A 71588-nucleotide genomic window follows, 5' to 3' on the forward strand; every position below is an offset into this window, starting at 1 on the left:
ACTCGGGCACTAACAGCCAGGTGACCGCAACTCCCCCAGGGCCGGGGCTGCTGACTCCGCACCCGCGGAGGCCCCGCGGAGCCGCGCGATCGGCCCATAGGGACCCCCACGTGCGCCGATAGGCACGCGGACACGAGCCCCCTCCCCCCCTTTATCTCCACTCCCCGTTCCCCCTCCCTCCCCCCCGCGGCCGCGCAACTCCCGCAGGTGAAACGCCCCAAGCAGGCCCCGCCGCAGCATCCTCCCCCCCCCCCCTCCTCCTCCTCCGCGGGGGCGTGTCGGTGCGCGGGGGCGTGTCGGGGCCGCGGAGCGGTGCGGAGCGGAGCGGTGCGGAGCGGGGGCGCAGCATGAGGGCCCGGCCCCCGCTCGCCACCCCCGCGCCCCCGCGCCATGGAGGGCTTCGGAACCCGCAACTACGGCACCGGCGGGCCGGACAATCGCCCGCTCTTCGGGGAGACCTCGGCCAGGGTAAGGGCTGCGGCGACGAAGGGAAGGGGGGGGGGGGGGAGGAAAAGGGGAAACACTTCCCGGAACCCAGCGGGAGACCCTCAATTCCCACCCCTAACAAAATAAACCCTCCCCCCCATCCCAATAATGAAGAAACCCCCGGGATCACGGCAGCCCGGGCTCAGCAAGTGCAAAGAGCATCGCTGGCAGCCCAAGGAACCGCCCCCCCCCCCCCCCCCCCCCCCCCCCCCCAGAAGGGAACCTGCTCAAAGGCTGCAAAGAAATAAATAAAAAAAACCACCCGTAAAATAACAATATCCCCAGCTTGTTCGAAACTGCAGCAAAAAGCAGGAAAGCGACAACAGGGCTGCACCCCTGAAGGAAGAGGGATCTCCTACAAATTCCAAAAGAAACCGCTCAAATTGCTAAAATTATAAGACAAACAAACAAGCAAGAAAAGAAACGAACCCATCCTGATCAGTGTCCTAAAACAAACCAAAAATAATCCATCAAAACCGACCCAAACAACAAAAAAAACCCAAAACACCTCCAAAATTTAAAACAAACCCCACATCCCCAGAACAACCCCTCCCAAAGTGAGAACCCCTCCTTAAATAACAAACTCGCAAAATACTCACCTGCTCTAAGAAATAAACTCCCAAATAATCCCCAATTCTCATCCCTCCCCTTCTCCCCTTCCCCAGGACCCCACCAGGGAGCAGGGGCTCAGGGTGGAGAGAGCTCTAGGGTTGGGGGTACACTGAGGGGGCTTGGGGTGCAGCTGGGGGGGGGGGTGTCACCCCAGCTTTGTGGTCCATCTGGGGGTGTGTGTGTGGCCCTACAGCCCCCCAAGTTGCAGCATGTTTGGCTGCATCTCCCTAAACTTGGGGGGGGTGTCTTCTCTGGGGATGGGAGGGGGGGAATGCTGCTTCTGGTGTCCTCCTGGTAATTATTTTTTTTCCCCGTCCTGGTGACGTGCGGCAGTGCTGACTCTTCAGGTGTCAATCCCCTGTAAGCTGCTCAGCTGGGCAGCCTTGGGAGCTGCTGGGGGTGGGTGTCTGCTTTGGGGGGTTGCCCCAGGGAGAGGGATCCCTGCCCGGCATCAAGATCCCTTGGGAATTTTGTTGCGCACCCGTTTCCAGAGGGGCTTGGGGTTTGTCCTGTGTTAGGAGGGGTTACTCATCAACAGATGGGTTTGGAGGCTGAACTTGTGTGGAGTTATTCATAGAAGTGTGTAAAATGCACCATTCTCCCCCTTCTTCCCCCCCCCCCCTTACCCCTCCCCCCCCAGCCTTCTCAATACCTGGAAGTGCTGCTAATAGGATAATTTTCAAGAAAAATGTAAATAAAATGATACCAGCCTAATTTGGGTGGAGAAAAAGAAGGATGCAGGATAGGACAGATGGGGTCTCCCAGAGGATGAATTTAGGGGGGGATCATAGAATCATAGAATTGGCTGGGTTGGAAGAGACCTCAGAGATCATCAAGTCCAACCCTTGAACCACCGTTGCGGTTGCTAGACCATGGCACTGAGTGCCACATCCAGTCTCTTTTTAAATATCCCCAGGGAAGGAGAATCCACTACTTCCCTGGGCAGCCCATTCCAATGACGGATCACTCTCTCCGTAAAGAAATTCTTTCTAATATCTAACCTAAATTTCCCCTGACACAACTTAAGACCATGCCCTCTTGACCATGCCATCTCCCCTACCAGGCATCTGCCAGCCCTGATGGGCAGAGCTGGAGGTGAGGGGACCTTGCCCTCCTCCAGCACATGGAGGGGGATTTTGGGAAGCCTACAGGGATGGGGACTTCTGGGGACTGGGATGTGCTACTGGAGCCAGGTGGTGATCCCAGCAGGCAGTGCCCAAACTTTCCAGCCCAAGGCAAGGCTCTGATCCCTGTCCTCCTATCTTCTGCTTGAGGCTCTGCTCACAAAGGAGAGGCGTAAATAATAAACATGAGTTCCTAATTCCTGTTCCTGGGCTCAAACAGGGACCCCGAGTCCTACACATCAGCCCCTGCCTATCTCCTGTGGCTGTTTTTGGAACCTGTTGTATGGAACCCGTGGCAGCTGATGGTCTCCCTGTGCTGTACTCATGTCTGAGGGACAGACAAGGGATCACCACGCTGGCCTGGGGTGGTTTCCTCCATCAGTCATTCATGTTGCTTAGAGACAGATGCTGGTGAGGTCCAGAGCTGGAATTGCTCAGCCTTAGAAATAGTGAGGTTAAACTTTGCCTTAAAATGGGAGCAGGTCTGCTGGGAGAAGAGCAACTGCCTGTGCCCTGGCTCTGCTTTTGGGTCTCTGCAAATGATTTCTGGTTCCTGCAGACTGGGACCTTCTGCTGGGGCAGGGGCAGTGTTTGTGCCCCAGGATGCCCTGCACCCCAGTCAGGGGTCTTGGTGGTTAGAGATGGATGTAGAGGTGGTGATGCCCCTGTTCTCACCTTCTCAAGCTCTCCTGGTCTCCAAGGTGAGGGCTTTGGGGCTAAAGCCAGGCAGTGTGGACAAGAGAAATGGGCAGCAGCATTGGTCTCCTTCCCTTGCTGTGGTCCAGCTGCTCTACCAAGCTTGTCCTCCCTTGCTGGCTGCTGAGCAGAGGCTGGGGACAAGCTGGTCCTAAAGAAGTCTTTGGTGGAAAGGGGAAGTGCAGTGAGATGATGCTGATGAACACCAAGCACTGTGGGCTCAGTGGTGGTTACCAGGAATGCAGTGCTGAGAGTGAGGGGGTATGAGAGGGTGCCAAGCAAAGGCATGAGTGAAAAGGGGACAAGATTCATAGTTGCAGGAGTTCTACAGAAAGAAGTAGAAGGTGTTTGGGTTCCTCTATGACGGGAGCATTTAAACATAAGAGGGTGGGTGTGAATAGCTGTGAGTTGGAAGTAGAAGGCAATAGAGACTGAGCAGCTCAAGATGGGAATGAGGAGCCATCAAAGAGCTCAACAGCATTTCCTGGTGTCTTGCAGGAGGGTGACCAGCATGGCCCTGAACACAGCTCTTCTTGTGCACAGCATGTACTGTCTGCTCTTCAATGTAGTTTACTCTGGCGCTAGGTTACAGTATCCCCTATGGCTGCAGTGGGCTGGCATCTTTCTGCAATTGCTGCTGACCATATGGACTGGCTGATGTAAGGCATAAAAATGGCTTTTCTGTCATGCCTGCAGAGATGCCACCAGGTACCCACCCTCCAGGGCACCAACCCATTCCCTTACCCTGGCCAAGCCTCTCCTGGGTGCTTGTTCCCTGTGGGCTCAACTGCAAGCCACTAACTTGGAGACAAGGTGTTGAGTTGGGATGGGAAAAAGAGCAAAGCTGTTGCTCCATTAAAGCCTGTGCAGTGGTGTGGATACCAGTCCTGCCTCAGTTTCCTTGTTGCTCAGAGTAACCCTGACCCAGATCCAGGGGATCCTGGATTGTTCCTTCCCACTCTGCAGGGGCTTGATGCTCCCTGACCTCATCTCCTTTGCCCAGGGGCAGCTGGAGGGGGAGACTTCAACACCACAGCAGCTCCCTGGGGCCAGCCCTGTGCCTCCAGCCCCTGCAACACCCTCCCCAGAGTAGGAGGAGAGGGCAGGAGCCCTCAGGTTTCGAAATGCAGCTTGTGCAACACTGAACACAGAATTCATCACTTACCAGGTGAACAGCTTGCTGTGTCTTGGCTACCAGCTGGCTGAATGGGGATCCTCATCAGCACATTGCTGGCTGCATCACAAGTTTGTGTCCATGTGTGAGCACAGGTGACCTCCAGCAGCCTACACACTCTGTTTTTTTATTTTTCTTTTCCTTTTTCTTTTTTCTTTTTTCTTTTTTCTTTTTTTCTTTTTCTTTTTTTCTTTTTCTTTTTCTTTTCTTTTTCTTTTTCTTTTTCTTTTTCTTTTTCTTTTTCTTTTTCTTTTCTTTTTCTTTTTCTTTTTTCTTTTTCTTTTTCTTTTCTTTTTCTTTTCTTTTTCTTTTTCTTTTTCTTTTTCTTTTTCTTTTTCTTTTTCTTTTTCTTTTTCTTTCTTTTTCTTTTTCTTTTTTTTCCCCTTCCCCTTCCCCTTCCCCTCCCTTTTCCCTTTTCCCTTTTCCCTTTTCCCTTTTCCCTTTTCCCTTTTCCCTTTTCCCTTTTTCCCTTTTCCCTTTTCCCTTTTCCCTTTTCCCTTTTCCCTTTTCCCTTTTCCCTTTTCCCTTTTTTTTTTTCTTTTTTTCTTTTTGGTTTTGTTTTTTTTTTCATCTTTTGTCTTTTTACTCCAGCAGCTATCATAACTTGTAGTGATGTGGAGAAAAATCCTCCCTGAATCAGCTGTGCTGGTTGCAAAACTTGGCAGTACCAGCTGGGTGACCTGGCTTATAGGACATCCCAGCCCGTTTCCTTGTGCCCGGTATCCAGGAGTGTCTGCTGGGGCTGGGCTGAGCACTGGGACACAGCTCGGAGGTGAAAGGCTCCATCATCCCCAATCCCTTTAGCTGTCTCTGGCTCTGCTTGTGTATTTTTAACCTTTTTGCTGTGCTAAGCTGCCTGGGGCTGAAGTGTCAGCGGGCACTGGGGAATACAGCCTCTTGCTGGCTTTGCCAAGACTGGGATTTCAGGATCAGTAGCTCTAATCCCTGGATCCTGAAATACCTTTTTCTTCTGCCTGCAGTGCGTTTGGAAAATTTTAGTGACCCCAAGGAAGGGGATGCCCTGACCTGCAGGGACTGACAGCCACATGGCAATGCTGCTCTGCTGCCAGCATCCCTGCTTGATCCGGCTCTTGTGATGTTCATCACTTGGTGGCCTGAGATGAGGTCCCAGTGCTGAAGGGACTCTCTCTCCTGCACCCCATAAAGCAGGCAGAGAGAAATGTTCTGCTGCCATTGCTGAGTCCAACCCCCTCATTTTCTCCCAACAGAACAGTCTTTGTCCTGGCAAAATGGGTTGCCTCTCTCCGTATCTCAGGTTAATTAGGAGAAACCTAATTGTTGAGTTTCTGGATGATGTATTGTGTCCGTAGGTGTGTGACTGTGTGTCCATCCCTCTGAGCCTCTCCCCAGAGAGCTGGCTGTGGCTGTGCTCACCAGGTTAGCTGTGTGGGATGGTGACCCACTGCTGCCTGGCTCCTTGGCTCTACCTCTCCTTCCTCTGTTGTTTGAAACTCATCTCCACACAGCACAAAGGAAGAAGGGATCCAGCTGCTCACCTCCTGCCACCCCTTTTGGCCCTGGGGACCCAAACCAAGTAAAAACTCTTGTGCCTTTTGGTGTGGTCAGCACTGCAGGGCAAGGACAGAGCTAAACCCACCTCTTCTCCTGACACAGGAGTTGTTTGGGGTGGTGACCCTTCTGAATACCATCTAGATTAAAGTTAGCTTTGAGTTCTTCAATTATTCCAGCTGAGGTGAAGGAGCCCAGCTGAGCTGTTGTGATATGCTTTCCTGGAGGCAGCGTGTTTGTATCCCATGCTGTTTCTTGTTATTTGCCTGGAGTGATTTCTCTTAGCTCATTTTTTGGGGTCAGTGGTGGGCACCTCCTCGAAGTCCTCCAGAGGCTGATGGTGTATTGCAGACATGGGGAGTGGAAAGGGATCACATGCCAGTGCTGCAGCCACTGCCATGCCCCACAGCTTGGGGCCTCGGAGGTGCAGGAGCCCAAATGCTCTGGTTTTAGATACAGGAGTCACAGACTAACACAAGAAGTTTTTAAAACACAGTTTGCTGTGGTCTTTTCTTTGGGGCTTGGAGAGACAGAACAACCACCAAGCAGGGCACAGCAGCTGTTACTTGAACAGCAAGCTCAGGCACTCAGACTCCACTGGTCAGGGCTGGTGGTCTCCTGAATGCTTGGCTCTGCCTTCCCCTCTTTGCTCTCTTCTTTTTCCTCCTGCTGTGCTGCTGCCATGCATTACTTCTTCACAAACTGGGGTTTCTTCCTCTATGAGTAGTCTTCCAAAATGTAATGCTAGGAGGGAAGAAGTGTGCAAGACTAGGGAGAGGGAAACCTGAGTTACCCTGCCTGCTGGCTGGGAGGTCTTGGACAAGATGCTTTCACTGCTCCAGCTCTTCTCTCACTTTCCTTTAACCATACCTACTTAGTGACTCAGTATAATGCATTCAAGTTCTGGTGTTTTTCTCTCTGCACTTTTCTGCTGTAGCTGTTCTTCTGGCACTTCATTTGGAGAGCCAGCTCTCTGGAGTGTTACACCTGACTGCATGCAACCCAAACTGACTTTGGAGACAGAGGTTTACATTCAGAGCAGCACTGTGAAGAAAGGGAGAAGGGAGGTTTCCTGGAAGGGATGGGAACATTCTTTTGCATCAAATTGTTTCTGACCCCAGCAAGTGTGTCAGCACGTTGTCATGCCCTGGTCACTGCTCTGAGCCTGTGGTCACACAGCCCAGTGTCACTGCCAGTCCCTGTCCTGACACCATGTGGGGTGGAATTGTGATGCTGAAACTGATGGATACCTCTTACTCTCTTTCCAAGTTGTTTGCTCCTGGACAAGTGTTTTACTGGGGAGTGCCAGAAAGAAGTGGTGGTGGTGGGGAGAGCTGTCTGTCCAAGCAGAGCCACCCTCAGGCATGTTCAGGTCTGCTGGTGTTAGAGGGAATTATGAGGGGGAACACCTCCCCTCCTTACTAGCAGCCCACAAATTACCACCTTATACCATCAATCTGTTCATTCCCAGGCTAAAATAAGCTTTTTCTGACAACCTCTCTCTGTGTGCTCCCACTTAAAAACATCTTTTTAGAAAGGATTTGCACAGCCAGGCAGAAAGGGACCTGTGAGTTTGGGTCAACAGGAAGCTGAACATGAGCCAGCAGTGTGCCCAGGTGGCCAAGAAGGCCAGTGGCATCCTTGCCTGGATCAGGAACGGTGTGGCCAACAGGCCCAGGGAAGGGATTCTTCCCCTGTACTCAGCACTGGTGAGGCCACAGCTTGAGTCCTGTGTCCAGTTCTGGGCCCCTCAGTTCAGGAAGGAGATTGAGGTGCTGGAGCAGGTCCAGAGAAGAGCAAGGAGGCTGTGAAGGGATCCAGCAGAATTCCTGTGAGGAAGGGCTGAGGGAGCAGGGGGTGTTCAGTCTGGAGAAGAGGAGGCTCAGGGGAGACCTCATCACTCTCTACAACTCCCTGAGAGGAGGTTGGAGCCGGGGGGGGTCAGTGTCTTCTCCCAGGTGGCTACCAGTAAGACAAGAGGGCATGGACTTAAGCTTTGCCAGGGGAGGTTTAGGTTAGATATTAGGAAAAAATTCTTTACAGAGAGGGTGATCAGGCATTGGAATGGGCTGCCAGGGAGGTGGTGGATTCTCAGTCCTTAGAGGTTTTTAAAAAGAGACTGAATGTGGCACTCAGTGCCATGGTCTGAGTACCACAGCGGTAGTGGATCAAGGGTTGGACTTGATGATCTCAGGGGTCCTTTCCAGCCTGTCTGATTCTGTAGCTCTAATTGGTTTGGGGGTAGTGAAAAAGCTGTATGCGAATGAGGAAAATCTCCTGCACAGGGACTTGGCCACTGCAACCTCCCTGAGGTTCATGGAGTGCCAGGAGGGGAAACCTTCCTGCATGGCAGAGCTGACCAGGGAGCCTCAATGGTGCTGCTGGCTGTGCTGGAGATAACCGGAGTCCTGGCTGATATGGTGTTCACAGCACTGTTGGTTACTTGTTTTATGTGGTTTGTTTGGTGCTTGCTTTTATTCTGGGGGGGTGTGAAACATGGATGTAACTGTCCTCTCTTTCCTTCAGGACAGAGTCATCAATCTAGTTGTTGGCGGCTTCACGTCCTTACTGCTTGTAGTAAGTATAACTCTGTCCTGTCCTGTGTTCCATGACTCCTTTAGCTGAAGGGGTAAAAAACAGAGTTCCTCCCCAAAATGGGCATTGAAACTTCTCTGAGCGAACAGGCTGCAGTTTGGGGCCCAGGTGGTCACTCTGGGGGGGCATCTGTCTTTTGAAACTCTTTGACAGCAGAATATCTTTCTTCAACCCATTTGAAGATCCACCTGTGCAATAAAAAGCCCCAAGTCCATGGGCAGACTGTCTGTGCTGGGTGAACATTAGGCTGGGTGAGATGACAAAGGGCTTATGACCCAGGAGGAAGGGTTTGTGTCTCTTTAGTGTATTCTGTTTATAAAATGTTTCCCTCTATTTATAGCTTAAAGGAGTTTGGAATTTCCAGAGTTTGTCACTTAATCTTGAGTTACACTTTTCCCAAGCTTCAAAGACAAACCTGATGCTGTCAGGACTGGAGAGCATCAGTTCTGTGGTCCCTGGGGATGGGGAGAGCTGAGGTGCCAGCTGGTGGCAAGCTTGGCTGAATGGATGTTCCTACACAGGCTGCATCCTCATGCCTGCTGGCTTTGTGGGTTCTTGGAGGATGGTTTCCAGCAGCAAGCCAGAGTAGCAAAGCTTTCATAATTTTTTTTTTTCATCTCTCAAGTCTGTAGTTGTGTCAAAGCCATTTTCCTCCTGTGGGGGTGAGCTTCTTCTCATCCCAGCTCTGACAGCAGGCGACAGCAAAGTCTTCATCTTTGTTTTCCTCCACACAGGTCACCCTAATCAGTGCTTTTGTCTTCCCGCAACTACCTCCAAAACCCGTGAATATATTTTTTGCTTTCTGCATCTCCTTGTGTTGCATTTCTGCTGGCATACTTGTAAGTATCACCACATTTGATGTGCAGGTTTTTTAGTATATGACTAGGGATGAAATCTGAACTAAACATGCTTTACATGGTGCTGCTGTCTTTTTTACACTCTTAGAAAAGCTTTTCTGCCCCCATAAAACAAGTTGACAGTGAAAGAGTGGTGACTGGTTTTGTATTTACTGCAGAGTGTGTGAGCTAAGCCAGCTCCTGCAGGCCTGCTGTGATGCAAGACTTGTCACCACAATGCCAGCTGTAGCTGTCAGGGACATGTGACAATTCCACCTGTAGCTGCTAATGAAGACAAAGGAGGAAACCAGGGAGCAGTGCAGTGAGATGGGAATGCAGAGATGGATTGTGCTGCAGTAGACTAAGGCTGGGACTTGAAGTGGTGGGGCCAGCCAGGCACTGGCACAATTCACTGTCCAGGCTTAGGGGATGAGTTTCAGTGGCAGGAAGGTGTGGCAGGGGGCATTTCACTGGAGTGAAAGCTTAGAGGTTCCTCTAGGCATGCCAAGAAAGTTGGTCCCACGTGCTGGCAAAGGGAACTGGCAGGTCAGAGCTGACAATTGTGTGGGTTGAAAGGAACCTTCAAAGGTCATCTAGTCCCCCACCATGGGCAGGGACATCAGTGGCTTCTTCCTCTGCTGTAGCTTTTCATGCTTGGAGCATTCTCCTTCCTCCAGCCTGGAATAGTGGTTGCTTTGAGCCCCTGCCCTTCACTGCTGCCTAAGCTGAGAAGTTGTTCTGTGTTGTCTGGGAAGTACCAGTTTCTGGTTCTGTTGCTGGCAGCCATGACTCTGCCCAAGACAGATTGTGTAGAGCAAAACCTGGCATTTGTCCTCACCAGCCAGGGTGTAGCCAATTTTGAGTGCTAAAAAAACCAAAACAAAACCCCACCTACCTTGAAGACAAGATGTCTTCATAGCTAAGCTGGCACCTTAGTTTCATGAACAGCCTTGTTTTGGGAAGAAACACCTGGCCAAAATCTCGTGTCCTACAAGCCTGCTAAGAAAACAGGTGGCACCCCTTAGTTAAGAAAATGATCTGACTCTACACCTGGTCTTTGTCTAGTCAGATGAAGTTGGGTTGTGTCACAGAAGAAAAAAAAAAAGAAATTGACAATTCAGCTACCACAGGAAGTTTCCTCGGAAGTACCTCGTATTTTCAAGCATTACAAACTCCTTCTCTCTTCTAGATCTATTGGTATCGACAAGGAGACCTGGAACCTAAATTTAGGAACCTAATTTACTACATATTATTTTCTATTGTCATGTTATGTATATGTGCCAACCTGTACTTCCATGAAGTGGGAAAATGATGGACATTGGGAACACCCAGCAATGATGCTACTGTGTCAGACTGCTTCCAGCTCAGCTCTCAGCCCTACTCGACACATTCAAGTGAGGACAATCAGCCCGAGAGGAAAGAAGTGGGTTGTGCAAGGATAAATCAGTACATGATTTTCATGTAAATGTATATGTAATGTCCCTCTTGTTGGGGAGAATTATTGCCATAAGATGTGACATTCTGCTTTTTTTTGAAGAGCTACTGTTGCACTTAATGAACATTCCAGTTGTACTGATGTTTCAGAATGGCACAAGCTTTTTCATTTTGGAAAAAAATGTTTTTTTATTACTGTACAAATAAACTGCAGCATTGCAAGGATCTGTAGCAGTATAAATAAATGGCATCTTACAGTTATATAAGACAAATACTCTTTTATTTTGTTTAAACTGAATATACAATTATTTCTGTTCCCTAGGCAACCATTTGAAACTACAACTTATTTTTCACGTTAACAAAACCACAGACTGAAAAAGACCAACTCTTGATTATGAAGAGCTAATTACAGAAATAAATAAAATAATTTATACATGAGTCTTTAGTTCCTATAGCTTTTCCTCTCAATATCTAGCTTACAGGCTGCTGCTCAGCCTAGCGTCTGTTTCAAATCCTTGAATATAGCAATTAATTGGCTGTTTTTGCCTCAGGGCCCTATGCCCAAATCCTCATGAAGCTTCTTCTCCAAGACTATGCCCATCATCATGAAGCTTTTTCTCCAAGACTTTGTCACATCCATACCAGCCCCCATCTACTAACTTGCTGCATATATCACCTCTGGAGAGGTGGCTGGCAGTGTCATGTAAACAGTGAGAGAGACAAATGTTCCAGCCTACTCACAAAAGTCTTCAAAGAAGTTACAAGCTTGTGGGGGGAGACTAGTGGGTCCCAGTAGCTTCCCTTTCTCATAGCCCTTCCCTTTTTATTCAGCTTGCTGTAGTGATGAAGGAAAAGAAAAGGAAAAAAAAATATTTTCCACAAGTGATCTTTCTGAGCTCTACCCATTGCCAGCAACGGACTCCTCAGAAACAAGCAGAGCAGGCAAGTCCCATAAGCATCTCACCTCCCTCCTATGCTGCAGATGTACTAAGGAGGCAGATGAGATGGGAATACAGACCAGTTCCTCATGATGCTGCCCATGCTCCCTGAAGTCTTTGATGGAACACATTTCTTATATGTAACAGTCTCTTCATCCATGTATTACAAGAGTCAGTAAGTGCAGAGATCCTCACCCATTCTTCATGAAACATGTGCAAACTGTTTCTTGCTGTGGCACTAAGAGGCAATGCTCCACAGTCCTTGCTTCTGTCCAGTGTTCCAGACACACAGCTCAGCACACCAGGCACAAGTCAGGTGAGAACTGACCCCGTGGATCCCAGCACTGCAACAGAGGCTCTTTAAAATACTGAAACACCCTGGCTTAGACGTAGTACATCAGCCTTCAGCTGGCTGCACTGTAACCCTTTACAAATGAGGTAAATAGCCTGAGCAGAGAAAGTGCACTGTAGTCACTCCAATCTAGAAGTTTCTGTGTAAAAGACACAGACTGAGCGTGTTCTTTGGAAGTGTGGCACAGGGTTGTAGCTAATTTCACAATGCAAACATGGTCAATAGAAAAAGGACATGATGACTGCTGATTCTCAGTGACAGCTCACTAAATCTTCAACATCCTTTGAATCTTCTGAGTCAGGACTGCCCAACGATGAGCCAATAATGTGTGACCTACCTCCATGGTGCTGTAGGATAGGATCTGTCAAGAGATGTAGTATGTTAGAACTATTATTTACTGTGACACTGTAACAAGCACTCAGAAGACAGAAAATGCTGCCTAAAATTTTAACCAGTTTTACACAAAGTTGCTCAATCTGGCCAGTTCTCAATTTCTAGTATCAAGGTGAGCTACAACTAATATGGAATGCAACTGGTGTGACTTGCATTTGGATTAGTCAGGTATTGCTATATCAGGCCTATTGCTGATCCTCTGATGGCTCTGCAAAGAGAATCCTTCCTCTGGAAAAGATTATGGTGTTTCAAGTGCTCAGGGCCAGGTTGGATGGCACTTTGAGCAATCTGGTATAGTGGGAGGTCTCCCTGCTTATTCATGCAGAGGGGGTTGGAACTAGAGGTTCTTTAAGGTCTCTTCCAACCCAGACCATTCTGTGATTCTATGGCTATGATTTTTTGTTGTGGACAGCAGTGGAAGAATACATTTGTGCTGCTTGCAAATCTGAAATTACTCTTGGCAACAGGAAGTGTGGCACAAGCTAGCAAACCCTTCCAGATGAGTGCTGTGTAAACACCCCCCTCAAACAGCCCAGCCCCTCACCATAAGAGACATCAAGTGCATTTCTGATGGCTCTGGCCTTCTCTCAAAGAAAACACATTTAATTCAAGCACCAAGCATGAAGAAATGCACACTACAGAAAGTTACTCAATAGCTTGTGTGTACTAATTCAAGGCTCAAGGGTGATGGAAACAGCTCAGCAAGTGATGAAGCAGCTGCTGTTCTAATTCTTTTCCCACAAGGTTAAGTGGTCCTTTCTTCCACTTGTACATATACAAGAGGTAACTGAACTGCTTTAAGTTTCATAGCGACAACATGAGAAATTATTTAAGGGAAAGCAAGAATCTTTAAAGCATTGTTTACAGGAACTCAAAAGTGAAATATTGCTTTAATGAATCCTAGATGCAGCATCAACAACGTGAAGGAACTGACCTACCTGTTAGAGTTGTCAAGGGCAAGACTGATTCGCTGTCTATATCATCTGTTGTCTGGATAAAACCATGAGAAGAAGGAACAATAAGCACAGTCTCATCATCTATTGTAGGCTGATCAACTTGTTCTTCTATTGTTGGAGAACCCAGGTCCTGCACAACACAGGACAACAGGACATGAGACTGTAATCTTGGTAGCACAAACCAAAAAACTGCTTCAGTCAGTCATACTCCATAATAAGAAACAGACTCTCTGATGAATTTCATCTCATTAAACTGAAATTTCAGTATCTGAGCTAGTTTACTTCAGTATTCATAGGGCATATTTCATCCTAGTGCTGGCATCCAAAATGCAAAGAATTCTACCCTGTGAGCAGTATGAGGCAGGGGAGAGAAAAGGGGAGGCTGCAAGGGGGTGATAAAATGTTCTCTTACACATCATACATTTTGTCTGTAAAGAGGGATAATTAAGCTTTTCCACTGCTTGCTTTGTAGATGTTCTGAGATACTGAAGCAGTATCTTTATAGTACTTACAGCTCCACTAACACCACACAACACCACACAACACAACACCACACAACACAATTTTACCTGAACCTGAGTTTCACAATTCCTGCTTCTGTATTTACTTTTAACTACTGGACACAGAGCTCAAAACCCCCCATTTTAATTGCTGTGCCTCACAGTACCTGACTGTGGGGTGGCTCCAAACTTTTTTTAGTAAGCCTCATTATATGAAAATATTGTCAACACACTGATTCCTTCCAGGTACAGACTGTCAATACCCCCACCCTCTTTCAGATCCATAAGAGCTGCTGCCTCTTTGCTGGCTCTTGCAGCGATAGCGCTGAGAGCAGTAACACATGTGCCTTACTCAGTGCCACAGAACACTATGGCAGACTCCTGGTTCTGCAAATGCAGTGTGTCAGAGCTTGAGAACTAAATGAGAGCTTTCAGACTGAGACGGGAGGCACACGGAGGGGTCTGTTCCCTCCCATTCCCTGCCCATACTCTACCAAGGTCAGGCAGCCCGGCAGCCCCTCCTCCTCCTCTCTCTCGCCCACTCCTGGGCTGCTGTTCCCCTTCATTCCTTTACCAGGAGCTCTCTGCTCTTCAGAGTCCACATCCCTCCATGTCCACATCCATGGACCTTCCTCCTGTGTCAGCCCTGCCACAAGAGGCCCTCAGGCACTTATCCCTGCCAGCATCCAGGTTGGGTTGTATGTATATATTTGCATATATTTGTATTTTTGTTCTTTATCCCTTATGCTATTGCCCTTCCCCTGTGCTAGTAAATCTGTTTCCAGTGTTTTTAAATTTCCAGCTTCAAGTCTCTAGCCTTTATTCCCCTTTTTGGGGGAAGAATAGTAGAGAATAATTTTGTCCTTCAGTTTTTGGTCTGCCCAAACTGTTAAGCTGTGACAGGGAAAAGATGTACAGCTGGAATAAGCAGAGATATCTGGATTCCAGTTTTTGTGTGTAACACAAGTAAGGTTAGTTCAGGTTTCAAGAAATCACTGATGCAAAATGCCAGCAAATGTTGCTGGAATGGAAGCAACGTGGAAGGTGCTTGGATTTATCCCCATTTTCGGGAGGAGTGGGAAATGCTGGGGAGAGGTAACAGTTCTTTCTGTTCAAGAAAATCTTCAAGTTCCTCCACCTGTTTTGTTACCAAAACATGTTTCCCTGGGTAGTTTCACAATGTTTTTTACAAAGGCAACTGCCTGGAAACTGCTTCCCTGGTGCTGCTGAAGAGGAGCTGACACTACCTGTGCTGCACCCAGGGAATCAGACTCTGTCTGAATGGGCACCCATTCATGCAAGGCACCCTGTGCCTGACCTGCAAAAGCAGCTTTCTGCAGAGAACACAGCTGAACCTGCCCATGATAAGCAGTATTTCAAGCAAGGCTTGAAACTGGGAAAAGGAGGTGTGAAAAACTAAAGCAGCCATTGTGGGAAATGGGCACCTTTCCCAGCCAGAAATAATAAAACCCTGAAGCACGACTGCCTGCTTCTCACTACCCACACCCACAGTGACAATACAATACTGGCAAGTGCATAAAAATAACAGCCTTCAAGAAAGCAAAATTTAGGCGTGTTTTTCGGGATTAACTTTTCACTTACAGTCACTCACAAATAGTTCACTATTTCCTAGAATTTAAATACACGTCAGACTTAAATCTGACTAGAAGTGTAAGGCAGATTAAAATTACAAACTCTGTTTTTCTGTATAGAAAAAAAGTTCAGTACCTCTCTATATCCTGGTAGCCATAAGTGACTTCTACACAATTTAACTGGGAACTAGGTTTATAGCATGTTTATTAATTCTGCCTCAACAAACTGAAGTTTTGAACTGAAAGCAGAAAGCTTATGGGTTGCCTCAACTGTGGTGAATCTTATCACAACGATGTCAACCATGAGATGAGAAAAATGGAAGGATAATCCCCAGTTTCAGATGTATTCAGGATTCAAATGCTTCTGTAGCAGCAGACTGTTAAGACATACAAAGATCCTTCTAAGAGTGTAATGGATATAGTGCCTATCATAAACTTTTTCAAAGAGGAAGCTTAACTAAGTCAAACATTAGATTTTCAAGACTTTTTATATGGGCATGTAGTGATAGGACAAGGGGTAACAGCTTTCCACTGGAAGAGGGTAGATTAAGTTAGATACAGGGAAGAAACTTTCCTGTGAGGGCAGAACAGGTTGCCCAGGAAGTTCTGGATTCCCCATCCCTGGAAGTGTTCAAGGCCAGGTTGGATGGGGCTTGGAGTAACCTGGGCTAGTGGGAGGTGTCCCTGTCCATGGCAGTGGGTTAGAACTAGGTCTTTAAGGTCCCTTCCAACCCAACCCATTCCATGATTCTAAGACTGAAAATGCAGAATTCCAGTAACTCTAGAGGACAGTGTTTTAGAAAACAGGATGGGGTATTTGAATCTAACTCATTTTTCTTCCCACAGTCTAACCTCATTAAGCTTCTAAGGGAAGAAGTATTTTCTACCATCTAAAGACAGTTATCTTCTTTTAAGCATCCCTGTTTCAATTAACTTACTATTATCATACTTCAGCAACTGAAAGATGGAGAAATTTAGTATAAACAATCCAAAAGCCTGAAATCATTTGGACATTTCTGCACGTCAGGTGTCAGAGTTGAATGTAACTAAGGCCAGAATCAGCTTAAATCCTTCAAATTCCAATTGATCAGATACTTAACTGCAGTAGGATGTTTAACAGATGTCCTCAAAAATGGAAACCATGATGCACCTTGAAATACTAGATTCATATAGCAAAAAATACATACTCTACCTCACCTCCCTTGCTTAGCAGCCTGTCTGCCTGTAAAGTACATGGTGTTGGACAAAGAACAGCATCATTTAAAGCAAGAGCATCAAATAGTAAGAATGAAGGCAACCAAGCTGGTAAAGGGTCTGGAGAACAAGTCTTAGGAGGCTGAGGGAACTGGGATTGTGTAGTTTGCAAAAGAGAAGGCTGAGGAGAAACCTTGTCACTCTCTACAAATGCCTTACAGGAGGTTGTAGTGAAGTATCTCTCTAGTACTTCTTCCAAGTAACAACAGGACTAGAGGAAATGGCCTGAAGCTGCTCCAGGGGAGGCTTAGACCAGGTATTAGGAAGAATTTCTTCTCTGAGAAAGTAGTCAGGCAGTGGGAAAGGGCTGCCCAGGGAGGTGGTGGAGCCACAGTCCTTGAAGGTATTAAAAATACACATAGATGTGGCGCTTCAGGACATGCTTTAGTGTGCGTGGGTTTTTTTTTTCTGGTTTGATGGTTGGACTCTAAGCTTTTAAGTCTTTTCCAGCTGTGACAATTCTGTGACACAGTGCCACAAATAATTCCCACTTTGCACAGTCATCGTGAAAAAGGAGCCTGACCAGTGAAACAACTCCACAGCTAGTGAGGTGTTCAGTGTTCCAGGTGATGTCAAATATAAGCCTTAGTATCAAATTGAATGCTGTCACTTTCACACCCAAAACATATATTTATGAAGCTCAAGAATAGAGTATCTGAACAAAATACTTCTAATACTGCAATACACATGAAATCATCCACATATTTCATAAGAATAGCTTAACATAAAGGTCAAATATGCAGTAAAATAGGTCTCCATGCAGAAACAGGGAAAATAGCAAGTATCATGCACTCCCTTACCTCAGTCACATAAGTGCTGGGTAAATCTGAGTGAGAATCCTCTTCCTGTTTCAAGCTGGCATTTGAAATCTCCTCCTCATTTTTTACCATAACTCCACCCATCAGTTCACTGCTATTCCTGCTGCTGAATTTGGAGTCATCATCTTCATTGTAGGCTGACTGTTCTTCATCATTCAGCTTGGACTGGTGGATATCATCTGGGAAAGCGTTTGTTTCGAGGGTATCAGGAGGATCTGTCAGGTGAGCTGACTGAATATCTGAATCAACAGCAAGTTCTGCCTGAGTGACAGAGGAGGAGATATCTTCAGCAGCTACAGTGCGGATTATGACACTCGGCGTGTGGCACTGCACTGTGACATTGTCACTTGTATTTAACAAATGCTCTGGCTGTAAGCAGGATTTGCAAAAAAGAGACAGAAACAAACAAACAAACAAACAAAACAAAATCACACTTTCCTCCAAGTATCTTCAAAATTTTCAGCAAATAAAAGCATAAGCATTCAAAGAACTCACTACCAAGTGTAACGTAGAGTTTTGTATAAATAGGATGTCAGCCTAGATCATCTTTTGGCTTTTCCTGGCCTTAGATGGTGAATTCATGGCTGAATTTAATGACATCTGTTCTTTAAGTCACAATTAAAGTAAATGGGTAATATGAAAGAGGCAACTGTTGAGGTGAGGACAGCTGTAGATTCAAAGGATTCAAGTTTTGTTTTCCAGAATTTTATATCACTTGTTTTTCAATCTCCAATATACTTCCTCTACCCTTGCTTTAATAACAAATAACACTGTCACTACTACACAAGTTTTGTGAACAGCAGTTTTCATTTGTCAGAGTAACTGGAAACATCAGGAACTGGTAGTATTTTGTTTTTGTGGGAGGCAAGCCACTAGATGGAGACATCCCATTCAGCCACAATGAGAACTAAGTTGCTAACTAAGATAAGTTTTGAAGAAATTTGAAGTTGTAGTAATAAAAACAGAGATATTTTCACTCTTAGATATTTTAAGCAAAATAAGAGTTACGACTTCAGAACTGCTCTGCACAGTTAGCATACATTTAGAGGGGCCTGCACTATTTTGCCCCCCTCCCTCCACTGCCCAACCTGCAGTCTCCTCACTGCTCATACGTACCGATAAGGCATGAACTATGATCTGCTCTGGGGAGGCTGGGGCAGCAGCAGCTGTGAGGGTCATGGTGGGACTCGTTGCCAGTGTTAAAGGCAGGCCCTGACTTGAGCTTGTCTGTAGTAAGTATGTACCTGGTGTTCCAGTTGGCTGGAGATGGAAAGACTATAGAAGACAATCCAAGTTTAATATCCTGTGCCACACAGAGCAGTCAGAGTATGGTTATTCACATGAGCTAAATGAACTGCAGCTCCCCTGGAACACAAACCAACCCCAGCCCTACTGCACTGATTGTTGTACTGCACTCAAGAAGTAGTAAGAAACTCATCTATGGCCTTAGGCTGTGAAGACAAGTAGTGAGAGTCAAGCACGACTGCATTATGCTCTACAGCAGCACATAAGAAAGGTACAAATTCAATTTACTGTTAATACTGAAATGAGAGAGAAATTGTGCTATAAATTACAGTACAGTTCAGTGAAAATGAGAGAATCTTTACTTGCTGGGAGCTTCCTCTGGCTCTGTTACATCAGATTCCAACAAAACAAAACAAAACAAAACCCAAGCACACAGGAAAACTCCAGAGCACTAATTCATTAAGACAGATTTAAAGCATTAATTACGTGTTTAGAAATACATTTCACTTTGACCTTTTAAGTTTTACATCTCTTAAACTTCTCTACTTGAGAACTGGCTTTTATGTGTATATGTGTGTGCGTAAATGTGTATAAATGCGTAGTTCTATGCTGGTACTTAATGTGTATAAATACATAGTTCTAGCTGGTACCTAAGACCCAAAAAACCCAGTAACAAATATCAGTTCTCTGTTACTTACTGGAAGAATCTCAAAGGTTTGTAGTGTTCCACTGTTTAGTGTTATTGTCTCAGAATCAACAGCAGCAGCAGGGGAATCGGATGATGCTGCATAAAGAAGAAAAAAAAAAAAAAAAGGAAAATATGTAAATCAAAATGTTTCAGTCCTGCAGAGAGCATCACACACTGTAATTACACTATGCAGGGGCATTCTACAATCCTAAGAGCAGAAGAGAGGAAGTGTGGTTTCAGGGCACAGACATAAAAGGGGACAAATAACATTATCTGATGTCATCTGATTACTTTTTGTAACAAGATATGTAAGAGCTTCAGTATTCTTTGGCTCATGTATAACTTGTCAACTGATGTCAGGTTTAATATTGCTATGCTTCTTACAGACAACTTTTTTTTGTGTATTTTTAACCTGTTCTGCCTTCCACAGCATGTCCACCACTAATAAAACCTCAGATAATTCTCAAGATATTCACATACCCTGTGTTATGACTGCTGTGTATAAAAACTGTAACTATTTTTATTACAAGTGTGTATTTATGCCATTAACTCCATTAATTCTAAAAATAATAAGGAGAAGCAATGAAAATAGTTTACCTATTAGACATTTCAAGATCATCAGGTCCAAACAGCTCATACCCAAAGCTTTACAAGAGATTGAAAAACCTCTTGGGAACCATAATTATGACTTTTACTTCTGAAAAACTCAGAAACTGCAGACTGATGGAGGCAAATTAATACTTTGCCTGATATTATCCAGCAAATCCAGAAATACCAAAAGGGCAAAAGACCTACATGATGATAGCAGTGCTGCAAGCACAGGAAACTCAGCCATCTCAGACCCTGTGATTTTAAAGTAGAGTAATTTTGGTCTCTTAAGAAGATACAAGCTCCAACTCTTAAAATTATTGTTGTAGTGGCATGTTCAAGATTTCCTGCTGCAGATTTCCTGGCACACAGTAGCAGAGAGCTGTAAAGTGTGGTCTGCTTGTTACCTAGTGGGTTATGTTCATACATCTTACAGGAATTACTCCTTTGAAACCTTAAGCCTTCTATTAAATAGGTAATAGGCTAATAGGTTAAGCTCTCATTGGGATTGGGAAAGACATAATACAAAACTTACTTGATTACACAAGCATAAAATCTTCAGAAAAGCAGGCTAAAATGGGGAAAAAGGCTTCTTAGACAGACAATGGCAAGTGACATCACAAAATAACCATTCAGGATTAAATTCAGGAGGGACTAAGGGTTGCAACACCAGCACATCTTGCCTGCTCATCAAAATGCAGTATCTTTGGCCAAGCTTGGTTGAAAGCTTGACCTATTATTACAGATAAAAGGTTCTTGGCTTGGTGTTGTGTGACATTCCAATAAAAAAATTAACCAGATGACATGAAGATGCTACTGCACAAGTAGATTAAGATGGGTTAACCTAATGAAATTATAAACAGAAAATTGTTTACCAAATGCCTATCTAGTCATAGTCTGAAGAACCATTTCATAGCCTGATTAACTGATTTTGTAATTAGCAAGACTGAAGCACTAAATTCTCCTAATTAAATTCACAAATGACAAGCAGTAGACCATGGAGCTGACAGGATGCATACAGGGTGGCTCAACTGGAGTAACTTAAAAAAATTAGCAATAACAGGCAATAAGCACTACAAAGTAAACCTGGTAGTTAAAGGTTTCATAACGAGCAAAGTTCATCCTTAAGAAGATGGGAAGCACCAACTTGTAAAAATGAAGTGGTTGGAACAGACCATCAGCTGAGTGTCAGTATGACTTGGCAACCAATGCCTTCCAGAGTGCTTGTTCCTAGAAATAACTGCTTAATACAAAACAGAACTAGAAAAAACATCTATATGTCCTTCAAGAAAACTTAGTCACAGTTTTACAGCAGTTATATGCAGGCAGTTAGACAGCACTGTATGTATTTTATCATGTATTTTGTACATGATGTGCATTGCTCTGGACAAAAGATACCAGAAGAAATTTATGGAATAAACACATATATTTCATCTTAATGAAGAAGCTTCTGTATTGAAGTTTTTTTGAAGAATACACTATATGGAGAGCTCGTGTCCATGCACAGACAGACATTTCTAACCTCTACTAGTAGGAACTCCAACTGCAGCTTCTTGGTACTTTTGTCACAGTAATATCAACATTTGGCTAACAAAGTGAGAAAAGGGCAAATGGAATCCAGGAACCCTTCACCTTGAATTATGGCAAGGCCAAAGCAGAATTAGTAAAATTCCTTAAGACATGCCCACTCCTTCTTCACCATAACTTAACACAGGAAAGCTTTAGGCTTCATTAGAGGACTGCAAGTCATTAGTTTCAGCTACTTACAGACGTGTGTAATCTGGACTGGAATCTGCAAAGCTGCCACAGGGCTCGGTGTGCTGCCTGTGTTCTCCTCCAAGCGAGCCACTCGAATCTGCACGTGCTGAACCCCTGAACTGGAATTAGTGTTTGGTAATCCACTTCCAGATTTGCTGTCCGAAAGCTGGTGCCCTGCATTGTTTTTTTGGTTCTCATGGAGTTGTTTAAGACCTTTTATAAGCACTGAGAGAAAGAATACTCATGCTAAAGTATGCTGAAGAAACACACTTGAAATGCTGCACATGAGATTTATTCAAGATGAGAGGAGCAAACAAAACCCATCTTAATTTGGAGCTTAAACAATTTATAGAGATGTATTGACTAGAAATTTAGCACATACATAAAACATATTTATAGTCAACTACTGGAGTGAACTTGGTTTTCCTCAAGGAATCTAGACATTTTAGAATGCTTGGAAAAAACCCAAACAACTCATAAAATTTTGGACCTCTCTAAAAACACGTATGGTATATCCTCAAGTTACAAACAAATGCCAGTATCAGTATCACTACTTGTGTTGCGTTGCTATCAGAAATATATCCTTAAAACTTAAAAAAATGGAAGATAAGTTGTTCAAGATGTTGACAGAAGTGTCACTACAAATAGGGAACAAAAGAAAATTTATGTTGCAGTGACTCTACTATTTAATTCAAACATCTCTCACTCCAGATAGCATGACATTTTGTCTGGGGCAAGAAAGTGGATCCTGTTGATTCAGTAGTGCACTTACATTATGAATTATTTGATGCAACAACTGTCTATTAACACATAATTTACACTGTATTAAGCATAACAGGGCTATTGCAGCCTCCAGGCATGACTACCATATATAACTACAGTGGTGACTACAGCAGAAGTGTCCATGAAATTACACCTTTCATAATAACATGACTAATGTCTCTGATTTTTGCTTTTCTTCTCCCCAAGACAGAGAAAAGGAGGACTGAATGAAAGGTCAGCTGAGACTGAAACACCCTTTGGCTCAGGCATTAGCTTCTCTGAGAGATACAGAAAATATATTTGGGCAGCTTTATACCAATTCCATCCCTTCTCCTGACTGTGCAGTTAGTAGTAGATCTCTGTTCTGCCAACAGTAAGGTTCAGCACCTCACACAGATTACATTTCAAAGGTAACAGATCTAACCTGAAGTGATACTGGTAGGCTGCAGATACATATCCTCTTCCACCTGAAGAGGTCACTGCCCTGCATACCAAAGATAATCACCAGCTGGTATGCCAGCTGAGCTGCTTATATATATGTTGTCACTTCATTCAAAGTGAAGGGAGTTGTTAAAAATCTACTGTTTAGTTATATGCATCAGTTTGGCTAATTTCAACCGAAACATTCAAGGATTGCTTGTAAGAGCAGTCCAGCCAGTAGATCTAAAGGGACAGTAACTTCCAGCAAAGAAACAATGTGCTCTTGGGCCAGCAGTGCTCTAATGAGACAACAAAATGCAGCCTTATTCCTTTGAAATTTATGAAAGGAGCTTTCAGAAGAGAAGTGTTCAAACAGTACATTACCAGGGAATGAAACATCTTTGTGGTTTGCAATCTGTCTTTTAATGGTCCACCATTTACTCCGGAGCCACTGTGGTGAGCGGACACTACTCCATCCTTCAGCTAGTAAATCCCAATTGATGTCATTTTCATCAGAAACTTCAAGTTCCGCTATCCTGGCAGGATACAGAAAATATTTACCTGTTAGAAACTACCCTCCAGACTGGGAGGGGTGTTGCACATCTCTGGTCTTGTCACATGTAAGAGCAGCAAAATGGCATGCTAGTGAATAGTCCTCCAGAGCTCATGAATCGACACAGACTTCCAAGGCTCCAACGCTGCTGGAGGTGAAGCAGAATCATAAACAACAGGAGATAAACCAGACCTGTTAGATGATCCAGTCCATCTCCTTGCCATGCAAGGTTATTCTCCTTTTTTATATATATAGTAAGAGTTCTGTCAGATTATTGTGAAGCATTCCAAATTATGGTACTTGCATCTTTTCTCTTTGGAAAACCATTCCCCAAAAACATCTCCAAGGGAGGAAATACCCTGAAATTCTAGTTAATTAATTTCATGTTTAGATATTTACTCTTTTGTTTTCTCATAAATGGCACTCATCCATTGATTTTTGCCTCCTCTCAGATGCTTCTTAGCTGAGGGAGATGAAATATTAAAAAGTTCCTCATAAATCACTCCTATCAGTCTCTCCAGGTAGGGGACAGTCATCACATAATTTTGGCAGATGTTATGTACATGCTACCAGAATCTGGTGGAATACTCTCAGTATCTCTGAATTGCCTCCAGCTCATCTGTACGTGGAGCATAAGACAGACCAGTGAATAATGAGAAAGGAAAAGAACTGTGGAAGTTAAGAAAATTCTCTTAACAAACCAAACAAAAAAACTGAACACTCCTGCTAGCTATAAAACCCACCCCCAAAAAACAACTACTCCAAAAAACCCAAAACAACAACCCCAGAAAAACAACAAAGAAAAAGTCTACCAAAACCAAGCCTGCAGGATCAATTAAGGATATCTGGACAGACCAAACCAGATAACATTTGTACAGAAATACTGAGAATTATAACCAGAGCATTCTGAAACAGGAATCACGTTTTGAGTTCATGTCAAAGAGCTTCATAAAATTCATAGAATCAACCAGGTTGGAAGGGACCTCTGAGACCATCAAGTCCAACCCTTGATCCACTACCACCATGGTTACCAGACCATGGCACTGAGTGCCACATTCAGTCTCTTCTTAAAAACCTCCAGCAACAGAGAATCCACCACCTCCCTAGGCAGCCCATTCCAATGACTGATCACCCTCTCTGTGAAGAATTTCTTCCTAATATCTAACCTAAACCTCCCCTGGCAAATTAATTAATACTGCTTTGTAAATCATGCTTAAGCTTCCTGAATGTCTTGGCTTCTTTTTCCCACCCAAAGCTATCAACCTACAAAAATCCACTGGCTAAAAAGCCTGAGTTAAAGGCTTTCAAAACGAGAGGACTGGAGAGAGTGAAAATTTTCCAAAATTACTGTCAGGTTGCCAGTTGAAATGTGGTCAAAGATGCTGATATCCAATCAGTGTTTGGTGGCCTACATGAAATTAATCTGCAGTTTCAGTTTGCGTCTTTGTAAACAAGATGCCCACATTACAGAAATCACCACTACTCTTGACCCTTGTTGGTCATCTCAACAGAGAGGCCAAGGACTGAATGGGCAGGGAGACTGAACTACCCTCCAGTTAAAGTGCATTGGTGGGGCAAAGTGTGGGATGCTTGCATGGTCACTGCCTGTGCTGTACCTTTTCTGTGGAATAAAGAAGACTTCAGTCTCCAGGGCTTTCAATGACACCTTTCACGAACACTAACATTCACTAAAAAAACAAAAACAAAACAAAACAAAAAAGTTCACTGATAAGTCTCTGGGAACTGTAGACACAGCAGTGATTTCTGGAGTGTTCTAGAGTCTTCAGCGTGTAAGAAACCAGCAAAATGGACCCCAACAGAATCCTGCTTGCATCACATATTACCATCTTTTAAAAGTAACTAAATGAACAAACCTCAAGATCAGATTTATTTCATCTTCCTTGGTCCACTCAGTGCCCCCACTTTGCTTCCAGTTGAGATAGTTGAGCCATTTTGATCTGCACTGCTTTTCAGAGCGTGTCCCGACCCGTTCTGCCACAGCAGCCCATGATACACCTTGTGTGACAATGTCACCTGGTTCTGTGCTAGTTAGCTCATGCACTACTTCTGCTAGTCTTTTTTCTTCTTTCTCTGTCCACTTTCCTGAAAGAGAGAAAACCCCTCCAACTTAACAGCAGATGCTCTCTGTTCTGGACTGTAACATGTCAACAGACATTTAACTTCAGTGTCTTAATAACTTCTCCCAGATGCAAATATTGACTTATGAAGATGTAACTCTTCTTACTTAAGAACAATTTATATTATAGCTATTCTTGATTAACAAATTCATAATTTCATTGTTTTGCTGCCAAGTTTCTTTATCTTATTTTCCTCTCACAGATGAATGAAGCCACACAAAACTTACCAAAATACTGACCAAAGCAAACTGGTCCAAGCTACCTGAATTGTATTAGTTGAAGTAAATGAATCAGACAACAATTTAGCATACAGTAATTACATGAGGTCTGGCTGAATTTTCCTTCCATTGGAATATATTCACTACAAAATAATCAATACTTTACTCCTAAGATGCTTCTGTTTCTTAATGACACAAGTATACAGTTAATGTTTATAAATATGAAATGCAAAAGAAAATATTTTTAATCCACCTTAAAATATATCCCCCAGTGGCATAAATGTATTAAAGATAATAGACTGCAAAAATAAACTGTTCTGATCTTCAAGAAGTGAACTAGAGAAATGTATACCAAATATGTTCTAAAATGTCCCCAGATCTCACATTTAAGCTCCTCAGTTCAGAGGAAAACATCATCTCTGAAAGCACCATTGACAAAGGTGACAGTTTTATCTAGAACATCCATTACTGACACCAACATTTACCTCACCTGTGTTGCAGGTATCCTTCATCAATCTACACCGATCTTTTACAGATGAAGCACTTCTCCCCAGTGCAGCTCCTATTGTGGCCCAGTCATTCCCATGCTTCATTCTCAGCCTAAACAGAAACGTGCTCATTAGAACTATATCCAGTTATGAAATTACCAATGTCATAATTTACCAATTTACTCTAATAAAAACAGGATAAATGTGCAGTTTACAGGCTTAAAAACAGAATCATAGAATCATAGAATTGGCTGGGTTGGAAGGGACCTCAGAGATCATCAAGTCCAACCCTTTTACCACCGTTGCGGTTGCTAGACCATGGCACTGAGTGCCACATCCAGTCTCTTTTTAAATATCTCCAGGGACGGAGAATCCACTACTTCCCTGGGCAGCCCATTCCAATGTCTGATCACTCTCTCCGTAAAGAAATTCTTTCTAATATCTAACCTAAATTTCCCCTGGCACAACTTAAGACCATGCCCTCTTGTCTTGTTGAAAGTCATCTGGCAAAAGAGACCAACGTCCACCCGGTTACAACCTCCTTTCAGGTAGTTGTAGACAGCAATGAGGTCTCCCCTGAGCCTCCTCAGAATGGGGAGTCACTTTGGAACTACAATATTAAACTATTTTCAATTATCAGTGCTTATTTTTCTATGTGTTTTTAAGAAGCCTTTTGGACCAGTCAAGCCATGGGATACTCACTAATAATTTTTTTAATATCTAATTGTTTTGCAGGAACGCTGTGAGGCTTAATTATTGTTTTAAATACAATATGAATGTTTAGATAAACAGCCAACATCTAGTCTACAAAAGTTACTCAAGGATTTTCAGGTGAGACCAGAGATAGCTTGATAAACTTAAATAATGCCTAATGAAAATTCAGTTATCCTACAATTTAAATGAGACAAAACTGCATAATCATGTTCATAATTTTATCTGTGATCTCCCACACATGACAACAGGTTGCTTAACATGTTGAGCCACAACTACTTTTGGTACATCAGACACCACAGGCACCTTTAAAATGACACAAAAAAGCTAAACTGATTCAAACATATCAATTAATACAACAACAAAAAAAAAATCCTTTCCTTCCTTCAGTGCAATGTGATTTCTTCAAGCTGCTGAACTATGGAAAGATGCAGGAAGAAAGTAAGTCTGCAGCCCCCACCCCCTTTGATCTATCAGGTTCACAGTCAAAATCAAAAAGCCTTACTAACAATTTTTGTGTCTCTTAATCCTGCACAGGCAAGATCCTACCCTTGACCTGCCACTTTCTTTAGAAATAACCTTTGATCAGGTTTCCTAAACAAATGAAATTTCTGTTTTTCACAAACATAACTGCAGTTGTTGGCTGTGCTTGTAAAAAACTGGAACATTACTAGTTTCAGCAGAAGGCTTGCTTTAGAACTTTACTGCATATTTTTTATGTCCTGAATATACATTTGAAAATATAAAAAAATTATATACCAAGTGTAGATTTGTTTCTTTTCAAATTAATTTATTGACCACTATCTTCTGGTAGAGTTGGAGCAGTTAAATTTACTTGTAACTTTTCAGTGATTTCATATAACCTGTAAAAACTACTCAAGCTACTAAATACAAATAAGCATTATGTTATTAATAGAAAAACTTACTCTTTAAGCTTTTCAATTTCCTCAGGAGTATACCTAGCAACAAGCAAATAAAAACACATTATTTTAAACAGAAAGGATAGTGCATGAATATTTTTGCTTCACTAACCATACAGTACATATCTAATTACAACAGGAGATTAAGGAATTTCAGCTGTGAGAAACATTTGACTGAATGCTTCAGGAGAACATGAAGAACAAATGCCATTTTCCACTTCAGTGCATTTCTAAAGTTATCTGGCTTAACATTCCTCTCGTTTTCCAGCAAAATTCCTCATTCTTGGTGATCTTACTAGGACCAGAATTAGAATTTTGTGTAACAGTCTCACAAATAAACAGTTATTTCACCGTAAGTCTAACTTTTCATAAAAAAACAAACAAAAAAAAACCTAACAAAAAAAACAAGCCCAAGAAAGAGAACTCCCAGCACTGAGATTAATTAACTCAAGGTCACAGCTCAAGAAACCACATCTGAGTGGATCCAGATGTATCAAAATCTCCTAACCATACCAGATTTGAAGTTGTGGATGCTATCAACACAACTACTGTCAAGGCTGATCAACAGCATTCAGCAGAGGTGACATAATTAGGAAGAGCTAGGTCTGTTTTAAAAGAATTGTCTCTCTTACATATGACATGTCAAACATTAAATTCATGACCCTACTCATCCCAATAAACCCGTGCAGCATTAGAGGTTTTCATACTTTCCAACATGGTTTCTGTCATCATACATGCGCAGGACTCTTCTATAGACTGCAAAGAGAGGCCGATTCAGACCCCAAGCTATTGTCCTGTAGAAATCTTTCCTTTCATCTTTTGACATCTCAAATATAATTTCAGTAGCATCTTTTATTCCACGGGCCTAGAAGAAAGCATTTAAAAAAACAAAATAAAACACCAAACAACAAACCACAAACAAAACAACTTAGATAAAGTCTCCTACATAACCAAAAAGCAGAACACTTAAGAACTGCAGCCTGATGTATCATTATTTAACATTCTACCTCAAATACCACTGTCTGAAAGGTAAACTGAATATTTATGAATTAGCTACAAATACAAACCCTTGAGCTCCAGGGGTTTTTTCACACTGGAGTCCAGGTAGACACAGAAGCTTTCACATTCATCTACATTTTAAAAAAACCTGCTCAATATGTATTTTAAAATTATAAACTGAGGTATCATTTAAAACATCATGGAAAATGTACTCTGGTGGAATTAACCTGGGGTTATACAGCAGAAGGCTGTCAAAAAGTGCAGTATCAATTTATTACATAATTTTAGCAATTTTTTTATCTGAAAGCTATTTTTTTCCCAGTTAAACTACTCCTCTTGCTCTGATGGAAACAAAAAGCAAATTTGATTTTAAAAAAATGGAGTTAAGTATAAAAGGCAAAGTGTAGTTTAATTTCAGCTTAAACTAAAAATCACTATTTCAAATCAAAGTAGTACAAGAAAGATAAATAGGAATATAATGAAACAAATCAGTTACCAGCAACTCAAAAGTTATTTAGCTAGCTTAGAAAATCTTATGTAAATATAAAAATAACATTACCTAGGAATTATTTTGTGGCAGAAATTATAATACATGTGTGGGTAGGCATATTTTCAATAACTAATACTGAGGATTTTCATAACAATTAAGACTAATTTCAGGGCTTTTTTTGATTCACAAATGGAGGCTGGTGAGCTTTTTTTAATATCCAGGCTATGTATTCTCAGCTGTAAGGTCTCAGCTCAAATATTCTCAGCTGTAACCCTACCCACCAACATGACTTATGGGCAATTATCACTGTCAGCATGTTGAATGCATACCTATTTTTACACTGAGAACTGTCAACAATATATTAAGGAAAAGAGAGGTGATACAGGCCTCCTGTTAGTGTAGTAAACAAATACAGATATGGCATCAAAGAAGTTGGGAAGCTGTATTCAATGTTTTGTAAGGAAAATTATCTCTATTCCTACTGCAAGTTTTTCCTGTCTTCACCAAAGATTTAATGAGTGATGTATATTCAGAGAAAGAGATTAAGTAACTTGAACACTGTGGGGTGAAATGTTAAAATGGCTTATATTAACTACACAAATTAAAACCAATGTTACATTCAGTAGTCTCAAATCCTAAGTATGGATACAGCAATTTAATGTATTTCAAAGGGGTAACCACCATTTCTCTTACAAACTGACCAGCAGCACTTACTTCACATTCTGGAAATTGCTGAAGAAAGTTGGTTTCTAGCTGGAGCTGCATCACCATGCCAGCTAGCAGATCACAGAATGGTTTGGGCTGGAAGGGACCTTAAAGATCATTTACTTCCAACCCTCCTGGAAGGACCCATCCAACTTGTTCTTAAACACTTCCAGGAAGGAGGCATCAATAACTTCCCTGGGCAACCTGTACCAGTGCCTTACCACCCTCAAAGGAAAGAATTTATTTGCAATAAACTGATTTAAATCTACCCTCTTTCAGTGTAAATACATTCCCCCTTGTCCTGACACTACATGTCCTTGCAAAAAGTCCCTCTCCAGCTTTGTAGGCACCCCTTCAGGTACTGGAAGCCTGCTGTAAGGTCTCCCCTGAACATTTTCTTCTCCAAGCTGAACAACCCCAATTGCCTGAGCCTGTCTTTGCAGGAGAGGTGCTCCAGCCCTCTAATAATCTGCATGACTTTAACAGCTCCATGTCCTTCTTGTGTTGGAGGCTCCAGAACTGGACACAGTAATGCAGGCGGAGTCTCACCAGAGCAGAGTTTAAGGGGGAGAATCACTTTCCTGGACCAGCTGACAATGTTTCTTTTGATGCAGCCCAAATTACCTTTGGCTTTCTGGGCTGCAAGCACACAGTAACAGCTCACCTTGAGCTTTTTATCAACCAACACATTCAAGTCTCAATCTTCTCTGCCCAGCCTATATTTCTGCTTGAGATTGCCCTGACTCAGGTGCAGCACCTTGCACTTGTCCCTGTTGAACTTTATGGTGTTTGCACAGGCTCACCTCTCCAGCCTGGCCAGGTCTCTCTGGATGGCTTCCCTCCCCCCAGTGTGTCAACCACACCACACAGCTTGGTCACCAGCAAAATTGCTGAGGGTGCAATCTAAGTTTGTATGTAAGATATACATAAAATGTAAGGTAACACACTCTAACACATACCTTTAAATAACGCTCAATGTTACTCATCAAAATGTCAATTTCTTCCTTTGACCACATCCCTTGCTTCCACTTGTGACCTGAAAACAGAAATGACAAAGTAATTACTGAAGTGAAAGTCATCAGTACAACAACAAAAATGCCAAAAAACACAAGCCTCATTATTGCAACCAACAGAGAAAAGAGAGCTGCAATTTCAGCTATTTTAACTAGAACTGATTTCAAACAGATATTATTTCAGAACTGATAAACAATCCTCAGTAACTGTAAATTAATGTTTAAATGTGACTCAGACCCCTCTTCAAAAACATCAGTTTCTTAAAAACAGAACACTGATTCCTCTATGTGTTGTCAAGTCATATTTTCAGTTTTCATCCACAACAAGAAAATTTCTTTCTTTAAATTGACATCTGAAATTTCCATGCACTCAAACAATTCCAGGACTTGGAATTAAAATGTGACTGAAAATATTACTTGAGGAACTGGGGTTTTCTTATATGCCTTATCAGTTACCAATGTGTGTGTAATGCCACCTTCTGTGAGGGCTTTTCATGGACATATATGCTCTACCTAGTTGATTTTGACAGGCTGGTCCCTGTCTTTTAGGGACTGGGAGTAATTAGGAATAATGCTCAGTGGTCACTGTCAAGATCTACACTCCTACTGAGTGTTTTATTTTCCAAATAAAAGTGGCAAACCAGCAGAAACAAACATTATGTTTTGCCTCTGACCATGCCCTACAGTTACTACAACACCAATTAAGCTTTAAAAGCAAACCCAATCACCTTTATTCATAGAGAAAATTTCAAACTTGAGGCCTGTCAATAAAACATTAAAATGTTCCTACCTTGAATTCATATACAGATTCCTCTTTTTTCCCCTTGTGCTCTTACTGTACGTTATATTAACAACCACTTATAATTAAGAGTATGCTGGTGACCCAGTTTACATACTGGTGTGTACTGGCTAACAGCCCATCTCTGCTCAGAAAAATCAGGGTACTTCCTTCTTAGCCTGCTAATTACCAGAGCTGAGAGGCAGAACACACCAAAGAGACTGTTTACTCAAATCCAATTATAATGAAAAGTACAGGCATTATCACTAATTCTATTTGAACTGATTAGAGAAAACTCTCCCCTTGTGCCTGATGGCTTCAATCTCTCCTTCCAAAGCTACAGAGACAGAACAATAACCTAGTACTGCAGTTGTGATTCTATAATATATCAACTTCTATCCAAGCATCTGAGCTGACTTAAAGAGCTGTTGCCAGCATTTATGTGGAATAATCATTAACACCCAACTATTTTAGGAAAGTCTATTTTGCACTTTATGTGTTTGCATTTTCAGTGCCAAGATTATTAAAACCTGCCCATGGGTCTTCAAAGAAACTATGATTAGGTGGAGACTGCTATAAAATGATGAACTCAGGCAACACAAGTCAATCTCTTAGCTCCTGTGAAAGGAGATGCACAGTGGCATCTTTCATGATCTCTGTGACACAGCCCACAGACCTCCAAGAAAGGTTCAGCTACCAGAGATTCACAAACATGTTTCTAGATACATGGTGATGTATGGTCACTTGATATAACCCTGGGACAGCTACAAAATAAACAAGTTTAACAAGACACACATCAAACATGAAGCCACCATATCACATGAAATAAAGCAGTAATTTCTCTGCAAAATCACTAGTACATGCTCCTCAACCACAGCTGAGAACATGATGCTTCCAACACCAGTAACTGCTGGAAAGATCCTAAATTCTGTGCTTTCTTTCACCCTAGAGCACAGCAATTGTAGCAACAGAGTTTCTCACTACTTCTACCCAACTGCCTTACTGCTGTGATGAAAAGGTTTCTTTGTTATCCCAACTCTGCTCTAAAAATCTCATAAATAAGGACAGAGAAAACAGGAACAAATAGTTATTGGCTGTCAGAAGCAACTGTCAGTACACACTTGGGATAACTGTGTGAAATTGGTCATTGACAGAGTTGCTCAGCTTCCTTTCTCTGAATTTTCCATAGCCAACACTCAGGCTCTGCATGCCTCACCCACATTTTTCCCTGACTCAGCAGTACACACTGCTCTCAGCTCAGTAAAACTCACTGGCTAAGAGACCATTTTCTTCTGTAAGAGGAAACCATTTTTTTTTTCTAAAATTTTCTAATAGGAAAGGGAATTGCTTTGGACTGGATGAAAAAGATTTTTTTCCCTCTAGAAAGAGGTAAAGTCAAGGTAGGAAAAACAGTAAAGAGATTGAGGAAACTAGAGACAATATGTTTTCATTAGACACTAAGTTTTTTCTCCAGGTTTAGGTAAGGCACTTTCTCTGGGAAGGAAAAAAAAAAATCTCTGAAGTTCAGCAACTACAAGAAGATTGCACAGATGTATTTTAAAAGGGAGGAATGCCAATAGGGTGTAAATTTTAGGAGCAGTGGTGATTATTTCAGTAGATCCTGGTCTGCATAATCCCTCTTCTTCTGAAACAACTCAATTCCAGAAACTGCTTAATATGAATCACAACACAGCAGCCAGACTAGTAAGCCCTAACTGGAGCCATATATGTTAACCTGAGCACAGGCTGGCTGTGTACACAGGAGCACTGGTGTACCTCCCTCTGACTCCTAACCAGGTAGAAGTGCAAGCAGAGCAAACACAGCTGTCTGCTCCTTCTGTGCTGCCACACATTATCTGCAGCAGGTGCCTATCATGGCCAGCTGTGATCCCTGTGACCATTGCAGTTATGGACCCCCTTTCTCTCCAAGTTTATCTGGAGTTCCACTTCCTTCTTGCATACTAAATGTTGAAGATTTAATACATTGTCTCTCTCAGCACTTTCAGAATTAGCCTTCTCAAATGCCTTAGTAAAAAAGATTACTTCATGCAACTTGCAAAACGTTCCAAGACATTTGCAGTATCTTACCTCTTTACAGCATAGCATAACTCCATTTGAAATGTCCTACCTTTATTTGTTAGAGAATCCTTATCCTCTTTGGTTGTGAACCAGGCTTGACTAACAGCTGACACTTCTTCATTGCCCATCGGGGAGATTTCATCCAGCTGTTCATTCTGAAGAATCTTGAAAAGGCCAATATGAAATCAAGAAGTAATATTTTCATTTCTTTCTATGACCTTGCATTTAATATGGAGTCATAACATGAAGGAAAGTGAAACTAGCACAACCAGTTACCTTACTGACTGCTCAGAAAGTGCCACTTTTTAGATATGGGATTAAAGGTATATTCAGCTTTCTTAATACACATGACCAAGATGATTTAGCATCTTAACATACAGAAGCTGTGAGAATTAATTAGGTAACATTCTTCACCCTGCTTAATGTACAGTGAATAGGAAGAGTCTCACTGCCTTTGGTGAGAAGAGGTCTATGTCTGACATCTCCAGTCTTTAACTTCAAGACATGGTACACTCACATTGAGAACTGTATTAACTATTAGGACAGGCAACAAGACAAAGCACAGTTAAGCCTGTTATAAAGCTTGATTTATGTCAAAGAATGACAGCAAGAACATAAACTTGTTTTCTATGAAGATCATCACAAAGTAAATAATCATCAGTGGAGTGTTAAATCTGTTGCTGTTTACTGTATTGCTCTTTGGGCAGTAAGTTATGGAACAAAAATCCTCTTTCAAATATTTGAAACTTGAAACTTTCAAATATTGAACTTCTATAGAAAACCACTTTACAATCAAGATCCATTCTCAAATATATTAGCTTCATGCTAAAAATAGTCTTATTCATTTAATCACCACTGTCTTCTATTTATGTCCCTTTCGATTTCAACTTCAGTAAAAATGTAAATAAATAGGTGAATTTGGAAGTTTTACTGTACCTGAATCTGAGTAACAGTTCCTTCGTTAATCTCATCTTCAGCTACCTCAGTGGTAGCAGTCATGGTCACCTCAAAGCTCTGATCATTTTCTGAAACTTCAAATTGGAAAATTTAGTTGTATATCTTACTCCTGTAACATTTTTAATGCATCCTACAGGATTTATGAATTGCTACCTTTGGTCTGAAAATTTTAAAGAAGCCTTAGTAGGCATTTATTTGTTGACACAGTAAAATTGTCAAAATTATTATCAACTACTCCTCTTCTTAAAATGTACAACATGGATTTTGAAACCTTCAGTTTTACACTTGACCATAACTGAGACCTAATGTGAAACATATGTAAAAGGTGTTTAATCTTCTGCACATGCTTCCTTTTACAAGGATTTTTTTTTCCAAATGCTGAAGGACAACATTTAAACCTTTTGGCTGCATTCTTTTTCCCCAGTTTTCCTTCAACACAGTAGTAACACTTTTACTAAGGAGTTTCTATTAAGTTCCACCAAATAAACAGCCACTCCATGTATTGTAACTTGGTATTTTAACTTGCTAGAGATGGTTTTGCTTCACTTTGAGAGGTTATATTCAATTAACAACTTCCTTAAGACTGATTCAGTACTAGGATACCTTCTGCACAACAATCTCTACTTTAAAAAGACCATACATCTCATTCTCATAAAACACAGAAATACTAACTATATTGTTTTGTCACTTTGATCATTAAAGAAACCTAATCACTCTTTGCAGGATTAACACATTTAGTTTGGTTTTCACAAACTTATCCTTCAACTTACTCAATGTATCTCTATCTCTAAGGCAGTTTTATTTTGCCAGTACTGTACAGACAATAACTGCTACAAAGCCATCTAAGTTTCTGACAGGTAAAAATGATACCTAAATATATTAATAAATATGAAAATAAAATATGCAGAATATTCTAATGTGATCTAAAGAGTGTACTTCTAACCTTTACCAACAGAAACATTTGCTGCAAGAGTACATAAATGTAAAAGAACTTACTTGGAACTGCAACAACAGAAATGCATGGAGTGGAATCATCAAGGCTTTGATCATCCTCTGATAAACACAGCCTCTTGCGTGGAGGTTCAGTGCTGTCTTCAGAGTCTACTTCGTCAGTTTCTAACAATTAAAAAACATGCAGATTATTTTGTTAAAAAAGTAGAGCTTTAGACCAAAATAAAATTTAGAAACAAATGTTGGTTGGATGCTTTACTACTGTCAAGGAACTTTGTCTCAGCTATGGGCAGTAACAGTTCACACTGTTACTTCAGCACAGATTTTCTGTGAGATTTTCTTTGTGAATTACATCCACAGCCCATTTGGATACATGTTTGGTTCTAAGAACTCACTTCCACTGAAATAAATCAGAACAGCTATAACCCTGTTGGACACATATGCACATAGTACTGTTGTTTACACCCAATTTGACACTTCATCCTTCTTTAAATTGAATCAGAGCACATCACACCACAGAAAGCAGGATCCAAGTAGCTCACAGAACTTAGGTGGATCCATAAAAAAAAAAAAAAAAAAAAAAAAAAAAAAAAAAAAACAAACCAAAAGAAAAAAAATACTACTCAATACAATTCTCTACCATTCTGAGGGCAGTGAAGTATAAGGTTCCCTTCAGTGTCCTGAGTCAAAGTCACAGAGTTCACGGTTTCTACTGTCACTGTGTCAGACTCTTCTTCAACTGTGCTCATACTCAAACCTGAAAGAAAAATACATGGATTATTTATCTTCAACCAGACTGTCTCTTTGGCCATAAAACTTCTTTCTTCATCTCCATCAACCAGCCTGACCACCTGCAGAAAATTATGAATGTCTTGTGCACTCTTTTACACAAACAATTGCCTGGTTTAAAACATTCACCTGCCTTTACTTCTCCTGCATATTTATATATTGCACAGAGCAACATCACATAGCTTCAAAACTGCTTTTCCAGTAAAAAATAGTGCTAAGATCCCTATTCAGGAGCATTTGCAATCTACTTTTTTTTAAAAAAAAAACCCACAAACCTAGGCTATTATTTTTTCACATCTGACATTTATTGTTTCACCAATATTGTTCCACTTATGTGGAATAATTATGTGGAATTGTATAACAGCAAAATTTAATAATTTTGCTACTACACAACCTAAAGCTAGCCAGAACTGAGAAGTATTTTTGTAGTGTCACACTACTCATAGCTGCTCTATTTAGCAAAGTAAGTAGCAAAGTTTTCTTCTCCTTATGTGCACATAATTAGCTTTAAAAGCTAGAATTTTTTCTTTACCAAGAACAACGTGAGAACAAACAACATGAGAACTGAAAAGCTGGACACAGGCAGTCACCAGTAGAAAAAAAATTGCTCAAAATATAAATCACTCAGGCACTATTCACTGAGGTTAATGAATGAAGGCAATACAAAGTGTTTCTTATAATAATTTCCACTAGAAAAGTATTACAAAACACAAAGCTTGTAAGAACTTAAATGTAAACTATCACTATTGCTATTTTGAAATAAAACAAAACAAAATCCCATAAAGAAGTTCTAATCCACTGAATACAAACAATGCATTTTTTTTTTCTGCAATGATTTAATCAGTTTTGAGCATCTTGGCTTGGTGCCTGTCTTTGGCAGAGATATTTTCTTTCTAAAAGGAAAATATCTGTTTCTCCTTGAAGTGTTCAGTCCTTTTCATGTGTCTTCTTGTTTGTCAACAACAGAAAAAAATTACTTGAAAATTTTATTGTAAAGCCAAAATACTGTTGCCAACAATTCTAATTTACATTAATAAATCATAGACTATAGTTTTAAAAAATAATAATATCGATCACATTACAAAGCTTCCATGTACCAGGCAGGGATACCTATATACCTATACATAAATGGAATTCACAACCTGTATTTTAAATCCCCTGTATAATGTTAAAAATGCTGTTTCAGCAGGAAATGATTTAATTTTCATTCAAAAACATGTTCTTTGATATTGAAAATTCCCAAGAGCAGTGTTTTCTTGGAAGGATAAAACTACTGCCAGTCTTTCAGTAAAATTACTTAACACCTCTCAAGTTTAATGAAGATTTGGCACATCTTTAAGTACATGTAGTGACTGATTGCTAGAATGAAGTGGTATTACCCTTCTGAACATGTCAAAAATTTCAGATACCATTGACATTTTAAATGAGAGGGTTTGCAAATTAACATCTACCATCAGCTGCCACACACAAGTGTGGGAGGCAGTAACTTCCTTGGGATTCATCTGCTTCTGAGTTCTTCAGCCTCTGTATCCTTCACTAGAAGTGATGGTTGATGCACACCTATAGGACTTTTTTTAAGAACCAAAATAAGCAACCCTAACTCCAAAACATAAAGAGAGAAATCCAAAGTATTATAGCTGAATTAGCAGACTGTAACTTGCTCAACTTGGGTCCGAGTCACTGATGCAATTTTTTTGGAGTGAACAAATACAATTTTGTAAAAAGCCTTAAGAGATAAGATTCTCTTTTTCCTGATCATTTGTGCTTTCTCAGTAACTTTGTACTGCAATGAATGCTGGAGTAAAACTCCCCATCAGTCACTCAAGAATTGCTGAGAATCAAACAATATTTTTTTAGGATCAGGCTCCCAAGCCAAAACCACAGAGTAATCAGGGTTGTCCATTTGCACTCTCTCCCTCCCTGGTCTGCCATGTCAGAAAAAAACACAGCAGGGAAAGGGTTTATGCATCCAAACCTGGCACCTCCAGCAAAGGTGGGAAGATACACTATGATCAATAGTGTAACAGAACTAAACACACAACACCTGAAATGCCACATCTAAGATTCCTCTGCTTGAGCTCCCAGGTGCTCCCTACAAAGCACCAAAAGCTGTGCATAGCACATTGCTACAGGAACTGTGATTTCCTGTGAAGCACACTCAGTCTAAACCCTGGAATTCCCAGGTTTGTGTAACTTTTTAACCAGATTCCCAAGAATGGTTTATCACCACAGTAAGTGCAGGTTCTCCAGAAAAATCCCAATAATGTTCTCTGTCAGAATTGGGATTTAACATACCTCAAGTTTTCTGAGTAACCTACTAATAATAACTGAGCCTTAGAAAAAAAATTGTGACAAGCCAAATCCTAGATTTGACTTGAGAAACTGCCATCAAATTTAATGGATATGGCCTTGAACCTCAACCAAAAGCAGACTGTAAAGTACGTAAGGAGTCAGGTCAAAGTCAAACGCATATTTTGGATGTTAATTTTTATTAATTAGAGTACACAGATACAAGAAAACTGAAGGAAACAGGTAGTTTTCAAGATACATCTATCCCAGGACAGAAGCTTTAACCCATGAAGATACCATACCAATTCGTGCCTGAAAGGTGAGAAAAATAAATCAAGTAACTGTGGGAGTTCTGTGTGAGCAGGAAACAATCTTCAGATCTTACAAAAATCATTGATTTGCATATAAAAAATGATAGAACTACCACATATGCTGAAGATTCATCAAACATGACATATGATGGGACCACCTGGGACTTCACAGTGAGCACAGAAAGCACAGTGCTGCTGCAGGGGACACTGCCCTCTGATGAAGGCTCCTTTGATACCGGCTGCAGGGACACTGTCCTCACCCGATGTCCTTGATTTATCATGGGATGACAGCTGAAACAAAGCCATACCACCGCAGAGGTCTTTTAGGATGTGCCATTCAAGTTCTGCTTAATACAGATGCCATCCGCAAATCCACTACACATCCACTTTTGAAAAAGTGACACCAAGTTAATGACATCTAACACCCCTTAATTAGTGAGCATTACATCGTAGGGGTCCCATCATCTCCAAAACATCCCCTTTTCAACTTCACTAAGCATGCACTTGAACATGCTTTCCTTTCTATTTAAAACAAAACCTTGAAATTTAAATGCACGACCCAAGACTTTCCTTTGGCCCTTGATTCAATCACACGACAGATGCCAATATGCCACTTATAGTTTATGTTCTGAAGGAGGGTGCTAGCTTGCAGAGAAAGGGGACACTATTGGCTGCAAATATACTACCAGTGTGGATGTATACTATAAAATGCAGTGAAGGCAGCATAATCTTAAATTTCTAGGATAGGAGTTCATAAATAAGTATAAATTTAATAAGCATTTCTACTTAAGATTTTTGAGTGTTCTCACAATTTAAAGACATGACAATTTTAAACAGGTCTCAATACGCAACCAAACAGATAGGAAAAAACTTTGCCTACAAGAATTATTTAATACAGAACTCCAATATAAATTTTCCACTAAACCACAGGGTGCAGTAGTTCTTATTTATTTGGAAAACATGCAGCAGATTTAGCAGAAAAAAAATTACAAAGCTATTTTTATACACAGTTGCAAAAAATCAAAACCATTTTAATACAAAATTCCTGTAATTCTAAATAATCTTCACCAGGCAGATGTGCTCAGTTATTCTGTGGGTTGTAAAAATTAGGAACTTGTAAGAAACAGTATTTTTACCCTTGCAGACAAAATTAATTATGCCTAGTTATTATTAATGGAATGTTGTGTTTAGTCTTCTGTGGATTCCTGTAAATTTTAAAAATTTCTTCATGAAACTGTATTTAAGGTGAGTTCTCTGCACTGGCCACAAAGTTAAAGTGTATTTCACTAAATTCTGTAAGAAACAAAAACTGAGGTTTATTAAAGGACACTTCTGGCTACAGAGGGATTTAACTGGAACATTCATAGGAGATGCACTCAGACTTCAAGATACTCATTGAAGAGTAACACAAAGGAAACAAAGTCATTACAGGACCCCATATACCTCATATTTAACTCAGCCTGAATGTTCAGTGTATTCCATGCCATGGCTCCTAAGAAATAAATACTTACAATTCAATTACTGCCAATTCTCTGATACTATTATTTAACAAAAAACTTTTTGTCCACATGAAATGGATTCCACTCAGATCTAAAAATCCAATGGGCAGAAACTGACATTAACAGCTGCAACAAGAGATTCAAAAGGGTACCAAACCAGAGAGATCACAAACAGAAGGACCCGAAGACCTGAGTTTGAGTCACACAAAGATTTATTAAACTCGTGTTTCAGCACAAGATTACAGTCCTTTATGTACAGTTACAGTCTACCCAGCAGTGGTATTTAAAGAAGTGGGACATCACAGAAATGGAATATGTAGGAGACACAATGGGATAAACTGTTCTCATTTGCACCAAAACAAGTTTGGCAGAACACCATGAGTTCTAGCTTCTCAACTGATATTTTAATAAAAAGCACTAGGGATGCTTTAAATGTCACACAGAAAAAAGAAAACTAAGTCCTAACTCTTTAAAAAGACAAAAACACAGAAAATTGGTTGTTGGGCTGATTTTTTTTTTTTTTTGTAATCGAAAATAGCTCTCAGGCACAAGGTTATGACTATGGATAAAAATTTTGCTAAGTCTGATATGTACTACAGTACATACTCTTTTTCTTTCATGTAAATCCAGTTTCATTCTAAACATTCCAGTAACTTCACTTTTATAAACAAGAGGCTGAAATTTAGCATCCAATAGAATATGAGAAGTTGATTGGTAACCAAACTGTTCAAGGTGTAAGATTGACAAGTATTGCCACAACCTTGCTGTTTTCTGACAGACAGATGAGCACAGAACTAATGCTCATAAATAACAAAACATAAAATATAGTATAGACAAAATGGAGGTCTTTGTCCCTTATACACCCATCTTTCATAATTTTGAGTGGCTAAGCAAAAAATCAGTACTTTTAGTAATTCTATTTAATGAGTTTTAATGATCAGTCTTTTCAGTAAGTCATAAAACATCACCTAGAAAGTTTCAGTAAGTATCTGAAAAAAAAAAAAAAGAAAAAAGCATGAAGTTGTTGCCATTATTACATTAATGAGGATTTACAGAACACAGAATTTGAATAAGATTTGTCCACCTCGTAGCAAAGCCCAAATCTCCCGCTTTTGGCAAGGGGATTTTAACTATCCTGTCAAGAAGCCAATTTTCATCTATGGCCAGAGCAGCACTGGCAAGCAAAAAGCATTTTCTCGATTACTTCAACACATAAATTACAATGTCCAGGTGGGGCCAAACAATACTAATTCTTTGTGAAAAAACACATAAACAAATACTACCTGTCAGCTAGAGGTGCCTAGAAATGCAATACACACCACTGTGCCCAGGTGCACAACCAAGAATAAAGAAACCTTGAAAAAAAAAGGAGGAGGAGGGGGCTTGTCCAACCAGAATCCTTTATTTTAGCAAAAACAGCATAATTCTAGTACGAAAAACTCTGGAACTGCTTTTACATAACACCCCAGATCTTGGTAGAGTTGCGAATTTCAGACTTTACTTAAAAAAAAAGCCCCAAGCAACCTTAAATCACAACTCTCGCTGAAAAAAAATAATAATTGTTAAACAAAACAGATAAAAGCCACAAGCTTAGGATAAGCTAACCGCAAAAACCCAGCGAAGCGGAATCGGGAGATTTAAACGCGTTGGTACAGCTGGCCGTTCATCACAGGCATCACCGTAAGAGGGTTGAAAACACAAAAAACAACCTAAAACATCCCGCACGCCGCCGTCTCCTTCCACTCCCTTCCCAATGGAACCGAGGTTCGAGAACTTCCAGCTTTTTTCCCCTATTTTGCCATCCGTTCATCCACCCCCTTCCCCCATTCCCTCCTGCGCAGCACCGCCGACCGCCGCCAGCACCCCGGGCAGGCGGGGAACGAGGGAGCCTGGCCCTGGGCAGCCGCCCTGCCTCGGCCCCCGGCACAGCCCCCGGGGCGGCGGCTCCGCGCCTCAGGGCCCGCCTCAGCCCCCCGCTGCCCCCCCAGCGCCGCCATTTGGTCCCGGGCCGCCGCCGCCATTTTCCCGTTCTCTCGGCGGGCGGCGGCACCGGTTGGTAACGCTGCCAGATCCGCTGCCAAGCTCCAACCCGGTCCCGGCCCAGCCCAGTCCGGCCGCGGCTGAGGCGTGGAGCCGGACATGGCCGCCTCCCCCTCCCGATCCCCTCAGGCTGCTCCGCTCCGCCGCCGCTGCCCGGCCGCTCCCGGCCCTGTCAGCCCGCAGGCACCCGCGCACTTACTTCCTGTTTTGGGTCCGGGCACTTGAGAAACCAGGATGGAGACTCCCAAGTACCAGGATGGAGGCGCCGAGCGGCAGCGAGCGGCGAGTGGGGGAGGCGGAGGCAGCGGCGGGGCGAGGCGCAGGCAGCCCGCGAACCCGCCGGAAGGCTCCACCGCCCGCCCGCCCGTCGCTTCCGCCCCGCCGCGGCGCCACAAAGCGCACAGCGCCGGGCCCGCAGCCGCGGGGGTGCCACAAAGCTCACGGACCTTCCCCTTCCCTGCTGCCGGCGGCGCGGGAGGGGTGTCCTGCTTTCCCCTGTGCCGGGCCCTGAGGAAAAAGCCGCCCTTTTCATCTGTGCTTCCCTCGCGGTTCGTACTTCCTGGCTATCAATCTGAAAAAATATAAAAAGGTGTAATATATATTTAAAAGAAGAGCTTTAAAAAGGGGAATAAGCAAGTGTTTAGTGGCTTGTGGTGCTGCCCTGGGCAAAACCGAGTCATCTGCTGAGCCCCCTCACAGACAAACCAGGGCAAGAGGGTGAGTGGGATCCCCTGCCCACCGTTTTACATCTACAAACTTCATTATACTTCAACCGCAGAGCCCCCTTTTTTGGCTGCTTCCCTTCTGTGGTAGGACTCCAGCTGCCTCATCTCCCAGACCTTGGGAGCTTTAGAACATTCTTTTGTCCCCTGCAAACAGCCTTTCTGCAAATCTTTCTCACCGGCTGTAGCCTTCCTGAGCCCTCAGGAGGGGCTTGCAACATCTGTTTAGCAGTCAGGATTCAGTCGTCCTCAAGATCTGGTGCCTTTTAATAGTGTAACACCCCAGAAGTCTCACAGATGCCTGCAAGGGACTGATCAGCATGACCAGGGGAGGACAGTGCAGGACAGACACCCATTCCAGTTGAGTTTGTCTCAGATGGGGCTAAATGACTGGTTTGGCAGCTGCATCTTGTCCATGAGATTTTGGCTTGCTTTGTTGCCCTGAGCATGCTACAGCTTAGGGATCCTGGAATGAAAAGGATCCTCTATGCATGGCTCTTCTCAGGGAGATTCTGTGGAAGGGAGTGTAGCAAAGCTTGGTTTTGTTGCCTCCTATTCTAGATGAAAAGCACAGCACTGAAGAAAACCTGGGCATTTGTGCCTGTAGAAAAAAAGGCTTCTAGTTGAGACATGGGAACAGAGGTTGAGACTAAGAACTGTAATAAGGACACAAGGCAGGTTAGGGAGGAGACATTGCACATAAAACTATGGTGATGAAAGAATGGAGATTAAATGCATGTCTGGAAAAGGAGATGGTGGCTGGGATAAAAGCTGAAAGCAGGATTTATATAATCCTTTTTGCTCAAAGCACACTTAACTCTGGTGTCTGTGTACTTGGTCATTCTGGACATCAAACCTCAGGGATCTCAAATTCCATGCCTAGTAGTTGAGTTCCAGAGAAAAGTTTGATTTAAGTCCCCAGTTCCCTTAGGTACTCCTTGACAAAAGTAGAGGTACAGTTCTCTCCAGCTTGCATACAGCTCTTGGATTCAGCAACCTATGATCTCTTGGAAGCTCCTTTGTTTTTTTGTCCCTCAGTTTTTGCAGCAAAAGAAGAAAAGATGCTGTATTTGTCTTTTTTGAAGTATAATTCTGTTTTCCTTTTTTTAAAGTGGCTTGCTTTAAAAATAGCAGGATATCACTTAGTTGAGCATCACAAGGTGGCTGAGTTCAGACTGTACAGGAAGTGATAATATAGACATTTCATGTATGTCTTCACCATGTGAAAACTTTTAGAAAGGGTTCATGTAGTAAACAGCAAACATGAAGAGCAAACACCTTCCATACCATGCTTAATTTCATCATGTGTTATCCCCTTAGTTATGAGCTCCTTGTGTACTGGGACACTGGGAATCATATGCCCTCATCCTGTGTCTCAGCCGCAGATCTGCAAGATGTTTAGGTACAGTTTTGGTCTCATGACGTCTGCATGTGCCCCATTCCCCATTTGCACAGTGGCAATAATATCATGTTCCTGACAGACATAACCACACTGGAGAACATTTACTTTATATCAAGTTCAAGATACATACAGAAAAAGCAATGTCTGGAGTTCTCTGGTGTTGGGTGAACAGGGTAAAATCCTACAATGGATTCTTGTTTTGTGGAGCGAATGAGTTTCATCTGTCTTGTGTTAAGGGAACAGTTACATGTGCATATGGCTCCTTAAGATGATGAAAGAATCAGAATTTTCTACTGACCTAACAATACATTTTTTTGAAGTAGCAAGCAGCTTTTAGCCATCCATCCTGTTTTCTTCCAGTGGAACTATTTTGTGGTAGCCACCAGGTGTCTCTACTGCAATGTGCTCCTAACCAAGAGCTCCGTCCCATAGATGTAAGTTTTCTCCCTTTGCTGTGAAGTTAAAGCTAAACTAGTATTCCTCTGTAGGTACCTATGCTCACTCCTCATCAGGCATTAGGGTAAAAGTGAAGCTGTGGCACTGCTTGATAAGAAGATGTGAGATGCAGGATTATCAACATGCTGGTGACTCACCATGGTGCTCAGTAAATCCTGAAGGCAGAGCATAGATTCTTAATAATCCTAAATCTGATTACATGGATGGTGACAGGAAGCCTAGAAGACTGAAAGTTTGGTGCAGAACCTTTTTTTTTAATATAGAAGTTTTTAATCTGAAGGATTAATGAAAAAGTAGGAGTTAGAGAAGGCCTTAAACTGTATATATTAAATACTGGAAGATGAGCAGGGTGGGTGATAGCAAGCAATGTGGATGGCTTTAGCAGCTTTGCTTGCTTTTGAACTCACCCAATAAAAGTGTGTATGGTGTAAAATTGAAGTAGATCACAGGGAGGAGTAATCAGTATTAGAAGTCCTGGAGCATATTTTGATGTAGCTTGAAAAGAAAATCATAGCTCTTGGTTATATTATCAAATCTGGGGCTTGAATATGTCACTGCCTTCTGCATCTCAGCTGGTGGAGCCTAGCATGCTGGATGATGTGCAGCCATGGTCCATCAGGTAGGAAATGGTTGCACCTCATTCTATCACTACCTGCCTTTGTAAAAAGTCCTGTTGCAGCTTTCCTCTGCAAGGAAACCTGGAATTCTGCTACAAAGTTTCCATGAAACCTTCTGTTCTCCCGGCTGAACAACCCCAACTATCTCACACAGGAGAGGTTCTTCAGGCCTCTGATAATCTTTGCTGCTCTCCTCTGGACTTGCTGCGAGGTCTCTATGTCCTTATGTTGAGCGACCCAGAACTGGACACAGTACTTAAGTAACTATCACAGTACAGGGGAAGCTTTGATATTTATAATAAATGAGTCCTTCTGCTCTGTTTACTATTCTTGTTTGTGGTTTCATGAAAAGATGCTGTCCCAAATTGGTTTTCTTTCCCCTCCATCTCTGGAGTTTCTCCTCATTTGGCTGCAGCTGTTGTGCCCGCTTAGGACTCCCACTGTTGCCTTGGGGCTGGTAGAGCTGAACCACTGATTCAACACATCAAAACTCCACTGTTGTAACTCCATCCATTCCTAGTTGCACTGACAGGCATTGGGATGCTGAGCATGCTGTTCATGATTCACATTACAAAAATGTATCATCATGTCAGTCACAATTTTTTTTCTCCAGACAAAAGGTGAAACCACAGAGAAGAGCTGAACTATCTCTGGTGGATTATCCCCTGACTAAGCTTTTGTATGTGGGTTTTTCCATCCTTCCCCAGGGAACTGTATCTTGCTGTTGCAGATATGGAGATGTTACTCTCTAGGGCAAGGAACTTCTGAATGGAGTCAGTAGTTGTCACAACCTGGAGGGAACATGCCTGGCAGGAAAGACACCTCTCCTCTCTACACCATCCTGCAAACAATCTGATTTCTGTTTGTTTAAGACATTATGCATATATTTCTATCTGTATAGATATGCATCTGACTACCTACGGATATAGCAAATAAATTCATTACTTATTTATAGAAAAAAAAATCTCTATAAACAATCTAGTATTTTTATAACACATGTTCATTTATATGCTCTCAGTTTGGTAGGTGATGGCTATTTAGGATGGCTCAGGCTCTGAAGAGCTGTTGTAAAAGAGAGACATGCCAGAGAAAGAGTAACAGCATGATGCAAGCTTGTGTGCAGAGCGAATCTCCTGTAAGAAAAATTCTTACCTTGGAGCCTAGGAAGAATCCTGTAGAGAGTGGTTGCTCACTGTGAGACTTTGTCTGTGGTGACAATCTCATGTATTTCCTGTTTTCCACCTGTGTAAGGCTGTAATAGACAGACCCACCTTGAAAGCCTCTGGTGGTGTGCTTGGAAAACCTACTCTGTCACTTAGAATCATAGAATAATTTAGAGTGGAAAAGACCTTTAAGATTTTACCCTCTGTTAGAATCCTGGAAGATATTAGAAAATGTCAATGTATTCAGGAGCCTTGATAGACAACTGTGGAGCTGGGAAGGAAGGCATCTGCCTTTCTTTTCTTCCTGAAATCTCTACTGGGACATCTAAATTACAATCACAGTCAGCCTAGGCTGTACAGGAAAGCACACTTAACCACCTGGGCTTGCCATCTAGAGGTGTCCAGCTCTGCATAGAATGGGACCATAGCACTAGCAATCAACACAATGTTTGCGTTGATATAGCTAAATATGAAGAAGAAAAAGAAACAGAGTCCCAGAGACAATGAGAAGCTGCCCTCTTACATGGTCTGAGGTGGCAGTGGCGTCAGGATGATGCCAGTGACTTTAGCAGAAAAGGAGCTGTGCAGTTCACTGTATCCATAAATGATTTGGTGGCTGGAGGGGATATCCAGGAGAACAGGAAGGAGGAACCAGATTCTGTTAGGTGCCTGAGTGGCCAGTGGGAGAGAGAAAAGGACAGAGCAGATGGGAGGAGCAGATGGATCTCAGCTGGGAAGTGACTTCCCATGTGCCTCTGAAATCAAAGTCACTGATTGCAGAGGGAGTCTTGAGGAGAGGGTGGCAAAATTTCTTTCTTGCTGTAGGAGGGACACATGAAAGTACTTTCTATGTGGCATCATACACAGATTGTGTGCTGGGGCTATGGTTGTGCAGGGCAACAGCAGCTGTGTAAGGGAGAAAAGGAGAAAGGGACAACATGGAGGACAAGAGCTGGTTCCTTAGCCTGTATCATCCATCAAATTTTAGTAATTGGAGCCGTATGGTCATGGTCTTGAACTAATCAAGGAGCTGTGGGGAGAAGCACGATGTATTCCACACAGGAAAAACACATCCTGTTTTGGACTTGAAGGTTAATTTAGCTTTCATGTAAGTTCAGCTTTTTGTTGGTGTTTGCCAAGTGCTGGTTACCATGCAAGTTCTGACAAAGTTCCCGTGCATTTGAAGGGGGACAGTGTCAGGCAAAACGTAGCATTGATCATGTAATTCTACTCCCTGCTGGCAGATGGTGCTGCAAAATATCCAGGAACTGGGAACAAGCTTCAGCCCATAAAGGTCTTGAGAGCAGGCGACATCTACTTTTTATTTTCGTTCTGGTTTGTTCTTAAATTTGTTTTATTATGGAATGAAATTCTTTGTTACTCTCCCTCCAGCTTTGACTATCGAAGCACGTCGGCCGGTTTTATTTTTGTCTCTTTGGATTAGCACAGAGCTGGCAGGCAGAATTCTACTCCAAATCTAAATCTTTTCAGTGGAAGAAAAGCCATTCATGGCATTATTCTGCTCCATGAAGGATTTTCTTGTGTTTACAAAACTTGGCTTTTGGGTCCATGCTGGTCATGCTGCCTCCCTTTAATTGTAGTCTGGAGCTTCTGTCATTAGATATACCAGAGACACAACCTAAATGACCTCTGGGGGTAACTTCTGCCCCAGTCTTAAATGTTGCCTTTTATCTCGTTTGATACTGTGGCCCGTTGCTGATTATTTTTCTTGCAGTGTACAATGTGATTAAAGGTTTCTCAGTCGTTTCTGAGGAACATAAAAACCCCAAATAAATTCTTTTCTATTGTAAAAATGAATATTTGGAGGAATTAGTGAAGGATAGGATCAGTCTATTTAATTTCTAAATGTAAAGGTCTAAAAAGATGCTGAGGGTTCAATGATAGACTTCTGTTTTCTAGAACTGCTGTCTAAGAGATGCTTAAACTTTTCACTTCCCTGCTTCCCTTGAGAGATCCCTGAAACCCTGCACCCATGTTCTTGGAGAGTGGCTGAAAATGCTAGAGCTGAAGACCTGAAACACCAAGAAAAGAGAGATCCTAGTCCAGCAGTCAGCACACTTGGAGCCAAACAAGTATTTCTGTCACTAGCCTCAGGTTTCTCCAAGAAGAGTGTAATGTAAAAGCCTTGTACACTCGTGGGATCTGTGTGTGAAACTTTCATTTTTCCCTACCCAGCTGAGCATCAGGCTTCCTACCCTGTGCTCAGTGTCTGGCTCCATGTCAGGAGACAGGGAGCCCCATCCCCTGCCTTCACCATCCCTGTCAGAATGCAATGCTACTGAAATGATCTAGATAAAGGCCAATGTCCAAAATAGGAAGTTTTTATTCTTTTTTTTACTTTGCTCTGGATTTTATTCAGTGACTGGTTTTCAGCACAGAGCCTCAAAGCTGTTGCAAAGCCACATTAGAGGGCTGCAGGACATGTGAGCAGAAGTGATTGCAGGAGGGGTACCTTAGAAACCTCTTCAGATGGCTTCACTGCTGAAGAGAACATGCCCATGGACCCATTCCCCATACTGAGAAGCAGTCTGGACACAATCCTACCAGCTCCTGGGAGACAGTTTGTGTCAGCAGCTCTCATGCAAAAAGTAATGAGCACTGGTGCTTCACTCATGGATTTCTCTTTTAGTAAAAAACCAGTACATTAGGGACCTGTTCTGAGGTGATGGCCAATGAGGTGGGTCCTCTTAGGATGTAGGTGCCTAACACCTTCTCTGGATGCCTCACTCAAGGAACCAGAGGCTAATTAAGCAGACAAGATAATTCTCAAGAAATGTCCAAACCCACTTTTCTCCCATCTTAGACATGTTCAGAAACACTTGTATTTGCATTAGAAGGACCAGGGAGAGGCCTCTAACATTTAAGCATATCTGGTCCTCAGGTTTTCAAATTCAACACAAATAACATCAGTAATATCAGTCCAGTCTTTCATGACTGTGTTTGTTTGCTACATTTGTCTTGCTGATTGCATTTCCACCCAAAGTCAGGAATAACCAAGGGGTCTCAGCGCCAGACCCATTGCCAGTGTCAAATTTCAGTGGTGATTTTAAATGTCCATGTCCAACATCTTGGGGTCTCTAATGTATTCAGAGCAAAGCTTAAGACATGCCACGTGCTTTGTAGGGAAAATTCTGTGCCCATGAGCTGAAGCTCTCATGTCAGGAAGATTGGGTGCAGGTGCAAGAAGTTCATCTTTTGGACAATTCATTGCAGGATACAGCTTGAAACCTGAATCACAATCAATCAGTTTTTTTTCTCAGTCAGAGATGTGCATAAACTACTGAAAATAATCTTTAGAAGTAATCAAAAGAGTAAATAAATTTTGGCAATTTACAGGGCCATGGCAAAGATGACGCTATTCATTTCCAAAAGCGGCAGTGATTGTTTCTGGACCTTAAACAGCCCTGTATTTCCATACAGTTTAGCACAAATATATTTCACATTCTAATCTGATTTTCTAGGGCAGAGGAAAAGTGACTAAATGAGCTGTTAATACTACCTGGCAGCTGTCAAATCACTTTTTTGCCATCTAGAGAGAAAAGGGAAGAACATATGTTATAAACTCCTGCTACTTAAGTTAGAGGATGAAAGAAATAGAAGGGATTTAAGTTGGAAATGAGATCATGCATTATGCCTGCTGGACAGCATGTAATCTGGGTAATGGCATCAAGGAGCTATATAAATAACTTCATTAAAATGAACTTGTTTCAAATGAGCTAAATAAATCAGACTCATTTGTCAAAGAGCTGGGATGAAATAATCAGGTTAATTTAAAGCTGCACACTGGGGGCACGATTCATGAATTTGTTCCACTGGTAAAACTGTCATCAGTAACTTCAGTCATCAGCAGGATCCCTGAGCCCAAAATGCAGACTGGGCTTCCATCTCTGCAGTTTTAAAAGCCCCTCTCCTCTGTCTCTAGCACAGTCTTCAGAATCCCACAGCTGAAAAGATGTGTTCCAGGGCATTTAAAGGATTGTTCAAGACCCACCAGATCTAAATCCTTCACTGGCAGTTGTGAGGTGTTCAGCTGCACTCTGCTGTCCACTCTCTGCCTCTGAATTAAAGCAATGAATTTTCTGGAAAACTAATTGCTTGCTTTTGGACCTATCTATCCCTACACCAGTAGAAGGATTGCATGATGCAACAGGTCTTTTCTTTATTTTCTTTATTCAGTGCTTTGTAAATTTTCCCTTTCTTCATTAAGCTCATCTCTTTATCAGTTTCTGGAGAAGTCAGAAGGATAAATATGTTCTTCAGATTACAGATGGACTTGCTCCTCTTTGGTACCAACAACCCTTAACCTTTCTAGGGATGAATAAGAACCTGCTGTGAACCCACTGCACTGCAGTGGAGTCAGTCAAGATTTAGACCAACTAGAGACATGAAAGTAGAGAGTGAATGGGGAGGAAGTTTGTCCTGTCCACATGCAGGCTATCTGTCTGTATTTTCCAGTTTACTGAAAACTTCAGTTCTGAGATGCTTGGATTGTGCTTCAGTGGAGCAGGAACTGCCCACACACCTCATCATTCATAGTACCTTCTATTTATTGTATAATCAGTTTGCCTCATTGTTGCATTTTGGATACTATTTTTCTGCATAGTGAAGGGAAGGGATGAGGAATGGAATGATAGAATAATGGAATAGTTTGGGTTGGAAAAGACCTTTAAGCTGATCAAGTCCATCCATTAACCTAACTACCAAGTCTGGTGATAAACCATGTCCCTTAGAACCACATCTACACGTCTTCTACATACCTCCAGGGATGCTGATTTAGCCACCTCCCTGGGCAGCCTGTTCCAGTGTTTGATAACCCTTTCAGTGAAGAAGTTTCTTCTAATATCCAATAAAAACCTCCACTGATGCAACTTGAGACTGTTTCCTCTTCTAGCACTGGTTATTTTGGAGAAGAGACCAGTCCTCACCTTTACGCCTTTCAGGTAATTGTAGAGGGTAATAAGATCTCCCCTCAGCCTCCTTTTCTTCAGACTAAACAACCCAAGTTCCCTCAAATGCTCCTCACAAAAGTTGTGCTCCAAACCCTTCACCAGCTTTGTTGCCCTTCTCTTGAGTCAGCACAGAAAATGAGTTTACAATCTGCATTTACAGCAGCCATATTTCAAATAAAGGGGCAAGAAATGGATTCCTCACATTGATACCTGCCAAGATCAGAGTTGGGGCTATGGTACGTTGTGCTCTTATGCAACGATTCTGCCCTGAGGTGTTGTAGCTGACAGCTGTGGATTTATCAAATAAGAAACTGGACTGTGAATTCAATGTTCAGCAGTAAAAAGCCTTTTAACTCTTGGGCCTGCCCTTTGGTTGTGCTCTAGCAGTTATTCCCCAGCTCATATGAAGTGTTGTGCAAATGACTTCAGACTGTGTGAGGAATTCCACATTCCCAGGGCATTGATTTCTCCAGCTTGGTTGCTGTTAGCAACCTCTGGGCTACTCTCACCCACGTGAGATGGAAACAACTTCAGAGATTTGCTCACTGAAGGGATGGTGTGTGGTGGATATTCCAACTTTGCTCCCTCCTACTATCTTGATCAGCCAGGTAGCATACTGCTTGAGGATGTCCTAACCATGGATTATCGTAGAATCATAGAATCATAGAATTGGCTGGGTTGGAAGGGACCTCAGAGATCATCAAGTCCAACCCTTGAACCGCCGTTGCGGTTGCTAGACCATGGCACTGAGTACCACATTCAGTCTCTTTTTAAATATCTCCAGGGACAGAGAATCCACTACTTCCCTGGGCAGCCCATTCCAATGCCTGATCACCCTCTGCATAAAGAAATTCTTTCTAATATCTAACCTAAACTTCCCCTGGCACAACTTAAGACCGTGCCCTCTTGTCTTGTTGAAAGTCATCTGGGAAAAGAGCCCAACCCCCCCCTGGCTCCAACCTCCTTTCAGGGAGTTGTAGAGAGTGATGAGGTCTCCCCTGAGCCTCCTCTTCTCCAGGCTGAACACCCCCAGCTCCCTCAGCCTCTCCTCATAGGATCTATGCTCGAGTCCTTTCACCAGCCCAGTTGCCCTCCTTTGGACCTGCTCCAGGACCTCAATATCCTTCCTGAACTGGGGGGCCCAGAACTGGACACAGGACTCAAGGTGTGTCCTCACCAGGGCTGAGTACAGGGGCAGAATCACTTAGCTGTGGACATGTACATAGCTGTGCTTCCCTGTGGAACACTCTTAACCCATATGGTTTGGGCTGTTGTTTTTTAAGCTCAGTTATGTATACTTTTAGTGATTTGGGAGCTCATGGTTACTGTGAAAGGTGTGAAGCCACCATCCACCTCTTACTGGGACCAGCTCAGGATTAAGTGCTGGGCAGAAACTCAAATCCCTTCCCAGAGTACAGAGGAGCATGGGAAAGAGATCCCCAGCTAAGAGCTGCAGAATTCAGCTTACAACCAGTTCAAAAGGGATTTGAGCTGATACAATCTTGACTTGATTACCAGGATTTTTCCATTGACTGAGATTCTCTCTCCCCCACCAATCTGAGTTACAGGGCAGCTTTCTCCTCTGGTAGGCATTAATAACCATGTCAGCCCACCTAGGGCTCTCACAGCTGCAGTGTTCATGCAAGTCACATTGATATTAAATAGAAACCATATGTGTGGGGCCAGAGGTTGCACTTCTGTAGTATATTTGATGTGATGCAGGATGATGTGTTAATCCACTAGTAAATGTCAGCATGCTGTCTGCAGTGGAAATCAAATCACATCCAAGCAGAAAACTTTGCTCCAAGTAGGAAAATTATTTGTGTCATTATGACTTCCTTCATTATAATAATTTTGATAGTGATAGTTTCTCTCTGCAGGACTGAAGCACATTATTCTCTCACTTTTATGAGCGGAAAAGAGTGATCCTTTTAGGGATTTGAATGCATCTGCAAGATCTTTTTATTATGTACTTTTTAAAATTCATGCCAGCTGGGTCATATCCTTCTGATTTATATTGCTGTAAATTGGAATTTATCCCACCTGGCTGACTCTTGTCAGAACCTCTTCAGTATTTTTTAACAGATTTTCATTTTAAACTGATGATGTTAGCCAGTAAGACTACCCTTGCTAGGGAATTGAGCAGGTTTTACATTTCAGATGTAAATTTCTCATTCCTGCAGCTCATTTGTAAAAGCTTTCTAACCACCTTAGCCAACAAGAATTAAAGTAAACCACAAAATATTAGACTGGTCAGCCTATAGCTGTTTTCCTGTATTGTACCAGTGACTGCTAAAACATGCACCCTGGTTCCCATTATAATTTATCTTTTCATCTGGTCTCTTGTTTTAGAGATGATTTTTTTCTCTAATTAAATAAGCACAAAACTTTAACATTGACATGTGGTTGCTGGCAGGGCACCTTTCAGTACAACTTATCATCTAGAAGGATTTGGACACAGGTGGAGGAGGTGCTGGTGATGGAAGAGGTCGTTCAGAGACACCCAGAGATTTGGAAGGGACATTTCAGCTAGAAGCAGAATTTGTATTTCCATCTGCTTCTCTCACTAAATTCAAAATCTTTCTGAAACTCAGAAACACAGCCTTTACAAACACTGATAACAAGGCAAAGCTGCCAGCAGAAAATGAGGCATTATACCATTAGAAAAACAGCTTTAGCCATCAATCTAAGGAACAGTGAAAGGACACCTGGCCTGCCTCTGGCAGGTGATTCTAAGTTATCTGTAAATTGTTTTTTATCTCTGTGGCTGATAAACCATGTCACTGGGGATCAGAAAAACCTATGCTTTGGGAAAAAAGGCATCTCTACTTGCAGGACTGATGAGAAGAAAAAGGAACTACAAAATCATTTTATTTCCTGCTCAAATGAACAATATGCCAATTAAAATATTCTGTCATCCATCACCTTGTTTGGAAAGAAAGTCGAAAGTCATCAATGTTAAGATCCTTGTCTTGAGATCCACTTTTATCATGTTCTTTTCTTTAAGAGACTGTGAGCATCCTCTATCTGAGCTGGGATAATCCAGAGCATGAATACAGGCTGGGAGATGAGCCTTGAGAGCAGTCTTGAGGAAGAGGACTTGGGGGTATTGGCTTATAAAAATCTGAATATGAGCTGGCAATTTGTACTTGCAGCCCAGAAAACCAATCTCATCCTGGGCTGTATCAAAAGAAGTGTGACCAGCAAGTCATGGGAAGGGATTCTCCCCCTCTGCTCTGCTCCTGTGTGACCCCACCTGCAGTGGGGTCACCTGTGTCCAGATCTGGAGCCCCCAGCACCAGGAAGATGTGAAGCTGTAGGAGCAAGTTCAAAGGAGGTCCATGAAGATGATCAGAGGGGCAGGAGCACTTCTGCTATGACGATGCTCAGAGAGAGTTGGGGCTCTTCAGCTTGGACAAGAGAAAGCTCTGGGGAGACCTTAGAGCAGCCTTACAGTACCTGAAGAGGCTACAGGAAAGCTGAGGGAGGAGTTTTTACAAGGGTATGGTGGTAATGGCCTTAAACTGAAAGAGGGTAAATTTAGATAGGATATTAGAAAGAAATTCTTCACTGTGAGGGTGGTGAGACACAGAGACACATGCAAGCTATGACTGTCCCCTTCCTGGGAGTATATCAAGGCCAGGTTGGATGAGGCTTGAAGCCACCTGTACTGGTACAAGATGTTCTTTGTTCTTCCAAGACAGATCAGTTGGAACTAGATGGTCATTAAGGTCCCTTCCAACTCACACCATTCTGTGAGTCAATGATTCTGTGATTTGGGAGCAAGAGGAAACGAGTATTCAGCATCTGCAGGACCATCACCTTTTTCAGCACAATCCTGCTGAGAAAGTTATCAGCCTCCAGTATTCCCAGCATGTAAATACTTATGTATATGCTTAGCTCCAGTCATAGATGATTCTATGGATTTACATTGGGAATGTACATGTTGGGAGCTAATGTTATACAGTTTTTTTAACCAATATTTGGGTATTTAGGACCCTTTTCAGAGCAGCTGAAATCCAGGAAGTCATATAAATGAAAGACCCTGAATTTGAGGTCCTTGCACAAGTATTACAACCCCCTTTTAGACATGTCTTTGCAAATTCCCCCTGAAAAACACTGTCTCTTGTGTCTCATCCTAATTTTTCAAGGAAGAAATTAACTTCTGGTTAAATAACATCTAGACAATTGTCCAGACTGGGTTGAAAGAATGTCAGTTATAATATTGTCCCTTTCTGGTATTTCATAGTGCCTCAGCCCTCTTGAAAAGAGAGATTTTAATGATTCATGAATCCCTGTATTGTGTGTTAGACATCACAGCTGTGAAGAGTAAACTGAAAAATATGGAGACAAAGCCTAGAGATGTACACTTTAATTGACAGTAAACACAGCAAAACCTCAAGCTGTTCATTCCATAAAGCAACAAATAAATACATACACAGTGTCATAGCTGAAAACAGTAATATAATTGTTGTTTGGTGTGATGAATTTTTTTTTTGCCTTTTACTTTTCTGTACTGTGCCTTTAATCTCAGAGCTGTTTGCTGCCTGCTGTGGCAGCAGCTGTGAGTCAGGCCAGTTAGTCTGTCAGGTCTGATGCAGGATGCAGCACACTAAGTCCTGTTTTTTTCCTCTATTTTTCCCTTTCTAATGATGATTTGGCCATAGAAGCCCCTCAGATTGACATTAGAAAGGATCTCGCCTTTATATTCTGCTTTCAGGCTAAAAAATTGCCTGATCTCTAAGACACTGTTCATTGCTAGCATGAAAGTCAGACTCCAGCATTAAAAAGAAGATTTCAGGTGCTGCTTTCCAATGTGCTCCAAGCCTGACTCTGATTATTTCCTAATTTGAAGCTGCTTATATCTGAAGTAAAGGCTGAGACACAGCAAAGATCACTTATAAAGATGATACCTATGCTGAGTCTTCTCCCAGCTTTGATAGCATCCACATCAAGGGATTTGGTGTGAACCCCTGTCTAAATTTAGCAAGAGAAGATATTTTCCCTGAGTGTAGTGTGAAATTTTGTAAAGTCCCTCAACTCTGTGACCTTCATGGAGTCTGCCTATCAAGTCCAATATTTTTATGCTGCTATTTTTTAACCTTGCAGTGTGTAATGGGTCCATTACGTGCACAAAAAGCTGAGAGATATGTGAACACAGAGGCAAAGACATTATGTGTTTTACCAAAACTTATTTCTCTACAACACTAAATTGTTCAGTGCCAAAAAATTGCAAAGAGAAGTAAATTCTTTGTAAATAAGAAAAGTACCTATTTTGTGCTTTGGTGATGGGAAAAAACTGAGTCAAGTTTTATGTGTTCATCACAAGGAAGGAAAAAAACCTACTGAAAAAAACCCACTTCACAAACAGCCCAGCAGCACTTTTGAAAGAGAGACAAATTTCTGAAGAATTTTCTCTGTTTTCTATTAGCTCACTGCAAGTTATCATAACAGCTGTGTGCAAATTCATTATGCTCTGCATCTGTATATAGGAAATCCCTGACTACTGTAAATATATGGGAAAAAAAAGTGGTATAGTAGCAGGGAGCAGAGAGCCAGGAATTCTGTCTCTTCACTTCTGTGGCATGGCTTAACTTTGCATGAAGTACATATGGCTTTTCCTGGGCAAAAGTTAGAACTACTCAATTTTCAGTTCACCTTTTTTTCCAAAAGTGAAGCTTTTTTCCTAGAAAAATTGTTGATAAAGCTGTTATTGGTAAGAAAGTTTGGATTTTATCATGGACACGCACACAGATTTTAAGCTCTATATTCAGTAAGAAATGCTATACAAAAATATCCTTTGAAAAAAAAGTATTATTATTTTCCTTTCTCTAAGAAGGAAAAGTCTGAGCTATCCTTCTAAAATACAGAAGCCTCTGGAAGATCATCTATAGCCCATCTGTTCTCATGGTTTGGTGTATCCCAGTTTGGGCTCCTTTGCAGGTTTTCATAATTTTGTAAGATAGTTACAGTTTAGTTTAGTCCCTCACAAATGTACAAGACCAATTTTACATGCCAGTCCAAGCACTGCTGTGTTCTAGTGTGTTTTAGCACCTCTCTCATCACTGTAAGCCTGGAAGGTTTTCCATTTTTGAGATAATGAGAACGTTATTTACTGTTTCAAAATGTCATGAAGTTTGATTAATGTTGATGCAATATCCTGAAAATACATAATTATCAAATGTTTTTATTAGTTTATTTGTTGAATTTGAAATTTTCTCCTTAATTTTGACTTCTAACGTGGACATTTAGATAGCCATTGCCAGTCTGAGATAATTTTCAGGGCTGAATGACATGTAGAGGGATCAGTTACTGGGTGGATGTTGTGCGTCTGTGCTGCCATTTGCCACAATTTGGGAGCCACAATCTTCATTAGGGCCTGGGAAGCTGGAAAAAAGCTTCTTTTCCTCTGAAAAGGTAAATAAAAGCTGTCTTTGCCTCCAAGTTTTGAAAGTAAAATTTCCCTGTGTTAGAGACAGGACAAAATTGATAAATGAAAGAGTAGATATGTGAGAGCGAAGGGCTTAAATCCTGAGCCATGGTGGTGACCCAGACCTCAGCCTGCCTCCTAAATACCCCAAAGCTGTGATTCCCTGGCAGGATTCTGAGTTTCTTCTGTGAGATCTTTTACACTTTTTCTGATCAGTTACGCAATCCTTGGGCTAGTCAAGGATTTCTCTGCCATGAAAGCAGAGGGTTTCAAGGTGATTTGGGCTGAGAGGTACATTCTCCAGCCCAAGGACATACATTTAATACAAGGTTCTTGGCTATTCCAATATTTTTTTCCCGCTAGCTTTTCACAAATGAGCTTGCTTCGTGGTGCAGAAAGCAAGCTGACAATAGACCTGGAATGTCACACGATGGAGAAAAGTATTTCCTAGCCATCTGTGTCCAGGTTACTGCATTGGAAAACAAATAAATAATGGGATAAATTGTTTTTAGAGATAGTAGGACAATTGTGGTATTTCTTTTCTTATGATCAGCATGAAATCTGATGATTATTACTGAGGGCTAATGCTTTTTATAGGGGCTGGGAGCCTGGACCAGTATTGACATCCGTGTGGCTCAGCATCCTGTCCTCCCTCATGCACAGCTGCATCTGAAATCTCAGCAAGCAGATAGGGAAGGAAACAGCTCCAGCAATGACCTTACCACGACTGACCTCCCCTGGGTTTTGACCTGCTATAAATCAATATCCTCAATATCTGTGTAACTCCTGAATCTCTTCCCTAAACATGAATACTTGGATATCAGTGTGAGTACTGTTTTTTTCCAGAGGTTCTGCATGTTAGGGATTAAGGATAAAACATTATCTGTTACTGATACAACTGCTGCCATAGATCATTGCATCACAGAATGGTTTGGGTTGCAATGGACCTTAAAAACCACCTGGTTCCAACCCCCTTGCCATGAGCAGGGACAACCTCCCAAAGCCCCATCCAACCTGGCCTTGAACACTTCCAGGGATGGGGCAGCTGTAACCTTGGACAACCTGTGCCAGTGTCTCACCACCCTCACAGCAAAGAATTTCTCCCTAATGTCTAACCTAAATCTACCCTCTTCCAGTTTAAAACAATAAACTTACAAATAATAACTTTCAAAAGCTAAAAAGCATCAAAGCCAAGACCAGAACCCCCTTGTGTGACCCACCACACAAAGAAAGAATAAAAGAGTGGTTTTGTTCCATGCTGTTTCTAATCTGTTTATCAAAGAGAGGACTGGGTGGATGTGAATCAGCAAATGAAGGGATGCTACAAAGCAGAGTTTGGCCAGCAGGGTCTGCAGCACTTTCTCAGATGCCTTTTGGTTGACTCTTTTTTTGGAGGCCCCATTTGTGCACATCCTGGGAACTCAGGAACTGCTGAGGTGGGGAAGAGGTGTCTGCCTTACAAACAGAATCAAGTGGGGGTTATTGTGGATGAAGCTTTTGTTTTATTTGTTGTTTTGAACTGAACCATGTTCTTATGAAAAAAGTTTTGACCTTTGCTCTCACTGTATTAGTATACACAGTTCCAGCCTGTAGTTTATGGCCAATACCTGAAATTCACATTTGTTAAGCCAGCTGCTGTTTGCTTTGGCTCTTCTTTGATCTTTTTCTGTTGTAGCTGAGATGGAAGTTTTATTGACTTTCCCTTTCCACACTGCCTGGAGAGAAAAATAATTTCTTGGCTTATAAAGTGGATGTAGGCAAACAGTAACCATAGCACACAGCATCCACTGTGCTGCAAATAACCTTTGCTGACAGGTTTCTTGTTCTCCCTATCAAGGCTTTCAGTCCTGGAGAGGTCAATGCTACACCAAGTGTCATCTACTCAATGAGAATTTGTGCACTGGATTTTGAGACCTGTTGGTAGTGGTATCACTTTGTATTCACACCTAACTTACATCTTGTGTAGCACAAACCTCCAAATTCTACTTTGAGAAATTCCATGAGAGAATTTTGAGAAATTCCATGTCAGCTGTAGTAGACCTTTTGGGATAATATTTGGCCGCAATTTAAAGATTTCTGATAATATACAAACCACAAAACACTGTACATGTTGTTCCATGACTCACCTTTTCTGTCATCTTTCTATGCCTTGTTTTTAATGTGAAATAATTTAGCAAGAGGTTCCAGCTGGAGCTTATTCTTAATATTTCTTTCCTGGGGGAGAAGGAACCAAAAATATGTTTCTCATACAGGTTATGAACAAGACACCTGTGAAGAAAGCACCTAGTGCCATAGTCTAGTGACTGTGGCGGTAGTTGATCAAGAGTTGGACTCGATGATCTCTGAGGTCCCTTCCAACCCAGCCTATTCTATGATTCTGTGATTCTATGATTCTTTGAATAAATGGAAGAAAAGGGACATATTTTCCCTCTTGCTGTAAGCCGTGCTCTTCACACTAATTTATATTAATTAAGGGCCAATTTTTTTTCAATTACTGATAGAATTGGGGTCTTAGGTGCCTGCATTTTGGTTCTACCATTTCATAGCCTCAGAAAATGTCTGTCTACGAGCTGACAGTCTAATCCTATAAATACTCTGTGTGAAAGGTACAAAGCATTACACATGCATCTTTTATAACCATGAAGAATTGAGGACACTCAGCACAGCAGCTCCCATGTGTTGAACGAAATGGTTCTCATCTTGATTAAAGAAGTGAGCTCTGTGCTGAATCAGAGTTAACTTGAAAAGCTGTGATTTTGGGAGCTGCAGAAAGCCACTACTTTTTATTAGAGTTCTGTTAATTGTCTATGCAGAAATCAATCTCATCAGGAATATCCTTGCTAGAATGTAATTGCACATTTCCATTTCCTGTAGCAGATCTGAAGCTCCAAGCAGTCTGTGATTTGACTTGAGACCGTAAAAGGGCTTCCTCCAACATGCAGATTTTCTAGAACATGTTAAGTAAATCTATTTCTCAGGAGAACATAGTTAATAGTGAAGAGTTCAATGTGCTGACAATGTTGGCTTTCAGAAAAATGTTAGTCAAGTAGAAGTGGGAAACACTTGCAAAAGGACTGTTTGCATTCCTTATTGCTTTGCCTGTACCTTGCTAATGTCTGTCCTTACAATCCCTCATGCACAGTTGCCTTCATTTCCATGGCACATATCCAGAAGGGGTTTTCTGTCAAAAAATCCAAGTCTCTTCTTGTGAATTCAGAGAAAAGATAGTCATGAGTTCCTGCCAGCTACCTGCACAGTGAGGCATAACCTTCCTTCAATGTTCGGGCATTCAAAAGTGCTTTCCTAACTAGCAATATGTCTACATGTTAATGAGAGTTAATGACATGATGCCTCTCCTCTCCTCTCCTCTCCTCTCCTCTCCTCTCCTCTCCTCTCCTCTCCTCTCCTCTCCTCTCCTCTCCTCTCCTCTCCTCTCCTCTCCTCTCCTCTCCTCTCCTCTCCTCTCCTCTCCTCTCCTCTCCTCTCCTCTCCTCTCCTCCCCTCTCCAGCATTTTTTTTGGTACTGCAGACTATCCAGGTGCAGGCAGCAGTGCTCTATGGGCACTACTATAGAAACAGCCAATTTCTCTTCTTGGGAGGTAATTCTCTATTTACTCCATCTTCAGCCTCTGGGACTGACCCATAAACAAACCAGTTCTACAAAGACAAAAAGAGGCATCGTGACAATGTGGAGTTTGGGGAGAGCCTCCTGCTGAATCAGTGCAATGTGGCTTAATTTGGGCTTATTTTGGCTGAGCTGTCCTGTGGCTGCTGGCTGGGTCAGGCAGGGCTGCCAGAGCTGGGTTCAGAGGGAGGGAAATGGGGTCAGTCCACAGCAGTACAAATTTTTGCAAAAAGGTCTGGTTTGTCACTCTATTGCTAAGAGACAAAATAGCTCAGTTCTCTCTCAGACCCTGAAATGAGTGGGCATTGTAGTCCAGGTGTTTATATCCTATTTAGAGTATTAGTATTTTAGAGGGAAGTACAAGGGAGGAAGGAAGGGGGGGAAAAGCAGAGGAAAGGAAAGGAAAGGAAAGGAAAGGAAAGGAAAGGAAAGGAAAGGAAAGGAAAGGAAAGGAAAGGAAAGGAAAGGAAAGGAAAGGAAAGGAAAGGAAAGGAAAGGAAAGGAAAGGAAAGGAAAGGAAAGGAAGGGAAAGGAAAGGAAAGGAAAGGAAGGGAAAGGAAAGGAAAGGAAAGGAAAGGAAAGGAAAGGAAAGGAAAGGAAAGGAAAGGAAAGGAAAGGAAAGGAAAGGAAAGGAAAGGAAAGGAAAGGAAAGGAAAGGAAAGGAAAGGAAAGGAAAGGAAAGGAAAGGAAAGGAAAGATTTGTGTTTGAACTTGACCTTTGAGTACAAGCCATCTTGATCCTGTAAGAGCCCTGACATACTTGGAGGGCCTGTGCTGGATAAATGGAAGAACACTCATTCACCACTTGTGTTTAAGTTTCATAGGTATCTTGATGTTATTAAGATGTTTTACTGGATCAAAATATGAATAAAATCTAAGTATCTCACCTTCAGAAAATCACAGAGAACCTGAGCTAACATGAAAAGCCCTGTGACACTTGAGCTCTGTAAAAGATCTGAGATTCAAAAGTCAGCCCCAAATAAAAGCACATGTGCTTATTTTACCTTGCATTATTTTAACTTTTAATGAGGATGTTTCCAGTATAATAAGTGTAATTACACTTAAGTAAGACTACAAAGGAAGATGAGAGGTGAGGTTCTTCAGGGTGGTTGCACCAGAGGCTCATTCTCAGTGTTGTGCATCTCCACTATTCAGTTGGATGGCAGCAGAGATGGCCTTGAAGAAGCTGTAGGTTATCTACAGAGTCACCTCCCCACTGCAGACCTCATCTGCACAGGACTGAATCACTGACTTCACATCACCAATGCTCTAGTGAGTAGAAATGGGCAGAATTGTCTTTTGAACAGATGCTCCTACACAAATTCGCTTTCATACCAAAGAGAAATCTCATGCCTGGTGTGTAACAATTTTAAGCCTCGTGTTCAGCTTTGTGCTTTATTCTCAAAGGAGAAAAGGTTTTATTTTGCCAAATGGGGGAAAGCTTGCACTCAGGAGCACCAGAATGACACACAAAAAAGGCCAGAGATGACAATTAAGCTCTGCCTGCTCCCAGACTTCTCTTGCATTGATTTTTGTGGATATCCAAAAAGAAAGATAAAAGGAAATGAGGAACTGAATGTGGAATTCCCCTCTTACCTTTTCTCCCTCTCCTACCAAAGCTTTCACCTGCCTCTTCCTTAGTATCATGGTCTGCATACTTTGAGTTTCACACTTGATGGTGCTTTTCTGAATTCCTGTGGCCAGTTTCAACAAGTGCCTTAAAGATGAGTGATCATTAAAACTAAAAGCCCGGGTTGGATGGGACTTTGAACAACCTGGTCTAGTGGGAGGTGTCCCTGCTCATATAGGGGGTTTAAATGAGATGATCTTTAAGATCCCTTCCAAGCCAAACCATTCTATGATTCTACCATTAGGACCTGGTTATTTCCATGCAAACTTTGCCAGGAATTTAGTATCCTACAAATTATACTTGTAAACCATCACCACAAATATTAATCAATTGAAAACAAAGGCAAACAATTTGTTAGGTTCTAGGCAGATTCAGAAGTGATTCTGTGGATGGCACAAATGAAAACAGAGTTTATCTTCATGAGGCTACAGTCTTTATAGACTAAAATAACCTCAGCATTTTCCATTTGTTCCCTGAGGCTTTTATAGAAAGGCATTCAGTGTATTGGGAAACCCAAAGGTATAATTCACAGGAATTAAAGAGGACATTCTTAAAAATGTCCCCAGTATTACATCATATCAGTTTATTAGCAAGGGTACAGACTTTTTCAGTCCAGGCACCTTGGTTCACTGCTAGGCACACCCTGTCTAATTTTTACTGTACAAAGTAGATGCAAAGTGGGCAATACTGAGAGAGTACAAAATAAATGGGAAAGACAGAATTTGTGTAAACCTCTTCTGGTCTTATCTGTGATATTCCATATCAGTCTCTGGGTATTTTGTAAATGCTGGAGCAGCTGGATGGTTCAAAGAGTGGGGTTTTAGGGCTTTTGGATGCTTATGAGCATCACATTAGTGACTATGACTGAAAATGCTGCTGTTTGGGGTCGAAATGCTATGGGAGAGGAGATCTGAAAGTAGGAGCTGGACATCTAATTTTTGTTGTAATCTAAAGGAGTGACCATTTCTTCTTCTCTATGCACATTATGTATAGGTGAGAGGGCAGGATTGTGAGTAACAGAAGATTTAAAATGTGCTCATATCCACATGCTTTTAAAAGAACATTGTCTGAATAATCTAAAAGTCATCTGATTTCAGTTATCACTTAACACAGGTTAACAAATCCTAGGGAAAACCATATGGCATTTGCTTTTCACTGTAACTCATCTAGAAAATTAATTTAATTTATCTTTTCCTTAACCAGATAAAGGGAATAAATTACTGCTAATTTTAATAACTAACTGCTCTTTTCCTTTAAAAAGTTTATTTGTCCCAGAATTTTTTGGGTAGGACACAAATGTTTGGTTTTAACTCCCTATTTTTAAAACAAAACTAGGACAATAAATGAAATCTGATAATTAAAGGTTAGAGAAGTTGGGATTTTAGTAATTCAGAATATGCTTCCTGAAACCCATTTGAATTTCAGATAATAAAGACTGATATAGCCAGAGTTTACATAATTTACTGGAGAAAAAACCTATTTTCAATACTAATGGAAATGTGTTGTTTTTACAGAAAAGGACAGGAGCTCTGCTAGTTTCTACATTACAGTAGTTTTTTAATATGTTTTGATATGTACTGGGAATTTGTATGTACTGAGTATTTTTAATGGCACAAATATATCTTGCCAGTAGATTTGAGATAAACGAGATTACAAGGATCATGTGCAGTGATTTGCTCTGCAATATTTTTTAGTATTTTTTAGTATTTTTCTGTATTGTTAGCTTTTTGATCCATTGGTCTATTTGTGGTTTAAGTAATGGATTTTATAACTTTTCTCTCATTTCCTTGGGAGCCCCAGAGAACAGCAAACATTTCTACAGTAATGCAGACCCTAAGCCAAATCTGTCCAGGAAAAGCTGGAGAAGCAGAGTCTTAAATGCAGTGACCCCTTGGCACCTCCAGGAATCCAACCTGCTCTTAGAGTTCCTGATGCCACCTCCTGGATCCCTCACTACCTCTGCTCAGGTGAGAACAGTCATTGACTACTCTCCTCTACCCAATCCAGCCTGTATTTCACAAAGCTCTTTGAAATCCTCCTGATCACCAGAGATGACCATGGAGAACTGACCATGGACAAGAAAATTTGTGTTTTTCATATCAAAGAGCTATTCCTCCCTGTCAGAGATGTCAAACTGCTTGTTTCAAAACTAAAATATTTGCCTGCCCAAACTCTATACTTTACATTTTGAAGAATTTGGACAGCCCAGATTAGAGTGCATCCCTGTACAGAAGTGACCTGTTGGGGCACAACAGCAGCCCAAGGACAAGGAGATGTGCTGGTGATGAAGGAAGGAGAGCTTCACCCAGAACAAGGTGCTGCTCTGTCCTTCCCTAAGAACAATGAATTCTCAGGGTGGTTCCTCTTCCCTGCCTTTGCCACAAGCTGTTGTCAGCCCTGCCACTGTGACCCTGCCTTGGTTCCTTCTTGAAGCTGTCTCAGCCCCTTGGTCTCTGAAGTTCCTTCACTTCTACTTCAGCTCCTTGGTGGTGGCTTGCCTCAAACTTCCTACATCTGACTGAGTACTGGTTTTGCTTTCTGAATTAATCCTGAGCCAGACATGCTCAGTGTCTCACCCCAGCCTGGAACAACACCAGATTCTGTCCTCCAAACCCCTGACCATGTCCCACATCTGCAGAAATCCCTGCAAGGTCACAGTGGTGCCTCTGCAGTCAGGCACAGCCATTTATTTTGAAATGCATGAAGTTGTATCTGAGGTTCCTAATCTTTCTAGGGGAGGCCAGATAAGCATTCCTCTGCCATTTAAGCTTTCTACTCAGTCTTCATTTTGCGGGGCATTCGTTTTGCAGTATTGCCTTGTTGGCATATTAAATTCCCATTTCCAGTCTATAGGAAGAGAGTGTAAAATGCTCCTTAAATAGATGAGTCAGAGTAAGAGGCATTTTGTTCAGTCTGACCTAAATCTGATGCTTATAACAGCATACATTCTGAGTACACTTCAGGGTTTTCTTCTGTACTTGTAACAAACTCATCAAATTTGTGGGGAAGTCTTTTTTAATTGTTTTCAGTGAGTGAAATACTGGGTTTTTTCTTTCTTGGTCTCCATGGGAAGGAGCTGAGAAGCAATTCTGGAGCTGACAAGTTTTTTGAAAGGCTGATTTGGAATACTAATTCAAAACTCTTAAATTCACATTAAACATCTGATGAAAGTGTTTTGGCTTTCATTATTGTGGATTTCTTAAATAGAAGCAGATGGTATTTTACTGTGTGAAAGCACTGAGAATTCTTCCCTTTCAGTTTTATATAGGAGGAATATCATTCATATGAATTTTTATGTAATTTCTGAAAAAAACCCAAAGAAATAAAAAACTTTCTTGATTCACAGAACTTTTCCTAATGAGGTAATTTGTTCATCTCTGTAGCTCTTTATTGCACTTTCCAAAACAGAACTTAGAAGCCCCCGATTCCCTGTGGTCAGAACACCAGATTGCAAATACATTTCATGTGATTCATATATTTTAGTTCATCAATATTCCCCTTACTATAAAAATTGAGCAGGAAATAATAACTGTTCTGAGCAACACTATGGACAGGGCTTAGCTAGGAAGCAAATCCCAGTAAGCAGGGTCACACTGAGCTCCTTTCTCTTACAACTTTAATAAGGACCTGAAATGATGTATTAGCTGAATTAGCATGAAAATTATGGTGAGGCTCCACCCAAATTTAAAGCTCTGCCCATGTGATCAGTTGGCAGGAAAGTGGTGTAAGATCAATATTTCTGTATTTTACTCCCTCTTATCAAACAGACTCAAGTGGGATATTCCTCCCTCCATACCAGCTTTGCTTCTGCTTTATTTATTCTTTGCCCCAGAATTACAGCTCAATAGCTCTCTAAGTCTGTGGGTTTGCCTCTATTTTCTTTAGTGAAGAAATGTTTTTATTATGGTCCAGGACTAAAATGAAGACTAAGAGCAATTTATGCTATTTTCTGTCCAAAGCTGCTCTCTGAGGGCATCCAGGGCAGTTCTGCATTATGGCAGATGTGAGAGGTGATTCTCCTAAAGATGTGATTAAAAGCAGATTTTCTTGGAGTGCAAAATGTGGATTCTCAAGGGTTGATTTTATGAATTAATCAGGCAGAACTGGTTCTGTAAGTCAGGATTTATCCTATCTATCTGGTCTAAATCACAATGAAAACTGAATATACATTTTTTTCTTTGCTCTATGTAATGATAAGGATTTCTGGAGTGTCAGACTACTATCTTGAGTCATGTAAAGTGAATCCTGGCTTTCAGTGCTCTCCATTTCTATGAATTTTGCATAGAGGTTAAGAAAGATAATAATTTTCATAAAAGCAGCTCTCAGAACTGCTGCACAAGGCCAGGAGTTTCAGTTCCTGGAATGTGGATGAGGTATTCCCTACCCTGGAGATTGCTTCCAGAGCTGCATTTCTAAGATTAGCAGGGGCTCTTCTTTTGCTTACCCTGCTTGATGGTATCACCTCAATGGGGCATGTTAATTTATAGGAATTGTACATGATAGCATTGCTTATGTGTTGAAAAAATGGACCCTTTTTCCCAACCAGAAAAAACAAACACTGTTAAAACTTGCAAAGCATTTAAAATGCAGTTTTATTGTGGGGAAAGCTGAAGGTTTCTACAGTTTTGGAGAATGAGGAATTCCACCTGGAGCTGGGTGTGGGGCAGTTCAGCTTCTCCCTCATTACCCTGCTGTGATTTGTAGGTTCTGGCTTGGAGAAATAGCCTTGAGTTTGCACAATCTTGGTGAAAACATCAGTCTTGATATGGGCTCAGTTACTTAAATACTTATTAGTAGCTTTGGAGGGCTACATTTAATCCTCACTGTAAAAAGTGGAAATAGTCTCAGCAATGTCAGTGATTTTTAATTCTCTTCTGAATCTAGCACTAGTTTAGGATGGCCCCTGAGAGTGTATCTTCATCTACAGACACTTGCATTTCAACAAGACCAATCTAGCCAGTTGGGGGAAATAGGTATTTACTGGATGTCATTCAACCTATTTTGGAGCAGATGTCTGAAATAAGCCATGTGAATCCAAATGTGCAGCAGATGGCTCTGAAGTGTTTGATATTCTGGCTTCTCCACCTTAAAAATCAGATAGAGCTTTAGTCTCTTTTTAGTACATCAGTGCAATAGGACAAAATCCTTCAGTAACTCAATAGATAAACAATTATCTCCCACTCTTTTTCAATCAAAACTGTGGTTGGAACAAACCACTCATATTCTTAGCTCACTTAGTGAATATGTGTTATAAACTCAGTGTACAACTGCACTGAGACCCCATGATCTCTCCCCTCACAGCCCTGATGAATATTACAGCAACTTTGATTAACACTTGGAGAGATTCCCTTCTCCATAAGCTCATTTGCCAGATTCTCAGCAGCTCTGAGAGTTGCCAGGTTTTTGTGACTCCTGACACCTCTTTGGGATGTTGAGCACAGCAAGATGGCTTTGTTTTAATACTGGTTTTCCTTGGGTGGCACCCTGCCAAAATTTTTTCAATTCAAAAATTTCAAAACCTGAAATGATTAAGGAAGCTTTAAAGCAGAATGAGCATCACTTAATAAGATGCAAAATAAGAAAAGTTACTTTAAAGGGGAATATCAAGACAAATAGTAATATACCTTATAGCCCTCTGGTCTGACAGTGGGATGTCTGAAAATGAGGTGGTGAATGTATTACAGGTGGAAAAGATCCTGGTCAGCTGGACTGATCCAGGCTTCCAGGCCATGAGCATAAAACCCCAAGTGTACTGGGTGGTAAAAAGTGGAATCAGATTTCACAGTGTCTGTGAGATCTTTCTGCTGCCTTAGATTTTCAGGATTTGGGGGATTTTTGACCCTTCTGTACTTCCACTGCCTCTAGATGAGTAGCTTTTTGGTTGACACTTTATTCATGAATCCCCATTTGCCTGTTTGCTGGAGTTTGCTGGAATTTGCTGGAGACACACAAAGGGGTACCCATGGAGAGCAGCCTTTTGGGAAGCTAAATCTCCTCTAAGTTCCCATGTAGAGAGGACAACAGCAACTGTAGCAGGATGAAGCACCCAGTTCACTTTATGCAAGTGCCAACAAAAAATCTATAGTTTACCTCACTGTAAGGAACACAAGCATGTCCTTGGCTATCCTTGTTTTCTTCCAAGTGGGGGTTGAATGTTTTCCTGTGATTTCATGGGGAGAAGAAGAGGAAAGTACTCGGCAGGACAAGACAGCTGCATCAGGGAAGTGTTGTGTTGGGAAAAAAAATAAAGTTTACTTGTTTGGTATTTTTGACATAGGACTTCTTTGCCTGTCTAAAGAAGGTCAACAAAGCTGATGAAGGGTCTGGAGCACAAATCTTATTGGAAGCAACTGGGGCTGTTTAGGCTGGAGAAGGGGAGGCTGAGGGGAGACCTTGTCACTCTCTACAACCACTGGAAAGGAGCGAGGTGGGGGTCAGTCCCTTCTCCCAAGTAACTAGCAATAGGAGAAGAGGAAATGGCCACAAGTTGTGCCAGAAGAGGTATAAATTAGATAGTAGGAAACATTTCTTCACCAAAAGGGTTGTCAGACCCTGGAACAGGTTTCCCAGAGAAGTAGTTAAATCACTATCCCTGGAAGCGTTTAGAAGATGTGTAGATGTGGTGCTTAGGGACATGGTTTAGTGAGGGATTTGGCAGTGCTGAGTTAATGTTGGACTTGATGATCTTACAAGTCTTTTCCCACCTAAATGGTTAGAGCATTCTAAGATTCTTTGTGGTTTGGCTTCATAAGTTTTTGTCTTCTCTTTATTTAGCTTAGCAAATTAAAGACCTATTGCCATCAGCCTGTGACATTATTAGGTTACCTACACAACAGGAGCCTGCACACTCAGCCAGCCAGCTCGTTGCCTGTGCTGGTGCCTGTGGAGCTGACGTAGGTCTGTTCATCCTCTTATGACACAGTGGGAAGAGGGCTGAGTCACCTCTGTTATCCCTGCTACTTAAAGCACCTTTGCCTGCCAATCACGGGGACAATCTGGGGGACAATCAGCTGGGATACCTCTGTTTGGCCACGTCAGTCATCAGAAATATGTATAGGCATATATTACACATATTTCCTTAAATATATTTATACAAAAGAAATATATGTATATTTAATTAACAGTTAAGTTTAGGAAAAATATGATAGGAAATAATAATCAGCCTGCAAGATTTGCCCCAGCATGTGGGAAAGTGATAAAGAAGTGAGCTGTCTGTGGCAAAACCACCCAGTTGTTACAAGGGGTGAGCTGAATGCAACCTCTCATCAGCTTTTAAACAGGCCTGTAGTATTTTCATTACCTTGATAAATATCAAAGGTCACTTTGAGTCTTAAAACAGAGATTGCTTGGACTAAGCTTTTCACTTCAGACTGACATTTTGTCTTACCTTCACAGTAAAACACGTTTTGAGAGATTAATTCAAACACGCTATTCACTGTGCAAGGTTAATTTTAAATTCACTCAGTCTGATCTCTTGCAGGGCTATGGGTTTCTAAGGACCTTAATGTTCATATTTTTAAAAGCCAGAGGTGCTAAAGATTGACCTTGCCCTCACCTTTACTATTTCTCAGAAATGTCTAGGGATGAAATAGTACATAGTCTCACAGAGGTTTGGAAAAAATCTTTCCATCACTCAGCAGGCAATGCAGTGCAGGTAAAACAGAGGCACAGCTCTGCCATTTTTCAGTATGGGATGGTGATGTGTTGGCTCATTCAGTCCCATCCTGAGATGCCAGGTTTGGAGCCTAGTGGAGCTTACACCTGGACCAGACTCCTCATGGGCTATCCTGTTTTCCTCCTTGGACAGGTCTGAGATAGAAAAAGCATCCATATGTCATGGACAAGCAGAGAACTTCTCCAGCATAAACATCTGTGGTCCTATAGAAGCTTGGAT

The 71588-nt window shown here is 41.8% G+C and overlaps 2 protein-coding genes across 4 annotated transcripts; one reads left to right on the top strand and one right to left on the bottom strand.

Moving 5' to 3' along the window:
• The first annotated feature begins 324 nt into the window (after positions 1-324).
• Positions 325-10891, top strand: TMEM243 (transmembrane protein 243). 3 transcript variants are annotated; one of them, XM_030468388.1, is made up of 5 exons: positions 336-468; positions 8149-8199; positions 8952-9056; positions 10355-10476; positions 10810-10891. In XM_030468388.1, the coding sequence occupies exons 1-5, from the start codon at positions 391-393 to the stop codon at positions 10844-10846; spliced, it is 393 nt and encodes a 130-aa protein (XP_030324248.1). In that variant the 5' UTR covers positions 336-390; the 3' UTR covers positions 10847-10891. The 3 variants fall into 3 exon arrangements, with proteins under 3 accessions (XP_030324261.1, XP_030324248.1, XP_030324253.1); XM_030468401.1 differs by lacking the exon at positions 10810-10891 and having other exon boundaries at positions 325-468; positions 10243-10711; XM_030468393.1 differs by lacking the exon at positions 10810-10891 and having other exon boundaries at positions 10355-10519.
• DMTF1 (cyclin D binding myb like transcription factor 1) lies at positions 10663-43021 on the bottom strand. The gene is made up of 17 exons (XM_030468378.1): positions 42879-43021; positions 36392-36508; positions 35797-35916; positions 34780-34874; positions 33893-34007; positions 30933-31009; positions 28487-28644; positions 27786-27818; positions 26151-26260; positions 25179-25407; positions 23136-23287; positions 21579-21794; positions 19234-19319; positions 18407-18565; positions 17273-17659; positions 13109-13256; positions 10663-12138 (listed from the first exon to the last, which is right to left on the bottom strand). The coding sequence occupies exons 2-17, from the start codon at positions 36498-36500 to the stop codon at positions 12029-12031; spliced, it is 2304 nt and encodes a 767-aa protein (XP_030324238.1). The 5' UTR covers positions 36501-36508; positions 42879-43021; the 3' UTR covers positions 10663-12028.
• Between the last annotated feature and the right edge of the window lie 28567 nt (positions 43022-71588).

This window comes from Calypte anna, chromosome 1 (genome assembly GCF_003957555.1).
Source record: "Calypte anna isolate BGI_N300 chromosome 1, bCalAnn1_v1.p, whole genome shotgun sequence".
In the NCBI taxonomy this organism is placed as follows: domain Eukaryota; kingdom Metazoa; phylum Chordata; class Aves; order Apodiformes; family Trochilidae; genus Calypte; species Calypte anna.

What these genes read in the sequence shown, in the direction of transcription:
- TMEM243 (XM_030468388.1), top strand. Translation starts at nt 391, where the DNA reads ATGGAGGGCTTCGGAACCCGCAACTACGGCACCGGCGGGCCGGACAAT. An exon ending in TCACGTCCTTACTGCTTGTA is followed by an intron (nt 8,200 to 8,951) that starts GTAAGTATAACT and finishes TCCTCCACACAG; the next exon opens with GTCACCCTAATCAGTGCTTT. An exon ending in GCATTTCTGCTGGCATACTT is followed by an intron (nt 9,057 to 10,354) that starts GTAAGTATCACC and finishes ACTTCCATGAAG; the next exon opens with TGGGAAAATGATGGACATTG.
- DMTF1 (XM_030468378.1), bottom strand. Translation starts at nt 36,500, where the DNA reads ATGAGCACAGTTGAAGAAGAGTCTGACACAGTGACAGTAGAAACCGTG. An exon ending in GGATTCTCTAACAAATAAAG is followed by an intron (nt 31,010 to 33,892) that starts GTAGGACATTTC and finishes TTCTGTTTTCAG; the next exon opens with GTCACAAGTGGAAGCAAGGG. An exon ending in GCCCTTGACAACTCTAACAG is followed by an intron (nt 12,139 to 13,108) that starts GTAGGTCAGTTC and finishes ATCTCTTGACAG; the next exon opens with ATCCTATCCTACAGCACCAT.